Raw genomic sequence first — 71,619 nt, forward strand, 5'->3', positions numbered from 1 at the left:
GTTGCGGCGACTGATACCGCGAGAACTTTATGGCAGGCTTCCTTTGACTCAACTTGTCGCACGGATTCAGGCTAAAACTTCAATGCGATGCCCAGTTGCACCAGGCTGGGCAACTTCGTTCGCAAGACAAACGTGTAGGTCGATATATAACGCCGGTGAATTTGCGTCACGGTCTCAAGCTCCTCCGGTTGATAGAGCTCTTGGTAACTCCGTACAATCATCCTTCCGGTAATATCTCCGCGACATAATCTATGCAACGCACACTCAATGTCATTGGAACCTCCACAACTGCCGCTTCTATTCGTTGCCAAAGGGATATCGCCTAGATATTGCATCAAGTGCAGTGAATACCCTTTCGTTACAGCGCCTTTTTATGCTGCTTATACTCTCTTCAAGGCGAATGCAAGGTCGAGATTCTTATCGTTTCCGCAGCAAAAGTATATCGCGTAACTCGAAGTGCCAAAAGTGTGCCTATCCATATATAGGACGTCCTCGTAAGGACAGACCTTGACTCAGTTTTGCCTTAAAGATAACACTTAAGATCCTGCAGTAATAACCAGCCTCGTTGGCGTGGCAAGATTTATACACAGATACTTCGCAGTGCTGCGCTGTCACTTCTAGTAAGTGGTTCCCAGAAAACAAAAAAGTCTGGTGTTTCACGTGCACAAACTCTTATAAAGATTTACAGAGTAGTGAGGGACTCCTAACAGTCGTCAACTATATACACCAGAAGTAACTTGTACCTCAGAAAAGTTCATGGACGTTTCTGCATCGCTGTCCCGTCCAATTGTAGCTGCCCGTGGCGGAAGAAGTAGAGGCAACGCTTTGGCTCCGAGCTACAGCGGGGGGGGGGGGGGGGCGATGATGGGTCCATACTTTGTATTAAATTGTTACATAAACTTTGCTCTTGTGGAATGCTCACTGTTCACGAAAAATGAACTGAAGGTGCAATGAGTTAAAAAGTAAATTCTAAAGACCGTTAAAAACAGCACAAAGACAGCCGTCGTATTTATTTTGAGAACTACTCTTGAAATATATACCACGCTTTTGACTGATATACGCCTAAAACATTCAATATTAACCTGTTTTGTTTCATTTCAACGTAATCTTTGCGCACATAACGTCGAAGGTATCTGCCGATAAAACGAACAGAAGAAATAGTAATCGTCATTTGCTTTTATGAAACATAGAATTGTACAATATTATAAAGTATATTGCTGTAAAAAACAAATATATAACACTTTAAATTTCTTGTGCAGAAAACAGTTGCCCATGTTTTGATTAAGTGTGAACAAACTGTGTATAAAATGTACAGATTTGTAAAAGTAAACTGTCGCCAACGACGCAGCAATAAACGTTTCAATATAACGACGGCGCAGTCATGCGCAGGGAACACTTCGAATTGTGTTCTTCATTATCACTAATTCATTTTGTTCACTCTCGAGGTCTAGCAATACGTGCCACCATACTTCTTAGAGTCACGACTCATGCGTGGCGTTTCTTATCGGGCTGTGGATTTCCCGACCTTGTGTGTGTCTTCCCAACGTTTGTCAATAGAGGCAACGTTGAAGCTGGCTCCAAAACTGTAGCACCACTGGCTAGGGGTCCTCGCTTGTACTGCATTGTAATGTGAACTTGTACACTCAATAGCTTCGTGTCACAATTTTCACAAGGTGCGATAACCATGACAACACCACCAACGTAAGCATCTAAAGAACCGCCGTTACGTCACATCCTACCGCACAATACTTCGGTTCACCAATCCCAGCGCACGGTGTATACACGCAAAATGCACGAGCCACCAAACATACGCAACGCGCACCGATCGCACTCTCAGCACATCAACGAACGACAGGACTGTCCTGATCCTAGAAACGTCGCACAGATCCGATGTACAGAATCACGTCCGGATCACAGCTGCGGATGAGGAACATGAACGGCCGATTCACGTTGTAGTTGAAGCTGACGCCCGCGTAGCACATCATGATGAGTGGCGTCAGGAACAGGCCCTCGACGCCATCTTCGTCCACTTCGACGACCGCCTTGTGCTCGACGCCGGTAACCCTGAGTCCGGGGGTCTTGCTTATCCCTCCGAGGTCTGCGCGGTCTGTGAAGAGGTCCTGAATGCCCAGCGCCTCCAGGGTTCCTCGGAGGCTGGTGCTGTGCTCGAGCTTGAACTTGGGCAGGTAGATCTCGACGTCGTGGTCCTCGCCCAGCGACTTGAGCAGGTTTTCCAGCAGCGCCGGGGTCAGCTTCTTCTCGAGGCGGTCGAGACCGTCGATCTTTTGCGGCCGCAGAAGGACCAAGGAGAGCTTCTTGCCCACGAACGGCATCTCGAGGGCGTCAACCTCGAGCTTGTCGCAACAGCTAGTCTTGTAGTTCTTTCGCTGGTACATCATCTCGACCATGGTGGTCTTCTCCTTCGTCTCGTGGAACGGGCGCAGCGCCGTGTACTGCGGGTTGAAGTGCGAGTCCCAGAAGCCCGTGAAGTACATGGCATTGACGAGAAGCAGCGAGGTGCGAGAGTCGACCTTCCCGGACTGGAGGATGTCGGTGACCTTGCACTTGGTCTTCTCCTCGACCCAGGAGTTGATGTCTCCGCAGGCGCCCTTGGGGTCACTCCGGAAGTCGACTTGCTTGACGGCGCCGTCGTAAGCGGTCTCCATGAGGTCGCAGTAATCGTTCGGCACGTCGTAGCTGCGGTCGGCGAAGATGGCGTTGGCCAGGTGGATGCGAAAGTCCGGCCCGCAGTCGGCCAGCCGCAGCGTCATGTCCGTGAACTCTTGGCGCACCTGGATTGGAAACAGTAGCATATCACGTTTTCGCATAAATAATCGTTACTCCATGCACGAGGAGGAAGTTTGCCAGGTGGCCATTTTTCAGTGAAGGGCGTGTTTTTCGTTCAAGAAGCGGACCACAAGTAAATTAAAACGATTAACACAGGCTCTTAGTAGGAGAGTGTTCATGAGCACGACAAATGCATAAAATTTGCGAAACAACAAGGTAAGGTTAAAGAAAAAAACTTTACAGTACAGTTGAATAAACATGTATACACCAGCGCCTAAGCATAAGTAAAAGTTCCGGTAGAAGTGGCTAACCTCCCTGTACTTCCGCTTATTTTTTCCTCCTCCTCCACCCGTGCGTTTCTTTATGAGAGCCATACGAGCGGGTTTCCCTAAAGCTCGAATACTTTCTGTTGTTTCTGGCTGAAATATATTATCCTAGCACAAATAGGATATTTCACAATACTTTCGAAACGCGCAAGTTTTTTTTTTACGTAGTAACAGCGACACAAACGTATCTGTATGCTGATATTCCACCACCGTAAACACACTGAAATTTTTGATATCACAATAAAATAGCCAACGTAATGGGATGCAGTTGCCCTGAGTACTCGTTTTGGTAGAACAGCGATGAAGGAAAGCAGAGGTTATACTTAATCGCAAGTTTTCGGCGGGCATATTTGGTCGTAGAGTTTGACAGTACAACAGGGAACTGCAGGGTAAATGTTGAGACGATGTCGACTGCAGCGATGGATTATTCCATGCATGAAAACATTGGCACGGAGTACATGCATATATCACACACACCTCTTCGATGAGCTCTTCGGGCAGGTGGAGGGCCTTGGCTATTTGCGCCGCAGTGGCCTTCCCGCTTCCGGCGTGCGTGGCTGCAAGCGCCAGCGCGATGGCGAACGGCGCGCTGAGCACGTTGTCCCGGTAGAGGGCGTCCTGCTCGGCCAGCTGCTGCTTGTGCAGCTCCACCGAGAAGTTGAGGAGGATCTCACGCAGCCTGTTGGGCGGCGCGGGAGCCCTCCAGAAGAGGTACCGCAGGAATCTGCGAAAGACAAAAGACGAGCAAATATTGAAACAGTGCGGTTAGTATTTCCTACGCGGACCTTTCAGGGAGAGCTGCACGGGCTTTGCCATACTGCCCTCCCCCAACACACACACCCTTGCACAGTCCAAAGAGGGGCTTCTCTCCCTAGAAAAGACTTAGAAGTGTGGCAGCTTGGGCTAGTTGGTATGACATGACGATAGTTATAGCGCGAGAACTGAATGGCGACACAGATACAAGAACACGAAGGACAAGAGCGTTGGAAGTTAGCGTGTGTCTGTGTCGTCGTTCTGTTCTCGCGCTATAACTATCGCCAAGGGAGACGTCTAGTTAGGCAGCCAAGTCTTGTTGGCGGTCCACTCCTGTTATTACGTCATTCTTGTGCGTGCAGTCTACAGGAGGCCGAGGTTAAGGAAGTGCAAGGATTACCCAAGATATTTGAACGGATACGAGAGGTCGGTATTTTACGCAACTGCCAGTGTTATTCACGGTAGGAGGCGAGGCTGAAGAGCACAATTACGGGGACTTTTATTCAGTGGCATTCACCCTATTCTTTATTCATGTCCACTTAATCGTTACGTCGCCTTGAATGAAATTCAACTAGTCCAAATGAATGTTTCTGCACTGTGCGCGCGCTACAGATTCGGAACAGCGGTGTAGACCTGTACGCACTTGACACCCTATATTTGCAAGTTTTGCATACCGTCTGGCCTGAATGGACGCTATAGGGAATATCTGGCGACTCCTCGAGTTAACGCCCCAAATACTGAACACTGTTTAAAAATGAAATGTTAACATCACTGCTCTGGCTTGTGGGCGAAAATTACGAAAAGACGTGACAAGCGTGCTTTATCTGAACTTGCTAGCTACCTGTAATATAAAGGGAAGGCCGAATTTGTAAACTGGACATTTATTTTTATTTACATACCCTAAGGACCCGGGAGGGCATTACATGGGGGGGGGGGGGGATAAGGAAGATTTTCAACATGTGTACAATATATTAAATGTTCAGAGGCATCAGTATATAAAGCTTAAATGAAAAAAAAAACTGCACAAAACGGCAGTGACAAAGAAAAAAGCATAAAAGATTTAACAGTATTCTCTTGAATTTAGACGCGTTCTTCGCCTGTGGACTACCGCACCTGTGCATTATGTAACGAGGACATCTTTTAACTTCTTCACAAACACTGGCAACTTTGAAGGGCACAATGTATAAGTACTGTGCACTGCGTTCATACATGTTCTGTGGCACTGCTTTGCTGAGCAAAATGTTATTTTTCGTCATGCATATCTGAAGTGACACTAACCTCGCTGCCAGGCAAACTACCGACTGATTGGCCACTCTCATTACATTACGTAGTGCAAAGTGTCAGCGAGAACTGTAGCACAACAGCTATAGTGTCGTTTTTCTCGAAATTGTGGACGCGACTTCGCAAGCTTTAGTATGATTTCCCCGGACTGTTCTGTATACGCCGTGCGGGAGTTAGCATTGCTTACTCGACATCTCCGCGAGTGATCAACTGCTTACGTGGTATAAATTGTCCAGTTGGCGATATGCCCGGCGTCCCTGGCCTATATAGGCACAATGGCACAAGCCAACTGAAGGATGAATTGGTAGTGTACTTTAAACTCTAAAAACCAAGCTGAAACAGGCTGTGGAAAGAAGCGTTATTTAGGTCCACCCAAAGACGGCCAGTAAACTTTACTTGGGTTTTGACGTCTCGAACCCTGACTTAATGCGGTCAGACAAGTGTAATAAACTTGGCGACTTTATTAGGCATGGTGAAGCTTGCATTTCGCATAAAATAAGAGAACGAAGAGTGAGGACAAACGTGGTATAAATGAAAAGTGAAGGATATGCGCTTGTCTTGTCATGAACTAACTTCACACATTTTAAGCGCATCTCTCGATCTTCGAGCCGAAAGTGTGACGTCAGGGTTTCCTGTTGATTGCTAAACATTGTCACTAGTGTGAGAAAGGAAGAAGCTGGCCAGCATTGAACCAGTGCTTTTTTTTCAGGCATCGTGTCGCATGCAGCCACAACTGGACCGACACCACGCGTACATATAGATAAGCGGTGCACGGTGGCCGACTTCTCCAGCTATACCGAGCTGACCGAGTTTCTTGCGCCAGCAAAGATAATCCGAAGCGTAATCGTAGTGACCCGCCGCGAACACATCCCATGGCCTTGCGAATGAAAGGGACGTATAGCGCTGTTGCGTCGGACGTAAACAAAGCCTCGTCTCAAGTAAGGACCGTTAGGCCACAGCAACGTGCGAGAAATCGCGGGAGTTGCCGTCATACAATCATCTACTGCACGACCTTCGTATGTGACAAATCCGCAAGGTCATAAGAGGAAGAGATGCGGAGTTGATACGCTACGGCCGATCTGATAATACCGTTACGAGGACGTTATCACTTACCGCAGTAAAATAAAATAAAAGCACATACTATACATATATTAACGAGAAGGTCACGGAATCGTATACCCCGACCGCGGGGCTGCCGCATCTCGATTTACACCATATGGTGTCAAAAGTTTTTGACTTCTTTACTATGAATTCCCTCGACCATATCGTTTTGGTCCGTGAAGTCCTGACCGTTATTTAGGAGCCAGCAAATTGTTCTCACAGAATGCTGCAGCACTTCCAGTATATGACGCAAGAATGGAGACCCTTTTTAGGCCTATTTTGCGGCACCGCCTTCATCACCGCTTGTTACGTATGCAAGGTTCATTGGAGCTTACTTCCAGATCCTTTTTCTGTATAGCGATATTTCTTAGAAAAAAAAAAAGAGCTCTAATGCAACCAGAGTGCGTTAAGGTCACCAGGCAGACTTCATTGGCCAGCGGCCAAGTGTGTCGCTTGGCAACTATACCCGCACGTCCGTGCAGTGGATGTGCAGACCTCTAAATATGACACACTTGGCGCTACGCAGATTTGGCTGCGTCTGTGGCTCTGGCTATATCAGCAGACAGTTTCACTCAAATGATTTAAAACACATAACGCGCGCACGTACACATACAAAGACACCGAATGCGAGCGAATGCTTTCGGGCTTAGGTGGTTTGTTGCGCCCTCTATGTAACCATGAACGCACATGGGACCACAGTCTACTCACTTGGGGTATCTGTTTCAGTGAAAATTATTTTGTGACATTGTGACACTACTCAGCAAAGCACGCATTATAGAATCAATCAAGCGCGTGACACGACTCGCAATATTACTAAGTCTGTAATCAGACTCATTACAAAAGTCCAGATCTGGTAGCAAAAAAATAATAAAAAGTTCAGCGTGGCTCTACTTCAACGCACTCGCCCCGAGCTCATAATTCGATTTTTATTTCAAAAGTACTAGCCTTAGACATAGTACTACGCGTTAATAAATACACGTAATAATTTGCTTCATGTATAGAATCTAACGTTGAGCGCTGAAATGGTTCGTGAATCCAGCGATCAAGGTCGGGTAGTCTTGATTGCACGCTCGGCTAGTTCAACGCCGAATGCAAGATACCTATGCGTCGAGGCTGTAAACAAATGAAAAAACAAGGGCAAGGCACTCGCTCATATTTAACAAAGTCGTTGCCATTATTGTCAAAAGCATGCACACGCAGTATCGAGAAGCCGATCTTCCGGGAATTGTTTACCTCGCAAGGCACAGACCATACCTGCTGATTGCGTCGGACACTGAACGGTACGTTAGAGAAATCGAGACTAAAGGCAAGGCACTGCTTTATCGCCTAGCATATGTGTGCACGGGTGTTTCTGGGTTGCTCTTTGATCGAAACACGTAGCCATGGAAATCTATCCCACGTACTCGTGCTTAGCGCATCGCACTAAGCCACCGCGCGGGCACGTTGCTTCATATCCACATGTGAAAGCTACTTGGAATATATTCTGCGTATTGAAAGGCGTACAGAGATTGCCTATAATGCTCCAAACTTTCTCCGCCATTTTCGCATCTGTAGAATGATTCCTGAACATTCGTGATTTGCTTCAGTTGAAAAAGAAAAATTGTCTAGTTTTTTTTTTCTTTATGCTAAAACATTTTCTTCGCCAGTACCCGCTGAAAAGGGCCATGTCGAGAAGATTTCAGTTATAACTTAACGCACTAGGTATATTAACTTCATTCTAGAGCAGTCAACAGCAAGATATCAGAAAGTTACGGTGCAAGAAAAGTTGTAACAGCTGCAGTTACTATGACTATTTGGTTGTGGTTGGTAACCCTGATCTCACGTATGCAGTAAACACCAATGGCGTAGTCATGGAGTGGCACACTATGCCCGTGCCCCCACCCCCACCCCAAAATTTTTATTTGCCGCCGCTCCAGCAGGTGCCCCTCTCCGAAAAAAAATTGTCTGTGCCCCCGGAAGACAGGGAGCAAAAAGTAACGGTTGCAGCTACTAACTGTTTGCTAATATATGTGAAAAACGAGTAGAAAAAGGTTAGTGTTTGCAGTTTTTTTTTTGTGTGTTTAGTATGTGCAAGTTGTGCGCCCCCCAATAAAATAATTTTCTCTGAACGTGGGTGAAGCAGGATACTCATCGCAAAGACGAAATCATCCTGCATCGCGAACAGGCTGCGCTTACGTTATTTTCTCAATTAAGATTCCTGAGAAAAAAAAAACCCTTCGGTTTGGCAGCTCCCACGTAGCGTAACTTTGACGTTCGTTCATTTTCCGCGCAAACGCCGTACATACGTTTACGATTTCACGGCTAATATCCTCGAGCCCAATGATAACTTGTGCCGTAACGACCTGTTGGCTGAATAGGGTCGAAATTACAGCATCCCTTCTGTTTTTGTTCAAAAATGAGCCTGAGTAGACATACTCCAACATGACACAAACGACACGCGGATCATGCGAGTCTTTAGTGAAACTTTACAATATCCTCCTAAGTACCGGCGTCTGACGTCATTGCAGTATACAGAGCTTTTAATCATCTCATCCTGTAGCTCACTAGCTTTTACATGTATAAGAAACTGCCCACCCGGTTCAGGAGACCTTCAGGAAGTATGCTCGGTGCGAGAAGGAAGCCTTTAAGCCCACGGCTCTGCTGGCTCAATCGTCTTGTCGCGACGTTGCCCAGGCTTGTAGCGCGGAGCGATAAAGTAATTGAGCAAGTAGCAGGCACGTGCTAAAACGCAATGACGGTTTTCCTAACGTGACAAGCTGTTCGTGCTCGCGCTTTTGTTGTGAAAGGCGCTTAAAAGCACGTCAAAGTTAAACGATGCAACTGTTTAAATGGTAAGTCTTTTTAAAGCTACTGTCGTTAATTTCTATATCACAGGTTGGCTATTCGAAGAGAAGGCCAAAGTTTCACTTTGGAATCTCTCGCCGAAACTTTGGCACCGCCATGACATCATGGTGACGTCATGGTCTTTCGTATTTTCGAACAGGTTTATTAAGATTTTCTGAAGCATGCCATGTTCAATATGGCGGGAACAATTTTTGGTCTAAAATAGTTATGAGGGCCGTGGTAGACGTCGAAATTCATGATTTCTCGGCGACTCCCTACATAAACCTCAAAGCCCCGTCGATACCTATATTGGTAGCTTTTCAAAAAAAAAAAACAGTTTCCTCTTAAGCATACCTTTAAGGGCAGTGTAAAAGAAGTTAACTACATGAGAGATTTTTTTTTCGGAAAGACCGCGCTAGAATAGATGCTATGCAATGAAGTATCGCTCTCTTTCCACATTTGTGGGAGATAATATGTAGGCTCAGGGAATAACTGCGACATGATGGGTACAAGCCTTTTGCATCATGTTCAGTATAACCTAATTTATAGAGTCAACGTCCCAAAACCACGATGCGATTATGAGAGACGCTGTATGTGGAGGGCTCCGAAAAGTTCGACCACCTGGCATCCTTTAATGTGCGCCTAAATTAAAGTACACGAACCTCCATAATTTTCGCACCCAACGAAAACGCAGCCGCCATGGCCCGGATTCGATCTCGCGACCTGCCGTTTAGCAGTCAAGCATCCATGACCACCATAGACCATCCCAGCGGGTATTCGCACCATGCTTAACCATATTTGCACCGCAGACAAGGTCACGTCATCGGCATATTTTTTTTCTGGTTTTTGTAGATTACGCTACTATACGACCTATAGTATCGTGTAACTTAGCCTACAACATAACCCCCTAACTTTGACCTGTCCGACGCACGATGGTGCGTCGGACAGGCAAGTACAGACGCACATTGCAGACGTGCATGATGTGATAACGCCAAAGCGGGCTGCCGATTTGAGATCGTCAATTAGTTAATTATGAATTAAATCATTAATTACGAATTTCACTCGATTTCGAGTACGCACGCCCCGCGACAGCAATTGCCTTCGAAGAACGGGCTCAGAATATCACCGTGAATAGCGGAAAAAGCTTGGAGGATACGACGAGACACCGCCGCCGATAAACAACGAAAGAATAAATAAAAAACGGGGGAATTCTACAGCGCACTCGGTTACGTTCTTTCTCGCTATGGTTCGCATAGAATATTAAAAAAGAGCACAATCGGGTTGAAAAACCCAAGTAATCAGCAAAAATTGCTCTGCATTCTACATTTACGAGGCGGCACAGGCGTGTTATTAAGATGCACGCCGATGACTGCGCGCGAAAAATAAAGATGAAGCCAGTGGCGAGATTATATGGTGCCACCGGGGTGTTATTTGGTTTCACCTTGAATTCGTAGCGCGCGCGTCATAAGCGCCGTGCACATTTATCTGCATGCGCATGGGAGAAACGGGTTTCGGTCATTGTTGGTTCACCTGTGCCGTCTCTCTCAGGACGTCAAGCCGGTGAACGCTTTTATGCGGCAGACAAGAGGTGCTTTGTACGCCTCCTTCCCATGGCATGGACCCGAGTGTGTCTACGTGTACAACTGGACTACTCGTTTACTCTGCCTAAAGCGTCCACAGTTTGCTGGAGACAACTGGTTGGTTGATTGGAGCGTTTTTTTTTTCTCCTACAGCCGGGTGAATCCTATGCTTGCCCTGGCAATCTTAGCCAGTAACCAGTAATTGCTTAATTGTACGGCGGCTTCACCGTACATTTACTTTTTTTACCGGATGCCTGCAAAACAGGTACATATATTCGAGTTTAAGGCGCCAGAAACAGGATCTGGTCGCTATTCTGTAGCCGATTGATTAAGGTTCCCGCAGCTTTCAAAACAACGAAATAAATGTGGCTGTGAGTATTCATTCGGTATTTTTGTTGCCTTTGAAGCTACTTTCCGAATTTAGAGCCTCGCGTGAAACAAGAGTAAATTCTTGTTTCACGCCACCACTGCCTGTACCTCATGTAAATGGGGGGTGAAAAGTCAGTAAAGAGGATAGCGACTTCTCATAACCCCCAACGCTGTTGGTAGGAATGAAATTATCCCTATTATAAAATCAATATATTGTTAATATTATTATAAGTGTATAATCAATATATTATGCGTTGCGGCCGATATCTCGGTGGCTCTCATGTGCTAAGTTTAGCTTTAAAAATGATATTTGTCACTTAAGTGAGCCGAAGGTAAGCAAAGTTGGAACTTTGTTCATTATAGCCGAAAACTCGCTGTATTGGTATTCGTTATAACAAGGTTCAAGCATAATAACCAAACGACAGAAAATACAGGTTGAAATAAAGTAGGAACGCTGCAAGATTCGTAATTGAAAATGTTTGCAGGCATCTGATTGCAGCTGATCATGTTTTGCTGCAAACAATACGGATGCGTCACCTGGCGCTTGTTTTTCGAAACGAGTTAGAAATGCTTTGATCAGATATACCTTTTCTTTTATAAAGCTTCCTTCATTACTCCGGCTTCCACAGAACGAATGCGCCGACCGTATATTCCTTGACTCATTTTACCGTGGAAACATCTGCCCGTTATTTTTCACCTTGACCTGTCAAACTATACATAGCATGAAGCGTTTATAACCCACACGCACACACACTGAGCACACTCTCTCGCCTGACATATTCGGTAAGAATACCAGGTTGTAATTATACGAAAGACGCGGGTCACTTAAACAGCAAAAGCTCTCTCACTATACAAGCCACGCTTCAAGCAATCGGTGCGGGCAATATCCAGGACCGCACAGTCACGCTTCTAACAGTTTACGCACGCGCAAACCAACACAAACACATAAAAGAAGCTAATCGTAAGGGCCGTGCCGTTAGCTGCGTGTCAAAATTACACTTCCTCGATCGCCGTCCACTCAACTGCATGGCACCGCCCAATAGCCAGCAGAGTGGCTTACGCAACCGCATAGCACGCCGCTGCGCTGATCGTAACGATACTCTCCATTACGGCGAGACATGGTGGCTTAAGTGTCTCCAGATTGCTGCTGCAGAACCCCGGAACCACACGAGTACGAAATGAGGCAAACAAGGCACGAAGGGCCAAGGGCAGCGCCATTGAATTCGGCCGGCCGGGCTCGTAAGATGTGGCGGAGCATTTCTCGTACCGTTACGTACAAAAATTATGGCGATGGTGGTGATAGTCAAAGATTGCGTCCTACACACATGCAAGCCGGACCCGCGGGCCATGAATGGAGTGGGTTTGACAAAAAATGCAGTTAAGTGCGAAGCCTTTCAGGGGTGCGGGCTGTCTACGGTGTCGCCGCCGCTTTGCAATAACGCAGGCGAAATCAAATATTGCGCAGCCATGTTTTGTTCTTTCATTTTTTTTTCGTAGAAGGACGCAGAATTATGAAACATGAACGTTACGTCTCTCTGCGTACTTATCCAACAACCGACGCTATCTATGGATCACTGACACCAACTATAGCCAAAAAGACCCCCTACTTTACAGTTTGAACCTAAAACAAGAACCTGATCCTGACAGTGAAAGATATTAATATGATGGGTTTAACGTCCCAAAACCATCATATTATGAGAAACGCCGTAGTGTAGGGCACCGGAAATTTCGACCACCTCGGGTTCTTTAACGTGCGTCCAAATCTGAGCACACAGGCCTACAACATTTTCACCTCCATCGAAAATGCAGCCGCAGCAGTCGGGATTCGATGCCGCGACCTGCGGGTCAGCAGTCGAGTACCTTAGCCACTAGACCACCACGGCGGGGCGACAGTGAAGGATATAATATTAATATGTGATGCGAGGAATAACAAATACCTTTAAACTAGATAGGATAAAGGCAAATGACTGAAGCGACGAGAAACTTTGGGTCGATAACTTTTACGTACTGTATACGTTGGGCAATTTACTGGAAACAAATATACGCTATAGTTGGTCCAAGTGCTTCGAACGTATTCTCTGTAACTTCGTCTTAATGAAACGTGAAGTGGTATGAGCTTCTGGTGAAGCACAAGAGCCGGGTCAGAAAAGAGGTGGCTGAAGTTAAAAAAAATAAAGTACATTAATATTGACGGCAGTTCCATACTGAAGTTTTAATAGTGTTCCGTTTTTTTAAGTAGGAACACTACAAAGCGCATTTTGATTCGATTTGAAATTCTCGGACCGTCGAAGCCAACGTTTCGACAGGTATGCCACCATCGCGATTTTTCAATATCGCGCGAGCGTTTACGCCTGCACATGGTGGTACCTAATATAAGCGAAAAGTAACTAAGTTGGCTAAAAGACCAAACTATTGAGATACATATCTATGAAACACGCGAACAGATTGTTAGTTAATATTATTGTGTCTAACAAAGAAAAACGAGCCCTAAATTTACACTTGTTTCGTACATGGACACAAACGTACAGTAGACTCAACGGGAGCTGTTCGATCACGAACTCGCTCGAACCAAATTTCCGCTAGAGCCAATTCCCTACAAGAGGCACAAGCGAAGTGAACAGTCTCGTGCGAGCGCCATCTGCTGTTTCGCTTAGAGTTGCACACACACTCACCCTTATATGGGCGATCGTGTGTTTGTAAAGGCGCTGTGACAGTGATAACTGCAGTATCTCTGATGTCGTTGCTGGTCGTCGATTTTTAAAAGAAACTATACCATATCCCGAGGTCGTGACAACTAGTGTAACATAATGCAACTGTATGTCTGAGGGAATATTAAAAAAAAAAGTCAATGATAGGCTCTTGTCGAAACAATGGCTCCGGTGACACAGACTGGGACACCATTTCTCGTCACAAAAAATATATCGCGATTTAAATAGGAACAGCACAGGTGCTTAAAAAAATTTCGAGCGTTAGAACAGTTTAATGCGGAATACACTGTACGGACTTTGAATCCTTGATAACTTAAAACCGACAGAGATAAATAGTGTGACTCTGTAGTTAAACGTGAACGATATATAGTCTGCGCGTTTTAATAACCTGAATATTACAATATAAGAAAAAGGTCCGAAAAAAAGGTAATAATTGTTGGTTTTAACGTCCGAAAACCACGATGTGGTGATAGGGGACACAAAGGGCTCAGAGAATTTCGAGCATATATATAGTGAACCTAACTGTAGATAAACGGGCCTCAAGCAACATGAAAGCCTACAAAATCATTTCATAGGTATGAAAATATTAGGGACCCACTTACTAAGTGATAAGAATAGTGACTTCAGTTAGTAAATTGAACGAAAAGCGTTCTCGTTAGAAGAGCGGAAGAATCGCTTAACGAAACTTTCGATCGCACACTTCTGCCTCCGCTTTCAACGTGTTGCTCATTTGCAGCCCTGTACACTGAAGAATTTCCTTAAAGCACCAGGTGTTAAAAACCCTGGGTACCGTGTAATCAGCACATAAGGATAGTGTCCAGGGCAATTCAACGACACCTTTTCCTGTGGCTTGTACAATGAGTCGAGGAAAGACGCAAGGAGGAAAACGACAGGGACTAAATGCACCGCGTGACATGCTTCGATACGCGCCTGTTGTTAAAAGTATACACGTAGACAATGAGGGTCGTTCTTTCTTTTTTTTTTTTTTGCTGGCGCATATTTGTCATATGTTCCGGAACAGAGGATCGCAATGCTAAAAGAAAAAGAAAAAAATGTGGCCTGATTACGAAGCATACCACATAGCACGAAGCTTCAGACAAGCTTTTGACCACTTGGGGTTTTGTAAATGGGGCAGACATTTTGCAAGTTCACTGGAATTTTCACACTGAAGCATAATTGAAATGCGGTCGGGCCACCATGGCTAGGATGCAAACCCACGTCCTTTAGCCTGGCATCGGATCCACTTTTCTACGAAGCCACCTCGGCGTGTCGACACATGCTAACTGAGATCTGAGTAATCACTATGCTTATAGCCGGTTCTTGTACACAAGTTTGTTTCACGTAATAAAATACGGCCCCTCTGTGTGTACTTTGATACAATAATAAGTTCATTAAATACCATACAGCCCATTGTGATTCAGTAAGAAGGTCGGTAAATCGCACTACCGACTACTCTTTGAACCAGCGGCACTCTAAATTTACCAACCTCGTTGTGTCGTTACTGAAGTTCTTTCTATATCAGTAACTCGCATACACTAATGAAAAAAAAAGGGGGGGGGGAGGGGGGTATAGGCGTGACTCTTTAGGTGAGTCGTAACTTGCCAAGTATAGAATCTAAAGACATGTTAACTCATATTAGGTTCCGCGACCCTCCGACGAGAGATTTCCAGAGCCTCTTTAGAAAGAGTCAATCATGGCACGCGATGCTCACACACACAAAAAAAGTCAAAGTACTATTTCATTTCTTTGAGAGTATATCCGGCCAGAGCAGCAGTTGTACCCGCTATAGATTACGTATAGAATTGTGCAAATATGGAAAGATAAAGCAATGTTGCTCACACTATAGTGACCCGATGAACTTATCTGAACATAGTGAGCGAATATCGTGTGGCATTATTTTAGGCACCTCGAATGTCGACTGGTAATAAAAGGCTTTGAAATTGGTATACCACTTCCCCTTGGTAACCTGAATGAAAAAGTAAGGTCGTACTTGTTTGAAGAAAAAAAAAAGAAAATGGCATGCAATTGCATCGCTACTTTGACGGCATATGTGAACCGCGGTCGCCAACGAGGCTGTCCGATTCCTTATTTGCAGATCGTCACAAGATTTACCATTTTCTCGTGACAGGCATGGTGTTACAGCTGCTTGCCACAACTATGAAAAAAAAACAGCGAGTTCAAACGCGTTAACATCGTATAGTTAAAAGGTGGTAGGGCTATACAATGTTGGCGTTTTACGTCCGAAAACCGTGCACGATATGATTGAGACGCCGTGATGACTAACAAAGCTAAAGCTTGTGTTTGTTTGGTGGTTCATAATTTTGACTATCTGGCGGGCTTTGACGGGCGCCTAAATCTAAGCCCACAAGCCACTAGCATTTGAATTTCAGCGAAATGCGGCAAAAGCCCAGTGGCGCGACCTCCGGGTCAGAAGTCCACTAAACCACGGGGACGGGTACCTTACCGATTATTTAAAATGGGAACAGCATGCGGTGAATGGAAACCGGGCCTCTGGCCTAACAAAGATGTTTAAAAACAAAGCGCTTTTGCGACAGGACCAGAGAGTAAATTGGTATATAATGAAAAAAAGTTCGACGTTCGAAGGAAAACAAAAACAAAATAAAAGGGTTTTCAATGGTAGGTGGTGATTCAGTTCAGCGCAGGCTTGACGCAATAACGAGGAAGTGCTTTTATAGCTTAGTCATGCCCCGTCTGTTTCGTGATTAGCAGACACGCAAACTGAGAAAACTAGATGGAAGCAGGTTCACACGCCTTCTCAGAGTACAGTAGGCGATTTTTCAGAAAAGTATCGAGGAATTCAGAAAATGAGGGCCGTTCTTTGAAGCCTCGCTCCTGGAGCGAGGTATCCACATTTCGAGCTAGCCGGCTGATATAACACTGGAGGATTTAGTGCACCAAAGGGACAAGGCACGCTTGAAGTCCTAACTTTCAGTTTGTCATTCGTTCGTCTTTCAGGCTGTGCTCAACGCAAAGTCGTGTTCCAGGGCATAGGCATCTGAACACATTCACGTGGTTCTTGTCTCAAAATGTTATACCATGTACCGAGTCGTATCGTTAGACATCTCCGGCATGTAGGGCTGCTGGTAAAAAAAATCAACATGGGAGAAAGTCACGCATTTTAACTCGGGGCTACGAAATTCGCGACGCTTCTTCGGGATGTGTCGCGGACCACTGATGTAGATGCACAGCCACGACAGAAGGAAAAAAAAAGTACCATAGACAGTAGTCGCTGAAATGACCAATGGGCACGCTTACCTGGAAATTATGTCCATTGTGTCGTGTGCTGTTGCTTGGAGCTTTCCTCGTATATTTTTTTCTTCTTTCACGTCGTCTGTCTGCCGTCTGAATTCTTCAGCAGTAATAGTCGAACAGTGCTAAGCCACGCCTCCAGGTCTTGCGGTGTCACGATGTAAGTGCAGCGATACAGAGGGTGCGGACACTCGGACACAAGGTATACGGGCTCGGTGCTACGGTCGGGACGGGCGCTCGCCGGGTATGCGACCTGTTCGGCCGACTGCGAGCCGTGCTTTTCCTGGGCCGTCGGCTGCCGCTTTTCCGACAGGGGCCGCGGGAAAGGGCGAGATCTGGCCGGTTTCGAGACGAGGCTGGAGAGAAGGAAGACACCTGTTCCTCCTTGGACGTGATGCCACCTTCCTTCCTCCGCTGGTCTATAAAGGAAGGCGATGCAGAAACGTTAAGTGGCGCCTTCTTGCGTCGAAGAAGGCGCGGAGGAGTGCGCACAATGCCAGAGCGGCTAGCTCGTGTCTTTCAGCGCAAGTGCACGTGGTGACCCTCTTCCGCAAGGTGGTGCTCGAGAGTGCGCTTGCGCGGGAAAGGGGCAGTGGCTGTGGTGTTTGCACTCGGTCTTGTTTGATGAAGCGATGCCGCTGTCGGAAGGCTTTGACCTCATTATCTCTGACGATAGACGCGTCTTCGAAGGCCAGATTTTCGCACCACGATATTGATTAATGAGGACCCTCGAATCTTGGAGCTATTACGCGGCAAAACGAGAACGTCATCACACTTTCCCTAGCGCTGCGCGACGTCAGCAATGATGTGTCTGTCCTGGTGACGAATACATATGGCGATAACGTTTGCGTACGTACCCCAAAAAATAAAAAAAATACATGTTTCACATATTCTTGTCTCAGATTTCCTGTGTAGCTGAGAACGAGACACGCCTCAGTAGCAGACCGCGAATTAACTTTGACAGTAGCAAGTAAAGTTTCGGTTAATTTGGTGGTTCACGTTAGAACGGTCATGCTCCTACACATTGACGAAGCAAAGAAGCACGAAAGAAAATTTTACCTTCTGCTGTTTGCTAACCTGCGTCTAAGTCAGGTAAGCCAGCGTTTATGCATTTCGCCTTTACCGGAATTCAACAGTCGTGGGTGCGCGGGATCGAACCCTTTAGCCTAGTGGTAGGTCAGCACCTTAGTCACGTGGTGTCCCTGCGGACCTCAGGTTGTGGTGGAAGGTGAGATTAAACTCGCTATTATGAATAGCTTTCCTACTGCGTCTTTTATTGGTCGTCAAGATCCGTGTTTAGCGTAAGTACCAATCACGTTTATAATTTGTTTCAGAGACCTTAGTTAACCTTCAGTAAATCACACGCCCTGCCATTTTCACATGACATGTTCGTTTTCCTCGTGCCTGACACTGCTTTATAGCTCAGGTCCAGTGGCGTAGCTGGGGGGAGGCAGAACGAAACCGTTCTCTCTCTCTCCCCCCCCCCCCTTCCGCCGAAATTTTTTTTCGCCATGGCAGACAGCAAAAAATGACCATATCAAGGAGCATACCCCCAACCCCCGAAAAAAATTTTTGCCTATACGCCCCATGCTCAGGGTGTATAATAACATCAAGCTAGATGAAAAAAAAAAAAGCAAACACGCCAAGAACACCTTGTCTGTAACCTGGCCCAAGTTCTATCTTTTCTTTTTTTAGTTTCTAGCTACGACGCCTAGTTCGTGGTGCTCTATACGAGCAAAAACTCAAATCATCGTTATGCAGCTCTCACATTTGTGTAGAAGAACGTGTGAATGATTATTAGAAAAAAATAGGAATAGTGCACCCACCAACTCTTTTTCTCAGAGCAACACTCCTCAGCGATTGTGCCCAAGGGAAAATATAAGGATGAGTTAAAAAAAATGCAGGGAAGGAGTAGGAGACAGCGTAACTGATCGGCGAGAAGTCTTCGGAGCGAGGGCAGCGCTTGCGGTACAACCGTCAAACGTGAAATCCGCCGAGCGCCCACGTTGCCTAAGCGTATCTGACTCGCTTGCTGGATTCCGCGGCGTGCCGAACGGTTGTTCCCCCGCGATCTACTCACGCTAGCGCAGCTCTCGCCGACTGGTTCGCCCTCTGCGATCTCCTGACTCTCTCTGAGTGGTGCTCTCTCTGAGTGGTGCCCCATCCTCGGTCTCCTTCGACCATGACCCAATTCTTCTATATCAATCTTTGTTTCTCACTCTATCCTTTTAATCCCCCCTTGTCCCCTTCCCTCATGAGCTACTGCTGATGTGTCGCACTTAGATGCAGACCATTGCGGGGCTCAGTTTTCTCTTGCTTTCACCTTTTCAAAGAATTAACCCTCCTCCTAAGCGTATGTGCTTTAGAAACGACGCAGTTGTGGATGGTATTGTTTTCGGTAAAGCTTTCAGGGCCCGCAGATTTCGGCGGTGGCGTGGCGTACGAAAACACCGACGCCATCGAACGCGCGGAAATGCGGCCCTTCAAGTTGCATCGGTGACGTGCGTATTCGTACGCGCCCTCTTCCAATGACCAGGGAGCTTTTGAATAGCGTACGCAAAACATTGCGATAGCGTTTCGCGCCACTGCGCATGCATCGTCATCATCAGCCTGACTACGACCACTGCAGGACAAAGACCTCTCCCATGTTCCGCCAGTTAACCCGGTCCTGTGCTTGCTGCTGCCAATTTATACCCGCAAACTTCTTAATCTTATCTGCCCACCTAACCTTCTGTCCCCCCCTAACCCGATTGCCTTCTCTGGGAATCCAGTTAGTTACCCTAATGACTGCGCATGCGTCGTACACTAAACGCTTGCGGGCCTTCGCTAAGTGACAGAAATAGCGGGTGACTGCAAAGCCGGCTACCTTAGCGTACGCTATTCGAAAACTCCATACTGACACTCCCAGGTGCGTTCTCGAGCGGCAAAGGCAGCCAGCTGCTGACCCGCAGGTCACGGGATCGAATCCCGGCCGCATTTCCGATGGAGGCGAAAATGCTTGGGACCCGTGTGCCTAGGTGCACGTCGAAGAACCACCAGTGGTCGCAATTTCCGGAGCCCTCCATTACGGCGTCTCTCATAATCGTACCGTGGTTTAGGCACGTTAAACCTCAACGATTCTTACTATCTGTCGATACTGAGTTCTTCGGCGATCAGCCGCTTCTGACATGGCAGTGGGATGCTTTATGTCGGTAACCCGTGATTTCACGTTATCGTGTTTTATTGTTGCCTGCATGAACGTGGACGCATGTCCACCATTGTTGCCTACACAAACTGAACTGTTGCGCTGCCAAGTACACAAGAAGGTTGGATTCCTGGCATAGATGAAGGAAACAGTTTCGCAATGTGACAGATAGCTTAATAAACGAAAGAGGCATTCTGAGGGCCCGTTTTTTTTTTGCTTGGGGCACCAATAATTCGATCTAACAGACAAGGAAACCTAGGAAAGTTTAAGGCATGTTATTTGTAGTATTTGTGATTGAAATCTGATTGCGGAGAAAATAAACTGGATGATAATATGACTTGCCACTTGTCGGAACCGAACCTGTGACCTTCGAATACTGCGTTAGATGCTCTAGCGACTCGGGTATACAACGACGGTAATCCCCTCCGTCCGTATCTTAGGGTATATTTCTGTATATAAGTCCAGGAGTGTTAGTCAGGGCCGCTAGTATAGTCATGATAGTGGGTGTGGAACGCTCTTCTTTCCCCTTGTTGGCGCCACGTAGCACGTGATCTTATTGCGAGCTGGCAGCGGACCAATAATGCCTCGCTAGTTACTTTCTTCCCATTTGCGTCATACTTACTAAAGATGGCACCCCCCATGCTTTCCTTGGTGTTGTTTTATGTTTGTTCTAATTATGTTTGCGTCTAAATAGACAGGCAGACAGACAGACAGACAGACAGACAGACGGATAGATATACGGATAGACAGACAGACAGACGGATAGATATACGGATAGACGGACAGACAGAGACAGACAGACGGATAGATATACGGATAGACGGACAGACAGACAGACGGATAGATATACGGATAGACGGACAGACTAATAGATGGACGGATGGATAGACGGACGGACGGATAGATGGACGGATAGATGGACGGATAGATGGACGGATAGATGGACGGATAGATAGATAGATAGATAGATAGATAGATAGATAGATAGATAGATAGATAGATAGATAGATAGATAGATAGGTAGATAGATAGATAGATAGCAGCAAGGCTAGCATGCGCACAAAGAAGTTTCACTTGTGCCCATTTGCCTATTGGGGCAAGGGCTGAGAAAATCTTTGTGCAAAAATGGCGCGCTTTTAAATAATAATATGCGTAGTATTTATGCTAGCAGCTCAAAAGTATACTTACGCTTACGACGGAAACCCCCTCGCAGGGCTATGCTGCACAGATGAATGGCAGGCGCGCCGCAGTTATGCGAGGCGGAGCTTTGTCTGTCTTCTTTTTTCTTTTTATTCTTAGGTTGCAACTGACAATAGGCCTCTTCACATAATGAAAACGCGAGGGCTGATGCAAGCCTTCTGCCTGAAATGAAAATCGTGGACGCCGACCGGCGTGATAAACGCGTGCAAGCTGCGCAAACGACAGGACAGACTACGCAGCAGGGGCCGATTGTCTCCTGCTGGGCGAGTCAACTCAGCGCTGCTGCAGTACACTTCAGCAGCGCTTTTGCACACACACACACACACACACACATACATATATATATATATATATATATATATATATATATATATATATATATATATATATATATATATATATATATATATATATATATTGCCGCATTCATATATATATATATATATCGCCGCATTCAAGCTGCAGAGGAGAGCTCGCGCAGCCAGAGAGGAAGACGAAGCTCTTGCCCGGTCCTCTTTACGAGCGCCTTTCATTTTTAATTAAAGTGAGCTTTTCTATATCGGACTCCTGCTGTGTCTGCGTCGTGACACTGGTGGAGGTGCTGGGTACATGTCTAGGGCACCTTCCAACAGCCCGGGATCTAGTCCACAAAGACTTTCGCTCGTCGAAACACCCGTTCACCGCGCCAGCCGCCGCCTGTTAGGCCTGAGCCCAGAGTTCGTTCCTTGGACGGAAAACATGACCGCGCCAGGAAGCAGTTGCCCCACCATGACGAGCCCAAGCACGACAAAGGTGACTGTTTTCACCCCTAAAACTCCTGTGGACTTCTATGGCAACACATATGAGGACGCAGATGACTGGCTTGAGGAGTTCGAGCGCACAGCCAACGTTAACGGGTGGAACGCCGCACAGAAGTTGGGGTGCGTGTATTTCCCTCTTCAAGACGGGGCTCGCACATCGTTCACGAATCGCGTGTGGTGAACGTGGGACGAGTTCCGGCGGAAGTTCCTGGACACCTTCGCAAACACCGAAAGGTGGGAGCATGCACAGCGACTCCTCGAATCACGGATTCAAAAGCCCAACGAGTCTGTTGCTATGTTTGTTGAGGACATGGCTCGTCTCTTTCATCGAGCCGATCCCGATATGTCCGAGAACAGAAAGATCAGCCACCTCATGCGTGGTGTTAAAGAGCACCTGTTTGCTGGTCTCGTACGGAACCCACCTTCAAGCGTCGACGAATTTTCGAAGGAGGTGACCACCATCGAACGCGCACTACAGCTACGGTACCGCCAGTACGACCGCCCAAACAACAGCGGACAAATCAGCGCAACCACCGTGACCACTGTGACACCTGACGAGCGTTCTTTGCGTGACCTGATACGCGAAATTGTGCAAGAAGAGGTGAAGAAGCTCACCGCCACACCGAATAACTGCGCGATTGCGTCGGTCACAGAAGTTGTTCGCCAAGAAATAAGGCAAGCGCTTTCACTTCCCGAGCCGAACACTGAAATAGTTAGGCCAACATATGCAGATATTCTCCGTCGAACGCCTAGATCTAACGTGCCGCCACTTCAGCAGTACCACCAGCAACAGCCGCCGACAGTGCCTTGGTACTACAGGGAAACGTCGACACCGATGCGACCCCCACTCCGCAAAACCGACATATGGCGTACCCCTGACTACAGGCCCCTGTGCTTCCATTGTGGGGAAGCAGGCCACATCGTGCGGTATTGTCCTCATCGCGTGGCCGGGTATCAAGGATTTCCGTCCGCTACCCCTCGGCGCTATTTCGACGGAAGACGCAACGTTGAAACGAGCACGACGATCCCGCGGGACGTTTCTCCTGGGTTCCGGTCACGCTCGCCCTCCCCTGGTCATTTTCCCCAATCTAATAGAGGTAGCACCACGGACATGTCGAGAGGAAGATCTCCCAGTCGAGAGGAAGGAACTCCGATTCTTAGGACATGTGGTGAGCCATGAAGGTGTTTGTCCGGACCCCGACAAGATTGACGCCGTCCGAAAACTTCCTGTGCCAACAGAAAAGAAGGCCGTAAGACGTTTTCTTGGCCTTTGCGCCTACTACCGCAGGTTTATCGCCAATTTCTCGCACATAGCGTCGCCCTTAACACGCATAACGAGAGACAATGTTCCATTTTTATGGGGCGAAGAGGAACAAGCAGCATTTGACGGTCTACGACAGCGCCTGCAGACACCACCTGTGCTTGCTCACTTTGACGAGGACGCTCTAATCATGATCCACGCTAATGCCAGCAACGTAGGTTTAGGCGCTGTACTCGTCCAGAGGCAAGACTCAGCCGAGAGAGTGATTGCATATGCAAGTAGGACGCTTTCCCGTGCCGAGTCCCATTATTCCACAACGGAAAAGGAATGTCTTGCTGTAGTATGGGCAGTTCTGAAGTTTCGCCCATACCTCTACAGCCATCCCTTCCACGTAGTCAGCGACCACCACTCCCTTTGCTGGCTGACCAACTTGAAGGACCCATCCGGTCGGCTAGCGCGCTGGAGCTTACGCCTACAAGAATTCGATATGACGGTCGTCTATAAGTCGGTACGGCAGCACTATGATGCTTATTGCTTATCCAGGTCGCCTATAAAGCAAGAAGATGTCTCAGAAGATGATGGCATGGCATTTTTAGGAGTGGTCGACACAGTCACCATTTCGTCTAAGCAGAAAGAAGACAGTGAGTTGCTCCCTCTTATTAATTTTCTTAACGGCCAGTCTACAAGCGTTCCCAAGATATTTGCAAGGAGCCTGCCGTCATTCTGCTTGCGCAGTGGTGTCCTATACAAGAAGAACTTTGCCCCCAGCGGAAATGCCCACTAACTTGTCGTTCCGACATCCATTCGCGATGAGATCCTGAGCGCTTGCCACGATGAACCAACCTCCGGCCACCTCGGACACACGCGCACATTGGCCAGATTCCAACAGAAGTACTACTGGCCGAAGCTTCCAGGCACTGTAAAGCATTACGTCCGCACGTGCCTCGATTGTCAACGACGAAAATCACCACCTTTAAAACCAGCCGGATTGTTGCAACCAGTTCAAGTGCCCACTACGCCTTTTGCACAAATCGGAATGGATCTCCTTGGACCATTTCCGACTTCGCATACTGGAAACAAGTGGGTAATTATCGCTACGGACTATCTTACTCGCTACGCAGAAACAAAGGCTTTATCAAGTGGAACCGCAGTAGAAGCGGCACGATTCTTCATTGAAAATATCGTTCTGAGGCATGGTGCTCCTAGAATTATAATAACAAACAGAGGTACCGCTTTCACGGCCATGCTCCTCAAGTCAGTGCTTGAGTTGAGTGGAACAGCGCATCGAAAAACTACCTCCTACCACCCACAAACCAACGGCTTAACAGAACGCCTCAACAAGACAATTGCTGATATGCTCAGTATGTACATCGACGTGGATCATAAAAATTGGGACGACATTCTACCATACGTGACGTTTGCCTATAATACGGCGCAGCAGGAAACTACACGAAGCACGTCATTTAGTCTTCTTTATGGCCGTGAAGTGACGACAATGCTTGATGCCATGCTGCTGCACGACTGCGACGATACAGACACGGCTGTTCAAGCCTTTACCCAACGAGCTGAAGAGGCACGGCAGCTAGCACGAGTGCGAATCACCCGACAGCACAACGTTATAACGTTACGACGCACAACGTTATAACCTGCGACACCGATACGTCACTTATCAACCAGGCGAGAAAGTGTGGGTCTGGAGCCCTATTCGCCAACGCGGCCTTTCCGAAAAGTTACTGAAGAAGTACTTTGGTCCCTACAATGTTGTACGGCGCCTAAGTGACGTGAATTATGAGGTCATCCCTGACAGTTCCTCGCGAGCTCAAAAATCTGAAATCGTACACGTTGTGCGGATGAAGCCATATTGCAGTGAGCCAGTTGCGTAATATACCTCAACTACATACACCGCGTTTTCTGTAGCCGAGCATCGAGTCGATGCTCTTCCTGGAGGGAGGCAAATAACGCATTCAACCTGCAGAGGAGAGCTCGCGCAGCCAGAGAGGAAGACGAAGCTCTTGCCCGGTCCTCTTTAGGAGGGCCTTTCATTTTTAATTAAAGTGAGCTCTTCTATATCGGACTCCTGCTGTGTCTGCGTCGTGACAATATATATATATATATATATATATATATATATATATATATATATATATATATATATATATATATATATATATATATATATACGGACACTGAGTTACCACGACAGCAATCCCCACAGCTAACACGGAAAAAATGAGCCCTTAAGTATACACTTCCTTCCTTATTCATTAATGAGGGTCTCGTACTGGCAGCCTTGGTGCCTTTAGGTTTTATACGAAGGACTATTGGTCAGCTGCCAGCTCTCAGTAAGTTCACGTGCAACGTGACACTAAACAGGCTCATAAAGAATGTGCCACACTCGCCGCGATGGCTACTGGTGGCGCTGACTGACACTCCCACATTTAAATTCCCATATATACCTAATAATGTGGGTGGGGGGATAATGCCATGGTAGCTCAGGTGTAGAGCATTGAACGTGGTATTCCAAGGTCACAGGTTCAGCTCGTACCCACGGCAAGTTATATTTTCACCCACTTTTCTTTCGTCATATTTACATTACAATTTGGTCTAAGAACAACGTCCCCTATACAAGGTATGTATATATATATATATATATATATATATATATATATATATATATGTGTGTGTGTGTGTGTGTGTGTGTGTGTGTGTGTGTACGGTCATGCATCATTCATTATGACCGGTAAGAATGTTATATTATATCCTCCGTCTTCAACAACACGTCAGAATTTTATCCACGTGAACTTATCGCAGCAGTCTTCACGACACGCTTATTCGTATTTTATCACTCCCTCTTATGTCTCAATTCTGTGGTGTGTTTAGAGAAAGCGGTTAACAATTTAGAGCGCTCGGTACTCATGCTATGGGTGAGCTGAAAGCCGTCCCACGGGCCTCACCCTAGATGAGGCCGCTATGAAGCCACCGTGTTCGGTTATCGCTATGAGGTAGGTACAGGATTTCGTAAAACGCGAACATTCTTTTCAACTGATAACACCAAGCGATCGCAGTCGCCTTTCTTACCTGGTGAAGTGGTGATAATTATCATTGTGATGTTTAGGACGGTTCGAGCCCTTTACTACTGTGCAGCGGCGCAGGAAACAGATAGGAAAACGTGTTCAAACGTTTATATACAAAATAAGGGATATGAAAAGTCGGTGATGTGGGCGCCGTCGGGACGACAACCACGGCACATAAGGAAGAAGAGTCCCGTGGTCTCACGACTCTCGAGCAGCGGTGGCGTCGTCTAGGAGATGCCTGGACCAGCGCGACCTCGGACCTCGTTTCCGAGCTCTTGATCATTGCCCGGGCGTAGCGATTCCACGTGTAGGTTCTGGCCAGCACAGCACCGTCTGTGCCATGCTTAAATGCTGCTTGCCACAGCTGCGGTGCGGCAGCTCAGTCACCGGCGTTCCTCGCCAAGGCCAGGGCACCACCAGGTACCCTGGGGTGCACAGCTCAAGAGCTCGCGGCCCACGTCCGAGTCTGGCGTGTCGTTCGGTGCGGCTCGGCACCGCTCGACGATCCTCGATTCATCCAGCAACTCCCCTGGCACCTGGATCCTCGGCCACCCTGCACCTCGCCCGGCTCCGTGGTCCTCCGTGCACACGCACGCGTCTCGCCCGGCAGAACGTGTCGCTCGTCCAAGCTCGGAATTGCACGCCCTGGCCCGAACACTGCGAGCGCGCCTCGTGCCACCGCGCTCTTCTTTTTTGTCCCTCAGTGCTCGGTGGTCCGCGCCGACGTTCTTGCGATATTTACACGTGACAAATTATCTTATTGAGGCTGTAAGTCGATACACATTGTTCTTTCTTGCTCACTGCATTGGTCACATGTTCGTTCGCGTTTTATCCACTATCCTACCTAATGCCAGTGACCTCGAGAATGAATGAATGAACAAATAAATCAGTGTTTTATGTTCAGTGTTTTGTGTTCGAAAAAGAAAGTAATAATATGTACACATACATACTAGGCCATGCAGCTATCAGTTTTACTGCGGTATGTGATATCGTTTGTATAGTTGCGCATATTTTGGATGTACAAAATATTTTGGAGATACTTTTTTGGTGAGCGCGTACACATGAAACAACCAAAATTATTGAAGACAGAACGTGCGTCACCAAGGTAAGCTGTTGCACACGCTTCGCACTCTCTGCCATGAGTTCATAAACTATTGATTCTAGTTTAATATACCTTATTTAATGCGCCATGTTCGTAATGCCCAGCTGTACAAGACCCTGCCAAGCAAAATAAATGGTTTTTTTAATGTGATAGCGTTAAGCAGCTCATATCGCAGCAATTGAGGCGTCGGCGTGGTTGGTTGTGAGCGAAAAAGGAACGTCGACCGTCAGTCATAATACGAGGATGGAAATAAAGGTAGGAGCTGGAGGGCTTTGTGCATGTGAAATAAAACGCTGACTGACTCGCTGTCTAACTGGTTGATTCGTTTATTGGTTGAGTAATTTGAATTGAATTGATGGCACTAACGACTAAATACACTCGTATACTTTTCAGTAAAGTGTGCCTTTCCGAGAATAGCGACACATAAACACATGTGTGGAGATACCGGCCCACGCGAAGTGAATATGGACGGAAAAAAACGCAGACGGAGCGCGACGAGGAAATGCCTGGTTTTGTTGCCCGCATTACAGAATGCACACGGAAGTAATGACACGCTATGCTGTGACCTCGATAAGAACACTTGGTCACGCAGTTGCCTTACGAGCGTGCCACTCCTGGTAATATGACGGCCGGTGAGAACATTTTCTTAACATCACAGGTGTTTAACCTCGGTGGATCCCTGGTTGTCGCGAATTTCAATTATCCATCGTCAGGAACCGGCCCTCGCCGTCTTATACATTTATTTATTTATTAATTCTTAATACCCTACAGGCACCGAAGAGCATTAGGTAGGGGGAAGGGGGTTACAGAAAATGTACCATAAAGAAAGCATAAATAAAAACTGCACCAAAGAAAAAAAACGAAAAAATTGTACAATGGAAGAGAAATGAACAAGCGCTTTATTACATTGTAGTAAAATACAAAATGAAAAAAGCACACACACACACACACACACACACACACACACACACACACACATATATATATATATATATATATATATATATATATATATATATATATATATATATACAAAAATTAAGGCAACATATAATTACTTCTTTCGCAGAATCCGTGCACCGGTTTGTCCGCCATGTGATGTAATTACTGTGTTGGTCTAGATAACGAGCACTGTGTGTGAGAAAGACAGAGGTAGTATAAAAATAAAAGATACATATAAAGAAAGAGATACTTCGTGAGTGGATTGAAATTAGGGAGCTTTAAAAAAAAAAGGTCAAAGTGCTGAAGCGTAACTTTTGAACGTTGGCTAAACTGCGTCTTTTGGTGAAGCCAATGCTGGCCATACGAAGCCAAATGAAGCCTAAGAACGAAGACTAGGCAAATCCGTGTACTAACCATCATTCCCATGCTTCCTGAAGCACCGTGCGTTGCAGCTCTCATATTCAGTAGCCCCAGAGTTACCTCTAGTAGCTATTGTAGGAAGCTCTATGGTCATAATAGTCGAAATTTAACGTCATATTAACGTTATTTGATGGCGTACACGTGTCAGCACCACTTGTTCAAAAGTGGACCGACAGAGGAGGCAGTGCAGGGCTGCGTGAGGTGCTGGAGGGCAATGCCGGTATAGGATCAATTCAATGGACTCCGAAGAAGAAAAGCAAAAAGACAGCTGTGCTTTTTGTTAATACCTTCCTGTAGAGTTAACGTGGTGCTTGTGCAACGTCTGTATGTGTTTATAGAAAATGTGCATGCAGCTGAAACATTTTAATTGTTATCTGGAATGACCACCTCTGAGAATCAGCCTTCCCCTCTCATATGCACAACTAATCAACATAAAAAAAGAAGAAAGAGATATAAATGCTGACAGAGTAATGAAGTGATATAAAGTCTATCGTTTTGGAACTTACTCGTATTCGCGTGGTACTTATAAGAAAGGCACAACACTAACGTAAATAGAAAGGCAGGTGTGCTAATGTTTGTCTCGTTTTTGTCGTGTTTCCTTCTTACATGTACCGAAATAATACAAGCTAAGTTCATGGATGACCAACTCATCAGAGCTACAACACTTCTGAACAACACTTCTATCGTTTTTCTCTTTCATGCTGCTTCAACGATACTGCACGCGTCGTTTTCTGTGGTCCAGCGAAGGACGCTTTTTCCTCAGTCGCTGCACGACGGACGAATAGACAGAACAGCACAGAGAGTGTAATGTAATGGCAAGCGAAAATAGCAGCCGTGCCTGTGTAACAGACGGACGTGTAATGTATAGAACGATGACTCAGTTTATGAAGTTGAGATAGTCTGAGTCATGCATTAAGATTGCCCTGCGAGGCTAATAAAAAAGGAAAAGGAAATGTAGTTGTCTCCGGGCCCTCCAAGCGTACATTACCGCTTTCTTTCGCGGCTAGGAGGGGAAAAAAAAGGAGGGGGGGGGGATTGTTCCCACGAGAGGGGCGTACTATTCTGTAGCGAAAATAAAAGGCAGTGTGAGAACTTATGCGGTGACTCATGCGACAGGTATCTCGGCAACCAAAGGCAGTGAACTTCCATTGTTAAACTCCACTTATCAACTTCTTAGCTTCGCTGTTCTGTCCCGTAGGAAGTCAGTACTAAAGATGAATGGCGCAAAAAAAAAGCGTGACTATGACTACACGAAAAGCAAGCAGACATCACAGTGTTAATATTCCATTTATAGATTTATGATATTTACTTTTTGTTTTAATTACCACACGAAATTTCATTGTCTTACTGCTTTTTTTACATTAAATATGGAAATGACCACTGTTGTACACAAACTCATTTTAGATATGTTTTGATCAATATGTTGTTATCGATGCAACTCATGTACACTTATTTACTTTATTTTGTAGCACGCTGTCTATAGCGATGCCATAAAGGGCTTTCAGGCAGTCTCAAACTTTTCGCAACCGCTTTTCGGCTGAAGGGCAGTTGGAAATACAGTTGAAAAGTTGAAGGACAGTTGAAAAAAAACAGTTAGAAATAAAGATTTGATTGATTGATAACCTACTTGCCCCGTAGTAATGAAAATAAACAAAAATACCAATATCTGGGGCGTAACCAGAAAAAGATTACGAGGGACGCATTGGTGGAGGGCTTCGCCTATTTCAACCAGTTAATGTTGTTTAACGCACGCTGACAGAGTACACGAGCCTCTGCCATCTCGGCTCCATGGAAATGCGACCACCACGGCCTGGATCAAAGCCGCGACCCGCGGGCCAGCAGCCGAGATCCGTAACCTCCGTACCACTGCGGCGTACAATCTATAGCTTAGTCGGACAATTTAGTAAGTCAGTGCTATCTTTTTCTTCCTACCAGCTTTCTACGGTAGTGTCGACCGTTGGGTAGTTCAATATCAGTAATAAAAAGATAAATTTAACCGTTATTTCTTACGGTGCCGGTGTCAGGACTTGAGTATATTTTGAGACGTTATTTCTTTATAGCAGAGCATTGTGGTCGAGGTTTGCTGTGCATCGTACATAGAAAATGATCGTCATAATAAACAGGCATGCGCTCTACCGCCGCCCAAGTGCTCGGTACACATGATTAATAAAAGACGATGAAATAGGAGGCCCCTAATCGATGTAGGTGTCCCGTGTGTTCCCTGGTGAATCTATGTAGCGGCCCAGGATTAGTGGTGGGATTACATGTTACGCAATTATAAAGATAAAAAAAAAACAATGCACTACTATCAAGCAGGTAGTGTAAAACAAAAATTCGAAATTCATTAAAAAAACAAAGAACATAAAAAAATGGTAGATCGCACGCACTATGGCAATCCATAATATGCGAGCAGGAATGAGAAAGCTTGATACGTCACTTTGAAGTGAGCACGACGTGACGAGGTGGACGTAAATTACGCCGTACATGACTTCCATGCCATGATTATCATGCTTGGGTGTGTCATTTATTGTCGTCGTCTATTCACGCCACCTGATACTAATTTTGGTATGTGTGGAGCTAGCAAAACGGCCGTGAGCACGCTATGAGCGTAGCATGTAATCATGTTTCACATAACACGCATATCATGATTATCATGTTTAGACGCGTCATTGCCTTCGTCCTCTATTCCCGTGATTTGATACCAAATTTGGTGTATGTGGAGTAGCGAAACTGCCACGAGCGCGCTATGAGCGTAGCACGTAATCATGTTTTACGTGATATGAATGTCATGATCATCATGTTTGGACATGTCATTCAGCTTCATCGTCGATTCACGACAAGCGATACCAATTTCGGTGGATGTGAAGTTAGCGAAACGGCCGCAAGCGCATCATGAGCGTGGCATGTTTTCATGTTCTGGCATTACACGCGTGTGAGTATCATGTTTACACCAGTTTTATACCTTCATCTTCTATTCAAGTCACGTAATACCAAATTTGCTATATGTGAAGCTTGTGATTCGAGCACGAGCGCATCGTGAGCATGTCTTGTAGTCATGTTCCTACATGACACGCATCTCATAATCATCGTGTTTGCGCCAGTCATGTACCTTCGTCATCCACTGACGTCCCGTAATACCAAATTTGGTATACGTGAAGCTAACAAAACTAGTGCGAACGCACCATGAGCGGAACGCGTAGTCATAACATAAATATCATGACATGCATGTCATAGTTTCCACGTTAGGGTCGGTCATGTTCGCTATGCAGTCATGCCATGCCAGTTTTGCAAAATGCCTTGTGAAGCTAGCGAAACGGCCGCGAGCATGCCATGAGCGTAGCTTATAATCATGTTTTCCGTGTCACGCATAGCATAATTGTCATGTTTAGACGTTCCATTGCCTTCGTCATCTATTCACGTCATTTGATACCAAATTTGATGTATGTGGAGCTAGCGAAAGACACATGGCTCGGTAGCAATGAGTACTTCTGTGATGCCTTGACTTGAGAACCTTTATTAGCCTTTATTTTTTTGCCAGCCCACTGGCAGCAGAATGCCCCGGTCATCATTGTTGGCAGAGTCCAGCCAGTAGACAGGCCTGCTGGCACTGGTTGGCCACCAGTTGGTGAAGGTCCTCCAGGCTGAACACCCGCATCCTCACGACTCTGTATGTCCCGTAACATTAAAGATCCCCGCGGGACAATATTCAGGTTGGAGCCGTCATGACCAACATGAACCACCATGAACCACCACAAGGGCAGCAAGGCCATGAAATGTAAATTATGACATTCCTGATTAATATGTAGAGTTTAACGTCCGAAACCCACCATATGATTATGAGAGATGCCGTAGTGGAGGGCTCCGAAGATTTCGGCCACCTGGGGTTCTTTAACGTGCACCCAAATCTGAGCACACGGGCCTACAGCACTTTCGCCTCCATCAAAAATGCAGCCGCCGAAGCCGAGATTCGATCCCGGTACCTGCGGGTCAGCAGCCGAGTACCTTACCCACTAGACCACCATGGCGGGGCGGCCAGGAGAGCTGAAAGTCGTAGGCGGCTAGATATATGTGCTCAAGGTCACCGGAGTTCGCTAAGAAATGCTTCGAATTTGACAGCAGCCGAAATTGCTAGGACACCGCGAAGAACAAGAATATTATAATACTTCGATTATATAGCTCTGTGTGAGAATCAGATCTTAAATTTTTCTAAGATTAGGTTCAGTGATAGTATCTGATGGTAATGCGTACCATTCGGTTTTTGTGCGTGGCAAAAATGAATGTGCATAGTGAAGAACGCCGCTGAGCCCGAAATGAGCTCCACCCTCCGTGAAATAGAGTGCCACATCTGTTTGCTTCTTACGATTACAAAGAATGGCCTTTCCCGGTACGGCAGAACACTGGTTACGTACCCACGTGAGCACGTAATATCGCTTGCGCAAAGAACAAGTTGCATAGCGCACGAAAAAGGAAGCTCGATTTTTTCTTTGCAGCACCGCGTAAATTCTTGCGGAACATAAAAGAATAACCGAGACTGCTTGATAGCCGAGATATGGCCACTAACTAACCAGGCACCCAACCGGGCCACCTTAGTCGTGCACTAGGAAGAGTTACCTCAGAGGTTGGGAAATGCGTCGTTAATTCCAATATTGCGTATGTCTCTCTCGCCCCTCATTATCTTCTCTCTCCCTCTTTTCCTCCCTCCTGGTTTAGTGGAAATATTTCAAGCCTATCAACCATGGCCTCAGTCACCCAGCCGAGACATGAACTATCGCGGGCGCCCTAATAAACTACACTACAGCTAGGAGAGAAAGGGTAACGTACTGCTTTCCCGAGAGAGAGGGCAAATAAAATACGCTTTCTGCGGTTTACAAACGAATTTTTTTTTCTCGTCATGTTGGCACAGTCGGTTTCAATGCAGCCCTCTTTTCGAAGTTCTCACGTCGATATAAAAATAAAAAGAAAAGAAACAAAAAGAAAGGGGGGCTAACATGAGCGGTAACGGGAGAGTTTAACCAGCAGCTATATAGCCTGACCTAATAATATGCGCGTCTCTTATATTATTATGTCAATGATCGATGATCAAGATGTAGAAAATATTTCAAGGACAACAACAACAAGTCATTTTTTTTTCCTGGACTGATGTGATTGTCGTTTTGTTCTTTATATATACACGGTTCGTACGATACGGTTCACGGTGCGAATGTGGTATGAATAGAATAAATGGTATAGAAGGAAAGCTAGGGAGGTCAACCAGTCTATAGGACAACCAGTTTGTTAACCTACACGGGGGAAGGGATGAGGGAGATTGAATAAATGAGAGGAAAGAGAGGAGAGAGACAGAAAGATAGCACATCATATAGCATATGCACCAGCACCTAGTCGGGATGAGTCCATGAACCTGGCGTGGAAACGCAACTTTACTACCACTGCCGCTTGTCCAAGTCCATTTTTCTCGTAAACTTCAGCAGTTCTTCGGTTGCCCTCAGCAGCATAGAGTTTTGTCGACGACATTCTAGAACATATTCAGCAGACATTTTGTCTATTGTCAAGACGCGCTATGAAGGACGCTAATGATTGTCTCTCCACATTATAGACCAGAGAGTCACACAGGATGTGGCGACTCCTCGCAACTCCAGGCATCGCAGAGAGCGTTGTAGGCCATTCCAATGCGGAAGGTATGCGATTTAGCAAATGCCACTTCTAACTATAAACAACAAAGCAGTGTGGCCTCTCTTCGATGGAGTCCACTTGGCGTATGGTGATGAATCCAAGAGCGCCGGTGGTGTTGATGCTTGGTGATCCTACAATTCTTGTAGCATCACCACTGTAGCATCAACATTGATGCTATAATGATTGATGATGCTAAAATTCTGGTTATCCTCTGTGCCTTTTTCTCAATTATATATATATATATAGTCCAGTAGATTCTCCGTGAGCGGTCACAACGTGGTTTTATTTCGACGTTTCGGCCTAGAGTCTGGCCTTCATAAGGATCCTGATGAAGGCCAGACTCTGGGCCGAAACATCGAATTCCCGTCGATATCTGTCCTTCACCTGGCAACAGCGATTGCGTACCACCCATACCTTCCGGCATGGCGGACGACTCTGTCAGCACATCGGGTATAATCAGTTCGCCGTGCCGCAAACCTTGATTCTTTTCGTTTATGCAAAGAGCGCTGTTACCGTGCTATCTGCTTCGATCGAGAACTGAGACCAAGCCAGCGTGGCGGAAGTAGATTGAGGAGCGATGGCCACCGCGTATCTTTAACTAGTTCACGAAGCGCCGTCATGTATATTATTATTTTTATTATTTTTTGCGGTCGTAAAAGCAAACGTGTCGGCGACGCCCGGCTGATCGTGCATGATGCCCTCGAGTTCGATAATTCGCGTTAGTTACGGTCTGCATGGCATAAGGTGTTTCGCAAGGCTGTGCGTACGGGGCTGTGGGGCTGGCAGGAGGGACCCTCCACAACCCAGCAGGGGCCGGCGTAAGCAGAAACATTTATCGGGAGAAGGGGGGGGGGGAGCAGTTCCGTTAGGTAGATGTGGTGGACTGTCATTTTGAGCTCTGTATACCACAGCAAAAAGAATGCAAAGACCGAAGGCACGGGTTGGGTGTGCCACCCCCAGCGCTACACCACTGCCCCATAGCCATCCGGAGAGGCCACCCCCTTCTATGTCATTCATACCCCCAGTCGAATCTCTCACGTGATTTTTTTCATTTGCAGGGTTATGGCTACACTTGTTTTTGTTTTTTTTGACAATGATAGTCACCAAGGAACCCTCAAGTGGCGTTCAAAGAACGGTTTACGACATGAAGGAAGGAAAAAAAAAGGAGGAAACATTACGTCACACGAGTGAAGCACACCGGATCGGCCCAACACGTGATCAGACCTCTAGAGAGTGCGCTGTTTTATAGCAGTCTCGGTGGAGTTTCGTTTTTAAACCTCCTTTAGGAGCCGCTTGCTCTGCGCCGAACCAGCACGCTTCGATCAAAAGCTACCGGGCGCCATACCCTGTAGTCTCGGTGAGTCTCGTTGCTTGCGTGACCCTGCTGGAAAGGGTCACGTGTTGGGTCGACGCTGCTGACTTCAAAACGGCTTGGCTTGCCTATAGGCTGGCTGTGTGACTTCATGCTACCTCCTTGCTTTTTCTTTCCTTCATGGTTTACACCTCACCCTTAACATGGAATGCCGTAGACCAACGGAAGGCCTTCGTGGGAAGCACGTCATCGTTTCAGTTTCATTTTACATTTCCGCATCCATTGCGGAGCTCGTTTTTTTTTTCGGACTCGATCATGGAGTTTGCTAAAATCGACTAGGAGGAACTTCGGCACTGCAACCATTCAGCCACCATGGGAATGACGGGTATTACACGGATTTGCCTATTCTTCCTGCTTCCAGCTTCGAACGCACTAGTAGATCTTGTTAACTGCAATGTTTCAGTTATGTCTCGAATAAAAAAATGGCCGTCGTGAGCTTCGTGACCCAATTCTAATTGGTGAGCCTAAAAGGTCAAGGACGCAAAGCGCAACTGCTCAACATTAACTGATTGTAGTTTCGTGACAAAGTAGCTCCAAGTCACGCGAAGCCAAACGAAAGCGAAAGTATGAAGGTTAGACACATTTGTGGACTACACTACAGTGTCTCGAAATATACTGCCTAGTGTGCTGGGCGCGGGCTAGGAGATGGCCCCGCAGCTGATGACTGCCAGCAGCGCCAGCATGGTGCGCTGCTGTGCGAGTGGGTGCATTTGCGTTCATTCCTTGCGCTCCGCAAGCGCTGCGAAGCTTGCAGGAGGCCGAGCCGCACGAGGCCAACTATTATTTTCCTGCAATTTCGGAGTGCTTTTTTTTACATAATGCTTTATGTTATAATAACTGCTCGATTGCTTTCACAGTACTGGCGCTTTGCAATACCAAATGAAGATCACTTCGTGGCATACATTTCGCCATCTGCTACTGGATGCAAAAAAAAAAAAAAACGCAGATCCCACGTAACTTGGTAAGCAATGCTATGCAAGGTGACTCTGTTGTATTCTTTTATTTAAGTGAAACATTATGAAGTGGCACTAAATATATGCAAGAAATTGAATAGTCAACACTGGAACGAGAATTGGCGTTTCACGAACATTTGGCTCTTCTTGCAAAGTATTTCGAAGACCATATGTTAAGGGGGTGATCGTGAGGGCACTCAGACGTAGGCGATTCGGTAGATAAAAAGATAGATAGATAGATAGATAGATAGATAGATAGATAGATAGATAGATAGATAGATAGATAGATAGATAGATAGATAGATAGATAGATAGATAGATGCTCGAAGTGGTTGCAGTACGCAACGAAATTAAATCGATAGATGCTCGAAGTGGTTGCAGTACGCAACGAAATTAAATCGATAGATGCTCGAAGTGGTTGCAGTACGCAACGAAATTAAATCGATAGATGCTCGAAGTGGTTGCAGCACGCAACGAAATTAAATAGATAGATGCTCGAAGTGGTTGCAATACGCAACGAAATTAATTTTAAAAACAATTGACAGTATAACCATCAGAGATATTTTCAAGAATGTGCTTTATTCTTGAGAGCAGCCTGCATCGCATTAGAATTTGAGTGAAAACAAAGGATGATAACATGCCAATGATTAATCAGACACCTTTTCCTTGTTCGACCGATAACTTCTTTGACACAGCGGTACAATACACGTCCTTTCTTTGCATTGCCACTTAGCTTTTAACATCTCAGGGTGTTGCACTGTACATATGGCACCGTCGAACTTCACAGTAAATCAGATGGCAGCTGTCACACACTGATTTTAAATGTGGCGAGGCTACGGAAACAGCAGGACGAGAGGAATTTCGCGCAATCGTGCTCCCTCTCGACACGCAGCGCCGCTTGTGGAATCTGAGAGCAGTCATCACATGCGGGGCCACCCCCTCCCGTACGGAATGCGAGCGCTGAGGACACTAGGCAGTATATTTCTAGACACACTGCACTACACATCATTCCCACGCTGATGGCAGCGTCGTGCGTGGCAGCTCCCCTAAGCACTAGCGCCAGAGTTCCCTCAGGTGTATTTATATGAAACTCAATGCCTACTGCAGTACTACGGCGTGAATCGTAAGCGTGTATCCTTGTTTTCGCAAGTCAAATTCTGTTAATTGATGAGCTTATAAGCGCAAGACTTCTTTTCCCTCATAAACAGACGTGCAACAACCTGCCCAAGGCCAGTTAAGAAAGTGCGCCACTGAGAAATAAAGCTAAGGAAATAAATATTGAAAACAGGGGCTATGACATCGTGCTTAAAGACGCAAAGGAAACTCGAATGAATGTGCATGAAGGAATATAAGATTTCAATGAAGTAAACATGGTACGGCGCATGCGCGTAAGTTCCAGTGAATTTTAGTGTGCACGGAGCATAATGTTCAACTGATGTACCTGTGTAAATAACGGAGTATAATACTTGCGCTCGAGCCATCAGAAAAAAGACACCGCGGATGTACCGAGAACACGCCATCGTGGTATGCATATCGTGTCGTTTTTCTGCCATGTTGCAACTTGATATGGAACTCATACGTGCCTTTGTTGGGTGGCTCACCAAAAACGCACATTAACCGTCCGCGTCGGTGGCGTCAACGCAAGGTATGAAAAAACAAACAAAAAAAACTTATCATCACGTTATGACGCTGCCACACGATGTCACCACGTGTCGACGCGTCGTCACGGACCGACAAACTGTGTGACGTCATATTGACGTTACCATGACGACAATGTGACACCATACCGTGTGACGTCACCTGATAATGTTATTACACGAAACCACAGATTGGTCAGAGGCACAGAGTTCACTATAAATAGATTAAAGGGAACTCTGTTGCTAGTGTCTAGGGGAACTGCGACGCATGGCGCTTCAGCCTGCATGGGAATCAGGTTTGGCGCAACACAAAGTTCAGCAAAGGTTTAGCACTTACGCTTCACCGCCTTGACCTATTTAGGGTGACCAATTGAAATCGGGTAACGAATTTCATATCCGTCAGTTATTTTATTCGTCACAAAACCTAAACACAGCAATACAGAAAGACTCAAGTGCGTTTCAAGCCACAAGCACGAAGACTATAAGCAAATTTGAGTACTGCCAACCATTCCCATGGGTGCTGAGTGATTGCAGAGACACGGTCGCCTCTATAGTTACTCTACGCATAAGGGAACTGATTACGGAGGCCATACAAAACCAAGTGATTTGAAGAAAGCCCGCAATGACTCCACTCCTGGAGGCATTAAAGAAAGTTTTTGGAGGTTTGCGGGGAAGAATCTATAAACGCATTGACTGTAAAGAAAGAAGAAGACTATTTTCGCCTTCTACGCATTTCAAGCCAATGCGCAAGAGACATATGAACCTTTTTTTTTATTTTTAATTTTTTGCAAATCACGTTGGTGGAGCTGTGATTGCTATGGCTTTGCAAGTGGTTTAAAGAGAATGGATCCAAGGTCTTTCTGTCTAAACACATCGAACTTTTGCTGATACCGATGGAATGTTTTCCAATAGTGTTGCAATGACTGGCTGCGACTCACGTGTTGACTTTGTAAAACGAGTCGACGATACGCGATGGAGCTTAGCTGTGTGTCGCAAAGGAATGGAAACCTTTTGCGTTCTCATTTTTATGAAGTCACCATACAAGCGCACCATCCGCAAGTGATTAACTATCGAAGCTCAACGTACGGGGTCTGTTTTTATCACTGGGTTAGTCTGGATAATTCATTAAACTCTATTCTCAATTAATGGTTATGTCTGTCATTTCGGCATTTCCCATGGTTGCCGGGTGTCGTCCGCGTAACCAGTAGATCCAGCGAGGACGCGAGATAATAGAGAGGTTTAGTACTGCGTACGCTGCGTACGTGGCGGCGTTGCGCACGTAAGGATGCCACGTTCTGCGTAGTGCGCATGCGCAGACCGCAACGCGCACGTATCGCGCTACGTACGCAGCCGCTACGTACGCACGCATGAGATGCATGCGTGCGTACGTATGAGCTGATCGCGCCGCTCTCGAACAAGTTCGCGACAGCGCGAGACTTCGTTTTGCAAAATGGCGGCATCGAGGGCAAGCACCGACCGGCTCTGTGGCTTAAAATATGGCCATAATCTGGCTATAACACTTGGATTGGCTCACATTGACTGTCAACAACACGTGCTTCTATTTTGATCTACCAGATGGCGCAACACGCTTCTCGCTCGTTACGTACGCGGGTACTACGGCGTACTAAAAGCCGATTAGTGATAAACGACGCCACATAACGCAAGGCGCTTGCGTGATGCGTACGTAGCACCATTCCGCAGTACTAAAGCTCTCTAATGAATGCGGACATAGGCGTGCGTAGGGTTCCTCTTCAGAGGGAGAGGGGTGGAGGTTAGTCGCAGCATCCACCCCCCTTCCTATTAAATCAATGTATGGGGCTGAGTTGGCGCCCCCGTCCTCTAAAGAGACAAGGGGGGGGGCACTGATCTCTACCCGCTCCCTCCCACCCCGTGCGCATGCATGCTGAACGCGGAGTCTGTCGATAAGTTCCGTCAAGCGTGCTGGCCCCTCGGTCAGAGCTCTTGCGCATGCAGGGCTGCTACTGCGGCTGGCTTCGCTTGCCGCGGGCTGTCGGCGTTTCGCTTCGTTCGCGTTGTCCGCAGTTCGTGGAGGGATATGCGTAGCACTCGAGCGCTGGCAGTTTCTGTGGTCATATGTAACCAAAGAGGGTTTAAAAAATTGCTGGAGTGGAAATGATTACGCAGAACTGAAGCCGTTCCTCTGGCAAGATGGCGGCGGTGGCGGCCATCTTCCTAGGGGCATGATAAAGTACCACCGTTCAGCGATTAAAATTGAATCGTTTCCCTCGCACGCCGGACGAGTTTCATGTGGAAACTTTTTCGGGTCACATAGTGCTCCAAGTGCGTCTTACAGTTACTAGTTTTCCTTTGTGAGCTTCCACTTGGAGGCAAAGTTCTTTCAAGATTCAGTCATCCATACTCGTTTCTCCCCGCTGGGGCGCCTGCGTAAGTAGGCGTTTGGTGTGTAGCGACACCACGGACCCGAGCTAACGGGGGAGTTTTGACTCCCTCCCACGCCTAGCCGTGCGTGGCTTTGCCGTGTCTGGGGAAAAGGGGATCCTGGGGGTTGAGCTGACGCTGGGTGATTGGACCTTTAAGGCCCCCCGGCAGAGGCAACACACCCCTTTGGCCCCGGCTTCACGTAGACGGCACCCCTGGGCTGACCCACCCAGGGGAAATCGGCAGTCGCCGTTTGCTATATCTCTCTTCCTACATCTTCGTCTTTATCTCTCACTTTTTATCAGTCCTGTCATCTTCTCTTTTCCGTTTACTTCCGAATTTCCTGGCGGCGAGGGTTAACCCTGTGTAGTTACCCAACCTTGGGTAGTTATATTCGGTTATAGCGGCGATGCATGGCTGGCGTCTTAAGTGTTCACTACTCAACCTTGTAGCGTCCCCTTGTTGGGCTCGGTGGTGGGTGGCCACCATCGCCGCCGAATTTAAAACGCTTTTTATGGAAAACCCTTTTCCTGCACTCCCTGATCGCCGCCTGAAAAGGTGGCGCACCGATGACAGCTTCTTTACTGCACAGCCTAAACAGACCTTCCCCAAGTATCATGTAATCCACAGTCAAAATGAAAAGAAAACAGTTCGATCTATTTCACCATTTATTGTCTCGAAAACGCTCACAGATGCAATTGGCCCTGGCTTTAAAGTAACTAAGATGGGGAATGGTGATCTCCTTCTAGAAGTTCGCGACAAGACTCAGTACGACAAGCTCACAAAACTCGTTTCATTTGATAACATCCCAATATCAGTGGGCCCACATAGGTCGATGAACACAGTGCGTGGTGTCATATCTGATGATGACCTCCTCGAGCTTTCTGAAAGTGAATTGCTCGAAGGCTGGCAAGAACAAAATGTAGTGAAAGTGCAGAGAATAATAATCAGGCGAGATAATAAACAGATCCCAACAAAGCACATCATAGTTACCTTCGGTACAAGCAACCTTCCCGACTCTATTGAAACTGGTTACTGCAAGCTTCCTGTCAGACCTTATATACCGAATCCTCGCCGATGTTTCAAGTGTCAGCGCTTCGGACACGGATCCCAAATGTGCAGAGGGCGCGCTAGGTGTGCGAAGTGCGCATCTTGTGAACATGTATCGGAAAACTGCACTTCAGAAGCCTGTTGCGCTAACTGTGAAGGAGATCACGCTGCCTACTCCCGATCATGCCCTGCATGGAAAAAAGAGAAACGAATATTAGAACTTAAGGTAAAGTTCAACCTGTCATTTCAAGAGGCACGTCAACGTTTTTGCACACACTATAATTCTGAACCTTCCTTCGCCGACGTGGCGCGTCGAGGCGCTGTGCCACGTTTTTCGGCACCCGCGAGATTCACACCAAGTGTGACTGCGGTTGTGCCAGAAGCGCCTCCGGCTGGAGCAGTCTGTACTGCTCCGCCTCCTGTTCAAAAAGGCCAGCAGACTACAGAGTCGGCTGAACCCCGGACCACTGCAAGTGCAGTCAGGTCCGAAACTGCCATAAATGTGCCTGCCAAGCAGGCACCATCCACCACCTCAGAAGAGGTGATGGACACAAGCCATACTCCTCCGGCGCCCCACACGCCGAAGGAAAGGCGCAGCTCTTTGGAGTGAAGCAAAAAAGAGAAAACCCGTATTACAGGGCCCCAACAGGCCCTGTAACTTAAGGCAACGTTTCTGTACACACAGCAATTAACTACATTAAAAATGGAGACACAAATTTTACAGTGGAACGTCAGAGGACTACTGAGAAACCTTGACGATATTCAAGAACTTTTACATAAACAGTCACCAAAAGTGCTGTGTGTACAAGAAACACACCTAAAACCCAAGATCACTAATTTTCTACGCCAGTATATCATTTTTCGAAAGGACAGAAATGAAGCTGTAACGTCATGTGGTGGTGTGGCCTTTATAGTAAATCAAGGGATTGCATGTACTCATCTACCACTCGAAACATCTCTTGAAGCAGTGGCTATTCGTGTAGTCCTCCTGAACAAACTCGTGACCATCTGCTCTGTCTACATACCTCCACACTACCATCTTGAAAAACGTGAATTCCAGTCCCTAATAGATCAACTTCCAGAACCTTATATTCTCCTTGGAGATTTCAATGCACATAGCAATCTATGGGGCGACTCTCGCTGCGATGCTCGAGGCCGCCTGATTGAACAGCTCCTTTTTTCTTCCGGTGCGTGCCTGCTGAATCGGAAAGAGCCAACATATCACAACATTGCTAACAATACGTACTCAGCAATAGACCTCAGCATAATACCCCCATCACTCCTGCCTCTACTTAAGTGGCAAGTTATTAATGATCCATATGGTAGTGACCATTTTCCTATTGTTATCAGCTCATTAATAACAAATACATGTCCTGCACAAGTTCCCAAATGGCTCGCCGAGAAAGCCGATTGGGAAAAGTTTCAAAAAATGACTTTATTATCTTGGACTGACATGGCGGCATTGAGCATAGAGGATGCAGTATGCTACTTTACAGCTTTCTTGGTTGATGCAGCAACAAAATGTATTCCCCAAACATGTGGACCATCAAGCAAACGACGAGTCCCATGGTAAAATAATGAGTGCCGTGATGCTCGAAAAAAACAAAATAAGGCATGGAGGTTGCTTAGAGACTCGCCCACAGCCGAGAATCTTGTAAACTTTAAGAACGTCAAGTCGCAAGCAAGGAGGACGCGCCGACAGGCGAGAAGAGAAAGTTGGCACAAATTTGTATCGGGCATCAACTCATACACAGATGAGTCGAGAGTCTGGAGCATGGTTGGTAAGGTGGCAGGACGAGAAGCACATTCGCTTCCTCTAGTGAACACACAAGGGGAGAGTTTGGAAGACCAGGCAAGCCCTCTCGGAGCGCACTGTGAACAGGTCTCCAGCTCAACACACTATAGTGAAGCGTTCCGACGATACAAAACCGCAATAGAAAAACAGAGATTAGAGCGCAAGCCCAGAACACATGAGGCATACAACGAACCTTTCTGTTTGGCTGAACTGCCGGCCTCACTTGCCTGCTGCAATAAATCTGCCCCAGGCCCGGACCGTGTGGCATATGAAATGTTAAAACACCTGCCCACTGAAACCCAGAAAGCTCTCTTCTCTCTCTATAATGCGATATGGTCTTCTGGCGAGCTACCCTCAGCCTGGAAGGAAGCTATCATTATCCCAATTTTAAAACAAGGCAAGGACCCGGCCTCAGTTTCCAGCTACAGGCGTATAGCATTAACCAGCTGTATTTGCAAAGTCTTTGAAAAAATGATTAACAGGCGCCTGATGCACTTCCTTGAAATTAGTGGCCTACTTGACCCATACCAGTGTGGGTTTCGAGAGGCTCGGTCCACCACTGACCACCTTGTCCGTATCGATGCACAAATTCGCGATGCTTTTGTTCATAAGCAATTTTTTCTGTCTGTGTTCCTCGATATGGAAAAGGCATTTGACACTGCATGGCGCTTCGGCATATTGCGAGACCTGTCACATTTAGGTGTGCGGGGTAGAATGTTGACAGTTATCGAAAGCTACCTGTCCAACCGTACATTCCGTGTCCAAGTTGGCACTGTCTTATCTCGAGTATTTGTCCAAGAAACAGGAGTGCCACAAGGAGGTGTATTGAGCTGCACACTTTTCATAGTTAAAATGAATTCCTTGCACCTGTCTCTCCCACGTAATATTTTTTACTGCATATATGTCGATGATGTGCAGATTGGTTACAAATCGTGCAACATCTCAATGTGCCAACGTCAAGTTCAACTAGGGTTGAACAAGGTATCTCAATGGGCAAACGAGAATGGTTTTATACTCAACGCACAAAAGAGCACTTGTGTCTTGTTCAACCGAAAGAGGGGCCTCCATCCTGACCCCGACAATGACCTGCATAGTCAACCTCTGTCAGTGAAGGCCGAGCACAAGTTTCTTGGTCTCATATTAGACACCAAGCTCACCTTCATCCCACACATCAAGTATTTAAGGGACAGGTGCTTAAAAACAATGAACATTTTAAAAGCGCTGTCACGCATTACATGGGGTAGTGACAGGAAATGTTTAATTAACTTATATAAAAGCCTCGTACGCACAGCCTAGATTACGGTGCTATAATCTATCAGTCGGCAACACCATCAGCCTTGAAAATTCTCGACCCTGTCCACCATAGGCATTCGCCTCTCTACGGGTGCTTTCCGCACCAGCCCTGTGGAGAGCCTGTACGTGGATTCGAATGAATGGTCGCTCCACCTACAAAGATGTTCTCTGTCCTTTTTGTACTTTTTGAAGGTGAAGGCAGACAAGAAACACCCTTCCCATTTCACAATTAATGATTTGTCTTGTTCTGGCTTGTTCGAGAACCGTCCTTCGTTTAGGCAGCCCTACGCGCTGCGTGTAAGGAGCCTGGCCGAAGAAACAGGTGTGCCTCTTGAACACAGTTTGATGGCTCCTGCCACATATCTGCCACCGTGGCAGTGGCAGCTTATAGACTGTGATGTCTCTTTTGTTGATGTCACAAAGCACGCAGCACTTGCACACATACATACATACTTCCTAGAACTACAACATAAATACACATGCCCTGAGTTCTTTACCGATGCGTCAAAGTCAAACACTTCTGTGTCATATGCAGCAATAGGCCAATCCTTTTCCGAGGCCGGCGTTCTTCATCCTAATGCAAGCATTTTCGCAGGAGAAGCTTACGCAATACTGGCGTTCGTAAAACACATTAAACAGATAAAATTACAAAAGGCGGTAATATACACAGATTCCCTAAGCGTGGTCAAAGCCCTGAAAACTCCTAAAAAACACAAGAACCCCGTGCTGGTGTCACTCTACTCACTTCTGTGCACACTCTACACATCAAAACAGCATGTCGTTGTCTGCTGGGTTCCAGGGCACCGTGAAATACAAGGGAACGTTTTGGCCGACAATCTGGCTGCTTGCGCCAATGTCACTACTGCCAATGCATCGACACCAGTCCCTGCACTTGACTTAAAACTTTTTATAAAACGAAAGCTCAGGGGGTATTGGCAGAGCATGTGGGATAAACACACAGATAATAAACTCCATGCTATTAAGCCGCAACTAGGTTATTGGCCGCCACTATCAAAATCACGACACACGGAAGTAATACTAACAAAGCTTAGAACAGGACGCACACATTCGACGCACTCATTTCTTCTGTCTACCAGTGATCCACCATATTGTGAGAGATGTGGAGAGCCCCTTACGGTTCTCCACATTCTCGTCCAGTGCAATGAGCTAGATGCTCTAAGAAAAAAGCACTTTTTACTGCACTGCCGAAAGCAGCTCCCTATACACCCTGGGATGCTCATCGGTAGGGATCCGCTTTTTAAACTGCAAACACTTTTACGTTTTTAAAAGATGTGCAAAGCTTTCACCCGATATTTTGAGGTCATCCGTAGCACAACCTCTACAGAGTGGTCGTGGCTGCGGTGACTATATCTTCATCATGGTTTTATTATCATGACATTTTGCCATCAGCTATCACCACACATATGTCACGCCACTGTCATGATTTTATTACTTTCATGTTTTAACCCGCGCTAGAGCGAGGAATTTTAAGGCCCCTTTACAGCCACGCACCATATCATTGTTCATATCTGTAGTCAAATGAAATGGCACTCTTTGGCCATCAATTGGCCCTTGCGCCACTAAAAGCTACTCATCATCATCATCATACTCGTTTCTATGTGTTATTTCGCCTGCAACAACTATATATTTTAATATATAACTAACGTAGCATTTACGTAACATATCAAAGCCAATTGATATTTAAGTGGACACTATCAGAAAAGAGCATGTTTCCACCATCCTGACAGTGGCAAAAGCTGGCTTCACGTCTGCTGGCAAGGCATTGCATGCGGGAGCTTCTAATCTAGCAATTTTTCTTTAATCCTCCTTGTATGTAACGAACGTTACATTGCGGTGACTGCGGAAAACCAAACCTTCGATCACAGTTGGCGTTGTCCCAACGCGATGCAGCTCTCATAACTCGCATCAGGCAGTATCTTGATCGTCAGTGATAATATTTTTTAGTGTGCTGGTGTTTGGTGGTGGCACTTGCCCAATTTCTGTGGCATACATGTGTTAGGAGTTGCTGCGCCTAGACGCATACTAATAATATTATCTGGGGTTTAACGTGCCAAAACCACGATATGATCATGAAGGACGCAGTTGTGGAGGGCTGCCGGAAACTTGGACCATCTGGTGTTCTTTAACGTCACTGTCATCGCACGGGGCTCTCCCATTTCGCCTCCATCGTAATGCGACCCCCGGGGCCGGCAGAGTCGAACCCGCGACCTTCTCAGTATTAGTCTAGCACCATGATGTCTACACCGTGCACCACGGTGGACTAGCTATATGCTCCTTTGTTGTAATAATTTAGAGCAAATATTCACTTTTTTTTATTCAACCAATGTAATATTACCGTAATTAAGAATAGCAGGGAACGCGTGTTGCGTAAAACTTCTGGAGGTTATTTTTACTGAGCCAGATGGACAACTGGCCGAGTTGTTGTAGATTCATTGTGGCTAAGAGCGCAAAGACCCAGACATAGATATAGAAGTGGACACAGCTCTACTCTTGTCTCGAAAAAAAAAAAGATTTTAGATTTCGGACGTGGCGATCACGTTTCGATTGAGCGCGAACTGTGCGATTGAGCGCAAATACTGTGCAATGTACTGTGCTCGTTGATGAAGAACCCCACCTACTATACATTTGTGAAGGTCTTCCACTGCGGCGTGCCTCATAAACTAAACAGTGGTTCTGGCTCGTAAACAGCCTAGAGATTGTTACATTATCAATATTATTGCATTTTTATTGCGCTGCTCCGAAGGCACTGGGTTGAAAACTAATAAGCGATGTTTCCTCATGATAAGGTGCAAAAAATTTCACATGGTCCTTGATGCATGCATTATTTAGAATGCATTGAGACCGGGCTAGTGAGCTCTGATGCATAGCTTCTGTAAAAGTGAAAGACACGTACGTCATATGAACGAAGCGCTTGTCCTGTGTATACTTCGTTCATCTGACATGTACACAGTTTTGTATGAACACACTAGAGGGAACTCTGGCGCTATTGTCTGTAAAAGCTGCTACGCACGGCGCTTCAGTCAGCATGGAAATGATGGGTCTAGTACACGTCATTTTTCTAATTTTCGTTCGGCTCCATTCGACTCCGTGCGACCTGAATCCACTTCGCTGCAAGATGAAGTTTAGCAAAGGTTTAGTAGTCACGTTTTAACAACTTTGCCCTGTTTAGGCTAAACAATTCAAATCAGTTCTCTAAGTTCCCAACGGTCCACTTTTTTTAACTTCAAGCGAAACTGGAACACAGCAGTAAACAAAGCCACAAGTACGTTCGAAGGTGCAAGCACAAAGACTAAGCAAATCCGTGTACTACACCCCCCCCCCCCCCCCCCCTATTACTACCAATCATTCCAACGATGGCTGAACGATCGCAGCGCCAAATATCGGGAACGTTTGTGCATTTATTACAGCGAAAGCTGTATATGGCTAGGAGAAACAAAAATCCATCCGGCAGTGGTGTCGCGAGCGGTCTTCATTGGCTGTCTCATCAATTACGTCATTCTCAGCGTCGTACCCAAGCGCGCGTGCCATAGGCTGCGTTGTGAGTGACGTCGTCCACCTCGTCGCAGCCGTGGTGCCGAGCGCACGCGTTCCTTCTGAAACCTTCCACATGGGTATGCCACGAACAACTCTAGAAGAGCGTCGAAAGTAGAAACGTGTGAGAGCTCGCATTCTCCGGGCCGATGATGCAGTCCGGGCACAAAAACAGGCCCAGAAGGCGGAGTGCCGCCAGCAACTGCGTTCTGGTGATCGGGCATCCTTCAAATCCGCGCTAAATCGCGAACGGAAATGCAAGCGCCGGTGGCGGGCGGATCCTGCAAACCACGCCACCGAGTCAAGCACTTGCAACAACGCCGCGCAGAACAATCAAATGAATGCGTGGTTCTTGAAGAAGGAAAAAAAAAGCGCAAAATTTCTTTCTGCGCATAGGCGACACGTCACAGTGCCTACGCCAATCAAAGGGCGCTGCGGAATCAACGTGATGACTGCCGGGAATGTGTTCGCCGATGTGAACGCCAACTTTCGGGGGGGGGGGGGGGGGGGGGGGGGGGGAGTTCTTCCAGCGGCACTATGGCTTCGGCTGCGACGTCTGTAACTTCCATTTGTTCGAGAACAACGATTGTGATTATTCGATTGCGAAACGCATTTAACCGTTCATTACACGCCTACACGACCGTGATCATGCGGGGCAATATGTGCGGCATGTGAAAAAAACACTGTGGTAAACCCAAGCCAAACGTGTGTCCAAACTCATTAGAAAGCATCAACATGTAACCAATAATTGTGAAAGGCTTCAGAGCCACGTAGGTTTTGAAGCGTGGAGGCTTGGGCAAGTTGGTAGGACATAACTGAAAGCAGGAACAGCGCAACCTAGAAGTAGTTACTTCGTAACTATGGAAGCGAAAAAACAAGGACAGAAAAGAGCGCTGACTTTCAACAAAGATTTAATATCGGAGTGGTGTACATATATAGGCCAAAAATGAGAAAAATGGGCATGCGTAGATGGGTGCAGGAACAACTAGTGCGACACAATGTCAGCAAAACTCTTGTCTCTTGTTGAATGGGCTGAAAAAACTCGATCTCGATCTTTTTTAAGTTACATATGTATTTGTTTTTTTCAGCCCATTCAACAAGAGACAAGAGTGTTGCTGACATTGTATCGCACTAGTTGTTCCTGCACCCATCTACGCATGCCCATTTTTCTCATTTTTGGCCTATATATGTACACCACTCCGATATTAAATCTTTGTTGAAAGTCAGCGCTCTTTTCTGTTTTTGTTTTTTCGCTTCCGTAGTTACGAAGTAACTACTTCTAGGTTGCGCTGTTCCTGCATTCAGCATTCAGCCACGTAGGTTGTACACCCAATGCTAAACACCGGGGCCACACGTTGCAGCTATCACTGGTTAACCAATTGTACCGAGCGTTTGGGCGGTGATTTTCTTTTTCTCTAGTTTGATTCTGTTGGTCCTTCTCCAACATCCCATAAAGCGTTCTGCACGTTGTAGTTTTGTCGTGACTGGGAGCGGGGAAGTTCCCTTAGTATGACCTCCATTGGCTTTGCACTGCTGCTGCGATCCGTCCACGCAACGATCTCGTGTGACGCCGCGTCACGATGACGTCATGATTCGACGTCATTGCCGGGACAACGTCCCGCGGGTTTCTTGCGGGACCTTACGAGCCGTTATATCTTGTAAGACCTCGCACGGGTCTCGCGGATGGGATTGCCACCGTAACCACCCAACGCTTGCTCCTGACCAGACGATATCGCCGGTGAAAGTGTTTATGTCCTTGAAGAGGCGACGAACATCTTCGTGATGCATGGGTGATGTAAGAAGAGTCACGTGCTGTAAACATGTGGGGGGCCTGGTCTTTCACTTCTTGAGCATAACTACATAGCCGTCACGCGCGCCAATGTGGTTAGCGCTTTCCTCATGTTTTTCCTCGTCGCGGTTAAATAGAAGCTAACGGCCACCGGTGAGAAGAGAAACAATGAGCGCTCGTCGCCCGACCTTGCTTTCCGGCACACCTGAGAGCGTGGCTAGAATTTTCGCTCCACTTCCTTCCTGCTACTGGAGCGCTTATACCTGTATGCTGGCTGTGCCGGCTGGTTGACTGCGCACGCGCGATGGAAAGACGGAGAGTGGTGGGGGTGACTGACCTTGCACGGAAAATGGTACACGCTCTGCGTGAATGCATGTGTGTGCATTTGTAGATATAATTTTTGCGTATGTGTAATCACTCTTTGTGCCTTGGTTACCACGCGACACCTGGGGAGTAGCAAGCCAGGCAACCAACTAGGCTAAGGCATCCAGAGTTACCATTGCAATTTTTACAATTGTTATCTATCTATCTATCTATCCATCTATCTATCTATCTATCTATCTATCTATCTATCTATCTATCTATCTATCTATCTATCTATCTATCTGTCTATCTGTCTGTCTGTCTGTGTGTGTGTGTGTGTGTGTGTGTGTGTGTGTGTGTGTGTGTGTGTGTGTGTGTGTGTGTGTGTGTGTGTGTGTGTGTGTGTGTGTGTGTGTGTGTGTGTGTGTGTGTGTGTGTGTGTGTGTGTGTGTGTGTGTGTGTGTGTGTGTGTGTGTGTGTGTGTGTGTGTGTGTGTGTGTGTGTGTGTGTGTGTGTGTGTGTGTGTGTGTGTGTGTGTGTGTGTGTGTGTGTGTGTGTGTGTGTGTGTGTGTGTGTGTGTGTGTGTGTGTGTGTGTGTGTGTGTGTGTGTGTGTGTGTGTGTGTTTTAGGTTACTGCTGTTACGTTAGCTTTTTAAGTCACGTGCCTGCTAGGTAAAACACGAAGGTAGGGACCCTTCTTTGGCTCGTCATCTGCGTCAGGCCAACTTACTGACCCTCTTGGAATAAGTTGGGAGAGGGGAATATGTGGTCTTCCCCTCCCGCCTATTTGGTGCCGCCTCTGTTTATCACATACGACGCCCTCATCCACCTTAGCGGCTTCTAATCGGCACGAGCATAACTCTCCACTAATGTAAACTCCGGTGAGTATGCGATCTCATCCATCGTTACGTTCTGGCTCTGTCGTACTGGTATCTTTGTGAGCTGTCAAGCATTAAACGACTTATCCAGCAGCAATAGCTACGAAGAAGAATAAACAGAAGTTGAAGAAAGCCACCCGGAGGAAAGTGGAAACGACGCCGGAGCGAAGGAAAGAAGCTCCAAAGGGAAGAGGGATAAGTAAGCTCATGCACGTGTTTCGGCTGGCAAGTCTGCGAGAAAAAAAAAAAGAAATTATGGAAGTAAAAGTGAAGCCGGGTATGCTTAGCCTATACCGAAGGAGCTGGCGGTCGCAAAGAGGAAGCTCTGATCGCACCCACCTCAGCTGCTGAAACAATTTCTTCTTTTCATTTTTTTTTCTAGCCTTTGCCTACTTCCTCCTCTTCCTTACAGAAGCCGCAAACAATGGCCGCACAATTGTCTCACCCAGACCCCCGTGCAACTCGGACCCAGTGATTGCGTGCGCCGCTATGCGGGAACAACAGTTATTGGCGCCCTTCTATATCATACAGGGCGTCGTGCTTAGCTCCCTAAATAACTCGTGAGAAAGAAAGAGGAGAGGGGAGATAAAAGGGGGCATTATTTAATTGGAGGGCATGGTTTTACATCTATGATATTGTACTTCTCATGACAGTAGTGGCGCACGAAATTACGTTCAGCGCGGTAGTTACTTTCGAGTGAGAAGCATGGTCTTTACGGCATAAAGTGGCATCCAGGGACGTAGCCAATCAGTGGAAGTAGTGGCGGGACACAAGCCACATGCAGCCGAGTTGCTTTTAAAATGTAATTACGATAGCCTACCAACAAGTGCACGAACATTGAATACAATTAGCAAAAAGCAATTTGTCAATAAGATTGATTGGGCGCGTTGTGGATACACGATTGTTTTGAAATAGTGTACTCTCATTTCAAAGCAAAAAGGAAACCGGGCGGGGCAACTGCCTGCAAATTATGCAAGGCTAGAATCGCCGGCAACCTGCAACATCTGAATTATAATTCTAACAATTGCACGATAAGTGTCCTTGAGTGGTACCTTAAATATCGACTGCTTAATGGTACCCGAGTACAGTACAACATAACCTGTAAATCCACCACGGTTGTCTACAGGTTACAGTACTCGACGGCAGACCCGCCGGTCGTGGGATCGAATCCCGGCCGCGGCGCCCGCACTTTCGATGTAGGCGAAAAAAGCTCGAGGCCCGCGTGCTGTAGGTGCACGTTAAGAAAACCAATGTGATCCAAATTTTCAAAGCCGTTCACTACTGCGTCTGTTATAATCATGTCGTGGTTTCAAATCCCAGCTACGGCAGCTGCATTTTCGATGGAGGCGAAGATGCTGTAGGCCCGTGTGCTCAGATGTGAGTGCACGTTAAAGAACCACCAAGTGGTCGAAATTTCCGGAACCATCTACTACAGCATCTCTCATAATCATGTGGTGGTTTTGGGACGTTAAAGCCCGCATATGAATCGATCGAGGGCTAAGTTATGCCACAGAAAAAGTTCGTGGATGGCAGGGTATTAAAAAAAAACTGTGATTTGCCATCTCTAGTTCGTGCAAAAACATGCGGACAGCTAGCAAACGGGCAGCTGCCTGCAAACGGCAGGTACTGACTTAGCGAAGTAGAAAGATCACTCCGCTCTGCTGCGGGGTTCCGTTATTTCTCTACTCGAGAAGTTGCACAGTGTTGTTTTTTCCTTCGCGACCTTGTGACGGAGACCGCCACGTTGTCGTCTGATGTCTCGCGTCTGCGTCACGCCGGTTCTACGCTTGATACACGTACGTATTGTTTCCTATAGATACGCCAGAGAAAACTTCGGCACTGGCGTCAGTGGGGGCGGCAACGCAGCATGAAAACGATGAGTAGCACACGGATTTGTCTAAACTTCGTACTTGGTACGGCTCCGTGTGGCCCGCAATCGGTTTGTAGCAAAATAAAAAAAGTCTGGAAATATTCAGCAGTTTCACATCACTAACTGAATCTTCCAAGCTCACTGATTCAAATCGGCTCAGGGGGTTCCTAATGGTCCGTTCTTTTACCCGAAATAAACCAGTATACAGCAATGAAGACTGCCACAAGTACCTTCGAAGCAGGCAAGCGCGAAGACAAGACAAACCCGTCTAACACTCATCATTCCCACGGCCTGACCTTAGTTTTCGCTGTCACGAGAAGAACAAACATTTTTAGAGAAACGCAATCAGGTGCCGCCATGCGCTGCGTTTTCATGTGTACAGTTTTTTTTTTAGGACGCATAGTCTTTTTGGCTGTGCTGATTCGTGTCTCACGTAGGACGCATGTGCGTCTTGGGTTTTCTTTTCGAGTTGGGGTTCCTTTTTTTTTTTCATTTAACTGTTGCTAGTTTACAGCATGCGTGCCATGGCCGTCAATACTTCTCTTCTTCTGTGCGTATCTTTGGAGGCGACGTTCGTCGCTTTCCTTAAGATGAGATAATCGCGAGAAGAGAACGAAAAGGAATAGAAAACGTAATTTAATCACACAAAACAAAAAAAACAAAGAAGACCACATAAACACAAGATGCGCATCAGGGAAACACAGGTGCATCACTTGCACCATGGTTCATACAGCTTTCACTTGGTGTGGAACGGCCTTACATCTTTTTTTTTTAGAGACTATAGTCTTTCTTGGGGACCTTCGACGGAAAAACTTTGGCCTGCCTGCCTGCCTGCCTGCCTGCCTGCCTGTCTGTCTGTCTGTCTGTCTGTCTGTCTGTCTGTCTGTCTGTCTGTCTGTCTGTCTGTCTGTCTGTCTGTCTGTCTGTCTGTCTGTCTGTCTGTCTGTCTGTCTGTCCGCCCCAACGATACCTCAAAGGGCACCAAACGGCTAACCCCATTCGCAGCACCCACCAATATTGCTTAATGTTTAGCGTTCATAGTTGTCAATTATCTATTAAAAGCAATTATTGCGCATATCTGAGGCGCCATAACAACACTTCGATGTTTTTATTTTGTGTCTTTCTTCACTTTTTAGCTTTGTTTGATTTGTGTGCGAAAAGGTGGACTACAATGAGTGTATGCAAAGGCGTGTGCAGTATTCTCCTTCAGGGAGATAGAATGTTTGTTGCAGCACCCTCCTAATACGACAATGTAAAAGACAGACGCTGCCCCTCCCCTAAGTTAGGTGACCATAGGAGAGCGCACTCTCCTGGCTCTCTCAAGTGCATGCCTACGAGTGTAGCTACATCAGTGACTACTGATGTTGGGTATTGGAAATGCCAGGTGGATCAGTCTTGTGCTCTCTTGCTTCGCAAGTACTCGCCCCTACTGATTACAAGATACACTGAAATATACCTAAGTGACAGCAAAAGTATACTCCTCTGTTGGAGTATGCCAAAGTACTCTGAAAAGTATTTGAGGTAAAGTAACTTTATAATAACTCGAGCATTTAAGGCATGTGCAAATGTACTTTAAGCCGCATCCTGCCCTCCTCCTTCTCCCGCACTTCATGATAACAAAACCTGGCATACAGCGACTAGTGTTATGAATTTTTGGTTACGTCACTGCAGGCAACTACCACGGAGGGTGCAGTTGAGACCATTGTCTCTGTCGCTGCTCCGGGAATGTGGTAAAGCCCTCGAAAGAGCTGTCACGTGAAGGTAAAGTACATTTCAGAGCGTACATGCTTGTAAAGCCACAAAACATGCCCGGATGGGGCGAAGCGTGCGTAAGTCACATATTGAATGTTAGGTCATCTAGGGCTGTTTTGTAATGAAGAGTGCCAGCACTGGAGTAAACTCTGATTGATTGATGTGTGGGGTTTAACGTCCAAAACCACCATATGATTATGAGAGACGCCGTTGTGGAGGGCTCCGGAAATTTCGACTACCTGGGGTTCTTTAACGTGCACCCAAATCTGAGCCCACGGGCCTACAACATTTCCGCCTCCATCGGAAATGCAGCCGCCGCAACCGGGATACGAACCCGCGACCGGCGGGTCAGCAGCCGAGTACCTTAGCCAATAGACCACCGCGGCGGCGCTGGAGTGAACTCTAGTTGTACTAGAGCAATCACTTTGAAATACGGCTTCCCCCTGAGAAGATTTCGGTAGTTGATGGAATATTTTATTTTACATTCGTGGACGCTGACATTTCGGGATGTTACATGAACGCTTGATCTCTGTTTCATAGCAGCACATGAAATCAACAGATTCCCGAAAAGCCAAATGCGTCCGTGCAGTTGTTTTCACTCCTTATGAGGCGACTGCGGTACCGTTCGCGCTGTTTTCACGGATACGAGATGGCGAGCTTAACAGTTCAGCATGCCGGTACCTAAATGGATCTGTCAGACCAGTCCTTGAAATATGTACGCAAAGGCAAACAAATACACAACAGAGAAAGATGACACGAGGCGAAAGGAAGCCGCCTACAAATGCCACGGAGTGGGGCACAATGCCCGTGTACTCTTTCGGGAAGAAGAAAATAGACCGAAGAATCAGAAATGGGAGGAAATAAGCAGAAACAAAATGACAGGCGTGCTCGCAATGTGCAGCACAGTCACAGCGAAAGCTGGGAGAGCGGCCTTTCAGAGCATTTTCCGAACACTATTTGGGTAACTGATATAAGCGCACTTGCAAGGTACCCACTACGCCACAAATCCTCATAACTTTTGTGTTGTAGGGAGGCATTCACTAGCCATGATTCGTCATCCTTAGAGGAAGCGCGGTACCCGGTACACACTTGCAAAGAATTTCGTGCAATTTTTTTTTATGTTGTGGCTGGCGACGATGAAGAATTATGCATGAAGCTTATTCAGTAATGAGTTGGAACATTTGACGACAAACTCGGTACCCAGTTCGCATTGGTTGACTCCTGATTGTTCCTTGGATGTTCTAGTAATGATATTTATAATATTACCCACATTAACGTGATTCCTTTCTCAACATGAAGCCTGTCAAGGGTCAGTAATTCGCAACGGAGTTCGAATCACTGGCGTGGCCCAGTGGTAGAACACTGGGCTGGCACACAAGGGACCCGAATTTGAATCCCGTCCTGACTTTCGTGTTTACTATTTTCTAAAACTTTGTTTTTCTCATTTCGCGTGATAGTGGTTACGGACACCAGCGGCGCCGGCGGACAACTAAGGCGCCCGTGACCCTTGTGATCTCCTTACATCTTTCGCTGTAAAAATAACAAGAATGACAGCACAGGCTATAAAGAAGAGTAAGAACGAACACACACACACACACACACACACACACACAAAAAAAAAAAAAATAGTTCTCTACAAAGGGAAGGTCAAGTTCCTTTCGCGAAGCGAAGATAGCGGTGCACGGTGGGCCTTGATCGAGACGAGAGGCACACGAACTCGGGCACATGTATTCGCGTAAACTCTTTCACCTTAGTCCGATCAGACTGCATTCTTTCAGTAGATATTTACACTCTCGAATCAACAATGACGCGCACGCAGTGACAAGCGCAAGAATTCTTCAAACCTATCGCACAGATCTCTCAGCTTACAGCTCGGGCATCCGGTAACAGCTAGTGCGACCTGCGTACAACAACTCTACCTCTATCTGCAGGGACGTTAAGCGCGGAGAGTATATGCAGATGACGCCGGCTCGTCTGCACGTGTTCGTTCCGCTTCAGCTGCTGCCGTACTTATATTTAGGAAGCGCCTACGCGAGCAGTCACTTCCTGTACTGAGCTTCCCGTTATTTTCTTTCTCGTACATGGGAACCAGCACGAGAGGGAAAGTATGCGATTGTCGCATGCGCCATCGTACAGTATGAATGCGTAGTTAACACGTTTTCCTCAACATCGCAGGCGTAGACGAGGAAACAGCGTATGATGGTCGTTAAACCATTGTTTCGGAATGTGGTTTCTACACTTCACACGTGCCGTCATTGTAGAGTAGGAGACACATTGAAAGAAGGGCATCGTTCTAGGTTGACTGATGTGTTGTATAGCACATAAACATTACAGGCAACGCTTAGAACTCTTTAAGAATGCGAAGGCACAACCATCGTTGAACATTCTGTTGAGCTGCTGTTGAACGTTCTGTTGATTAGAATACCTTGAGTGGCTCGTAGGTGCATTCTTTAAAACGGTTGTGAAGTGCGCGAATTGAGGGGATGGGCCACACGAAAGAAGGCAAACAAACCCGACTTTTCGTTCACAGGCTGTTGCAGGAGTGGCCTTGCTTTTTGAAACAATGCATTCCCTCTCTTTACCTCTGAATCGCCAGAAAAGCCTGCGTCGCATGTGAGCCTCATGTTGATGCCGCCAGGCCACTGCTGCTGGCTGCCGCTCCATCCATACCCGCTTCTTCCCGATGGCAGTTACAGCGAGAGGCATTTCAAGCTGCTCTAGTCTTTCCCGCCATGGTGTACTTTCTCAGTATTTCATTCGACTATAGGGTCTGGTCCCGGTATATACGTTCTTCATATGTTTTTTATTTTATTTTTTACTGGCGGTAAAACCGTAAAGCCGAAGTGGTTGCGCAGCTGTCATGCTCGCGTCATATGTTTTGTACATCACGTGACCTTGATACAAGAGATCTAGGGCTTAGGCTTTAGGAATGACCATGTATGACCGTCCACTCCGATCGCATTGTACCTATAGTTGCATTTTATTTTCAATCATTTGTGTACCCGAAATAGACCACTAAATGGTATTACAATCGGTTTCCTTCGTTGCTCATTGATGCATTTTTTTTCTGTTTGTCATCTTATGTCGTGTTAATACTTTCCAGTAGGTGAAACATTGTGCCTTCTTTGATGTGGCCGCAATATCACCATGGTGTTCGTTTATTATATGCGTCTATGGCATTGTCTATCAATTGAAAGGAAGCTTTTACAGGCTGCTTTTCGACTGTCGTGTTTTCCTTAAAAGGCACAAAGTAAATTTAATTGAGCTAAAGATTCTGGACATGGACTGTTTGCCTGCTGAAGGGTTGTTAGAATGGCTTCCCTGTACTCGTTGTCACTGGGTAGGAGCGTGCCAAAAAACGTGGTTAGTGACGGCAACTATAGGCCGGAAAAACAACGAGGCCAAGTCGGGAATGAAAGGCCTAATCGCGTCGACCTTATCGTGACCGTCGTCTTTGGGTAACAGAACGTTGCAAAGCCACGAGAACGAGTACTTTGGCAGCACGGCAGGCACGCCACTAATGTACAGGATGTTCCCTGATCCGCAGTTCCTTGCTTGGTTTGTGGCTAAAAAGCAAGAATGGCTAAGACATGATTTTTGGGCTTCGAATCTTGTCGTTTGATAGGCAAAAAAGAAGGACATCGCAGACAATTTGGCAGATTCCACATATACTTTGAAAGTCAATGTTGCGTGAAGCATGCGGATGAAAGTTGACTGTGTTGTAATTTTCATTGAGTGAAACAATACGATATGACGCTAAAAATGTACAAACGTTGTACACGACACATACCTTGAACAGTCGCATATGTTTGTTGGAACCAGCGGTTTACAACTGCGTAATATGTAGATTAGCAACACCAGAAACGGTAAGCTGATATGAAGTGCTGTTGCTCGCGAGGTTGGAAGTCCTGGACACTGCTACATAAATGAACTTCAGCATGTGGTGCCTAACTACAATTTACATTTACCCGACGTGACGGCTGTACCATAGTAGTAGGTATGCAAAGTTTTTAAACCGGGTAGACAGCAGTGCAACCCCAATGGACGTTTTTCCAACATTAGGGTCTATTTGAAAAGTATATAGTTATGAGATCTGGCTAGCAGAGAAGTCGCAACGAGGTTGCAACAAAAAAATGGCCGTACGGCAAGTCTGGCAAAGGCGGCCCAGGCTCTCGTGGAATCAAAGCACGGGGCTTTTCGTTATCTTCCGAAGGCGCATACGCGTTGGTGCTCCACTACAGGTAGAATACTTCATTGCCACGCAGAATGCTTGGGTTCGATTCCTGCTGGGACCCTGACATTTATTCCTTGCATTCGTCGGGTCGACGCTGCCGACGTCAGCTTTTTCTTAACGCTCACGCGTTAAAATTACCGATGTCGGTTCTCGACATTTCTGCGTAGATTTAAACTGTCGATCACCTGTTGCACATACTCGCCCGCGGGTATGTACCACACGTCTGGCGGAAAGGGTTTGAAGACGTATGCGATGGGATAGTAACATTATTCATTTCATGACAAGGGAGTCATAATTGTCAAACCATCTTACCCTTCCATACTAGCCTTTGTTTACCCCAAGTTAAACGGGTGACCACGAGAGCACCCAGACGTAGGCGGCTGCACAGACAGACAGACAGACAGACAGACAGACAGACAGACAGACAGACAGACAGACAGACAGACAGACAGACAGACAGACAGACAGAGGATATAGATAGATAGATAGATAGATAGATAGATAGATAGATAGATAGATAGATAGATAGATAGATAGATAGATAGATAGATAGATAGATAGATAGATAGATAGATAGATAGATAGATAGATAGATAGATAGATAGATAGATAGATACCCGAAGTGCCTGCAGTAGGCAAAAAAATGCTTCGCACTTGAAATGTCTCGCTCGCTCGCAGCACATACATAAGTGCTGCCAACCATAAGCACGCAAGAGGATGAGGAAACGTTGCCACATTACATCGCGCCTTCCCCTGGATAGCCTCGGCAGTCAAGCACGGGCAGTTGAAGGGGTGAGAGTGTGACGCAATTAACGCCAGCGCGCAACTCAGACGTCACATTCGTAGGGGAATGTGTACACGCACGTATATACACCACACGTCCTCCAAGGCAGCGCAGGAGCGTGAACGTTCGTGACACTCGGCTGGCCTTTTTGTCTCGCTGTTCTCTGCGCTAGTTTAATTGGCGTCGCCGTCGGGGGAGAAGTCGCGCTTGGTGCTTTTATTTGTTGTTGTATTTTTGAATCCTCCTCCCCCGTTTTTTCTCTCCTTTCTGTGGCGTTTGTTTTGTCGCGCTGGATTTTGTCGCCGTGGTGACAAAAACGCGACAATACCGTCGTCTGGCCGTGAAAGAGAATTAACGTGCACGGGCTTTTCCGGCGCAGAGGGCAGGCCAAGGTTGTCTCGTAAAGCACACTAAATAGAAACAATGAACATCTTTATATTGTAAGTCGTGTTCTGACACGTCTAATGTCGTTAACTCCACTATCATAGCTTTACTGATGGAGAAAAAAAAACTAAGCTCAATGTCTCGTTTTTAAATTTCGCGCCGAAATTTCCATGCGTGACGTCACGATTACGAAGTGTATATACCTTAATTTGGCGCCATCGGCTTCATGGTATTCATTCAAACTTCGTATGTTCAATCTATGCGCCACTCGGGGTATACATCACATTGTTTTCACTGATTAGCAACGACGTAGGCCTCTGTAGGCTGTCGTTATATGTGACGTCATGTGAATGGTGTGGGAATTTCGAGGGGGCGTCACCGCCCACGTTTATGCTGTGCGTGTTTTTTTTTCGAGTGTCTTATCACCACAAGCGTGGTCTTTTCGGTACCATGAAAGAGAAATTCATTAACACGAAAAAAAATCATTTTTTACTCTTGAGGCTCCCTTTAAATGAGTGCCGACACGACTGCAAAAATAATGTATCCGGATTGTTGCTCTAAATAACAACGACGGTGTCGCGAAACCTGACACGAAAATCTTGTTGTCTTGGCATGCATTAAATATATCTTTATCACCACTACCTTAAAGAATCACTTTTAGTTTTGATATCGAGGTGATGGCCTCTCAATGACTTGTTCTAGTCGTGTGATTTCACGGAGAGACAGCAACTTGCAACGTATTTGCGGCAGATTTTTCACCTGGTCGCGGTGCATGTGTCCATTGTCGTCCAGTGATCCTGACAGCAATTTCTAGTACTTATTCTGCATTGCAGAGCACCTAGCTCGCGGACTCAGGGGAACTGTATAGACTCACCAGGATTATGTCCACCGCAGTGGGACTGGCCAGCAGATGCTCAGGGAAGAAAAAATAGAAATCACGGTTAATTTTATGTACGCCTTGTTTGACTCCGGTTTGTGGAGAACGTTGATACATCACACCAAAAAATTGAAGAGTGTTTCTTTTGCGATGTCTCAAAATCGTGTCAGTACCCCTTTATGAGGGTGACAGACACGTGAATTTGACTGCGTGGTCACGTGGAATCGTCAAGTTTACTTCTCAGGCCACGGACAGTCACTTCGTTCATCTGAAGATTCAGTGCCGAGCTCAGGGATCCCAACTATCCGATTGCATATATCCTGTCAGGTGGGCGATTGGCACAGGTGTGTTCGCCGAGGCTACCCTACACAGAGCTGTGAATTACAGAGGAGGGGTGGCGAAATGGTTTGGGAGTTTTGCAGGCTGCATTGCTATACACCTTTTGCACCAAACGTTTCCCGGGCACCGCCATGATTGCCTTTGGGCTGTTGTAAATATGCATGCCCACCTCTCACAAAATCAAATATTTTTCTCATTTTTTTACGTTATAGCGACAATTATTTGAGAAAAGGGAACTTTAATGGAAACTCCCTTTACATCCTAAAAAGCAGCTTGCATTGTTCGGGGTCTCTCTATTTTTTTTATTTTTTTCACAATGATAATTGTCATACAACTGTTGCGCCTTTCAATGCTTGATCGTCACGTTGCTGGACTTTCAGGACGGAGATGTAGCCAGAATTTTTTTTTAGAAAGAGGAGTGGGGGGGGGGGGGGCGAAGTTCAAATATACTAATCTATAGGTTCGTGCGTGTGCTAGTACGTGTGTGTACATACACGTGTGCACGTATATACACAAGCAAAATTGAAAAAAAAAACTGATTGTAAAATAGCCAGCGCCTAACTCTTATGATGGGAAATGAAAACAAACAAGATTATTATGATTGTTTTGAAGCACTGAGACTTGACAACGAATGCTACTTCTTTAGAGAGCATGACTACTTAAGTTTCAAGCTTTCGATCATTTCCAAATAAAAAAGATACCAGCCATGAGCGGATGTCATGATAAAGAGGCATCCATGTGTGCACGAGTGACGCCGCGCCGAAGTAAACAAGGCTTAGTGTATACGCGAGAGCTTCTTGCGGGCAGGATAAATTCATGCAAAAAGTAAAAATGACAGGAAACTTGCGTGGAACGCAACTGTCGCGTAAAATGCTCAAGTAGGGGGCTCGGGCAAAAGCCTTTCATTGTAAATTCCCCAAGGCTACTTCTCAACCTTCAAGCGCATAATTTCAGTTTTAACTCGCCTGCCGCGCCATTGTTTCTCGCTCGGCGACGGACCCCGCTAAGATCGTCTTGGCTTGGGTTCTTGCTTTCTTGTCAAGGGTGAAGTCTCTTGTCTTTGTTATTAATATTTTTTGAGAGCGAACAATTTAGCGAGATAGAAGTCGCCACGCTCGCTTCCTTCAACTGGCTCATTGTGCGACGGGCCTGGGTGACCACCGACTACGCGCGCTCACTTAGCTTGTGTAATTGGATAATTTTACCCATTCCTTTATGCGCGCGCATGCACACAACAGCTCCTAGCCCAATTATTTCGAGTTCTTGGTGGAAGTGAAAAAATAACTTCGCGCTGAAATTTCACGCCCTAGTTACGTTATAAGCTTTGAGTAACGGCTTAATTCCTTCGTTAATTCTAAATAGATGCGGGAACTTCACTTAGTTTTGAAGTGACGCCCCGTTAAGTCGGGAAACAGTTGGTTAACCTATTGGTACAGATGAACGGGTTAATCATTGTTTTGTCTGCACAACTCTTCAGCGCCGAAACGAAGCGAGAACTACGAGGACGACACACAGAATGTGCACCACGGATTTTTCTTTTTTCATTCTTCGTTCCCACGCATAACGACTCTACATCATGAACGAAACCGAACGTCTAGAATTATGTTGAAGTTCGTGCTGTTGAATTTCGCGCTAATTGTAGCCGTATATATTAAATATTTAGTGCATTCTCTGCTACTTGAAATGTATGAATACAAAGGGGGCTAGATACGAGCTCGGAATGTTGGTACTTATATGGTCAATGCACAGCAATTTCTGTGAGAAACATGCGGAAGAAAAGAAAAGTGAGCGTCAATTACTGCCAGGCATTGATGTTGCATGTCCTATATATGAGTAGCGTCCTAATTCTTGATTTTAATAATAATAGCTGGGGTTTAAGGTCTCTAAATCACTATAGGTTTAGAGGGGAGGCTGTAGTTGAGGGCTCCAGAACTGTCTGCCGTCTAGTGTTCTTTAACATGCACCTAAATTTACGTGCTAGGGTTGTGAGCATGTCGCGTCTGTCGCAATGCGGTCGCCGTGATTTGTATTCGAACCCGCGACCTTCGGTCTAGCCGTCGAGCACTGTAATGTAACCACTACATTATCATGGCGAGTCCGTTTCTGTAGATAGTAGTCCTATGCTGTCTTGCCCGAACTACAAGAATCTGCTGATAACATGTGGCAGCACACATTGTTAAACAAGGATGGCACATGACGTAAAAATATACAAGCATAATCACTCATGTTTGAATATCTTTATCTTTCGTGCTATCATGACTAACCAGCGAGCCCACCGGTGGGCACTAGGTCGTTAGAATCTGGATCGATCAGCATAAGTTCTCGTTGGCACATGGTGCTGGAGGGCCTTACAAAGTCGCAATTCGCTTTTGGAATCGTTATATCATGTTCATGGAGAGGGTATGGAGTTCGCAGACAGCACTTGCAGTCTCTCGTGAACAGGATTGTCACAGCTGTCAATCAGATCGCGTCATCCACGTGAAGTCGTCGAAAAGCTGTGATCAGCCAGTTGGTCGTTCCGTACAAACCCAGGCAAAGGGTCAGTCAGTGTCGGCAGTACAAGACAAAACACATTCACCAACTGACAGGTTTTGCTTTATGAGCCTGGACGTCCCTAATAGACCCAGGCAACAAAATGCACCATTGTGAAAGGCTCGGAAAAAGTTTGACCACTAGCTGTTATTTTAGGTGCACTGAGATCGAGCAGTGTACGGATCTTTATAGCATATACAAAATAAAGTCCCAGTATGGCAATAGAGTTAATTAACAGGCATGTATTTATTATCTATAAAGAATAACGACAAAAGACACGGTGTAACGAGACACATACCAATGACTGCACAATTCGAACGAGATACGGATCGAATCTAAATAACAACGTGACTAACTATGCAAAAACGAGATTGATTGATTGATATGTGGGGTTTAACGTCCCAAAACCACTATATGATTATGAGAGACGCCGTAGTGGAGGGCTCCGGAAATTTTGACCACCTGGGGTTCTTTACGTGCACCCAAATCTGAGCACACGGGCCTACAACATTTCCGCCTCCATCGGAAATGCAGCCGCTGCAGCCGGGGTTCGAACCCGCGCCCTGCGGGTCAGCAGCCGAGTACCTTAGCCACTAGACCACTGCGGCGGGGCTATGCAAAAACGAGGGATGACATGTGAATCACTGGGTAACTCGGATATATAAAATGGCTACCTACACCACAACTTTGATGACAAAGCTTTTCTGAAAAATGCCGGGGATTTTTGAGATCATTGCCATGGTTGGGAAGGCATATTGATCAGATCTCTACCCTCAAGCTGGTTGAGCTAAGCTCAGAAGAGAAACCGCGGACTTGCTTTGCAGACTTTGCTTTGTAGTCGCTGACGTCAAATATACAGTCATTTGGAGTTAGATAGTTCAGGTGGTATCGGACGGCACTAACTTCCAGAGTGTAGCTAGACGGCAGTCTAAATTCACTTCCTGTAAGCTTGATAGCTCGCAAGTCAAGAAATTTGGACTGGGATCATTCACAATAACATTTTATAATAGCATGACTCGTTAGTAGGAGCTTTAACCACTCACCGAAAATCCGGTTGACCAATGGAATAGAACATGTTATAAAGACCTAAAAGCTTTTAGATGCGAAGCAGCTCTTTGACTAGTCTGTGTAACGCTATTCATTTGTCCGAAACATGCTTCCCTGGCCGCAGGTGTTGGGGCAGTGCCAAGTAGGTACCGCTTTCCCTCACAGTGCGCACGCGTTGATGCCACTCTCTCCCTAGCCTGTCACCGCTCGACGCGTGTCATCTCGCACGCTTCACTTTCTCTCCCACTCGCAACGTTCGAGCGCACATAGAGTGGGAACACTCTTTCGGCTCGTTTATCTGCCATGTAACTTACATGAAACCCGACCCGCCTCCCGTGTCTTTGCGTTTTATCTTGTGTTTTAAAGCGTTGCCATGTTCCTCCTTCGAGACATGTGTTCCAATATGATAGGGCCGATTTCGCCTCACTATCACAGGAGCTTGATGAATTTCTGCCTTTTTTCAAACAGCACATTTCTGCCCTTGACATGGAATCTGCATGGAACCTATTGAAAACCAAACTTTTATCGCTCACGAAGTCATTCGTTCCATCTCGAGTAATCACATCTAAGCGTCAGGCAGATAAACCATGGATTAGTAGAAATATTGGCGCATTGATAAATAAACGACATCGCCTGTATCGCACCTACTGCAAACCGCCGACTCCAGACCTTTTCAGCAAGATGAAGGAACTCGGTAAAAATACATCAAAAGAAATGCGCGAGGCAGAAAGCGCGTATCTAGATGCAATGGGCGAAAAATTAAAAGCTAACCCAAAAGAAGTCTGGAAGTACGTCAGAACCAAGCGAACGACGAAGGATCCCATTCCAGATAATATAGATGGCAATAATTATGCCGGTGACCTCAAAGGAAAGGCTGAACAGTTCAATAACTACTTCGAATCTGTATTCGTACGGTCGATCCCCCAGGCCAGTGGCCTGAAAACTGTTTTGAACTTACCACAAATGAGTGATATATCCTTTTGCGAGCAGGGAATAATAATGCTACTACGAAAAGTAAATGTGAAGACAGCCCCCGGGCCCAATCACATTTCGAATTATGTATTAAAGAATTGTGCTGCATCGTTTGCCCCTTTTCTAACGATTCTCTATCAAAAGTCATTTGATTCCGGTGCTTTACCGCGTGACTGGAAAACAGCAAATGTAGTTCCTATATTCAAAAGCGGCAATAACACACAGAGTCGAAACTACAGACCTATTTCACTAGCTAGCGTTTCATGCAAGGTACTAAAGCATATCATTTAGTCTAACCTAATGGCTCATCTCCAAGAAAACAATTTTTTCACCCAGCGCGGCATGGTTTTAGGAGAGGTCTCTCATGCGACACTCAAATGATTGAGTTTTCTCATGATATAGCTTTGTCGATTAATAATGGCAAACAGATGGACTGTATTTTTTTAGACTTCCAAAAGGCCTTCGACTCGGTAGCACACAATTTATTACTTGTAAAATTGTCTGCACTTAGTATTCCCACGGCGCTTTTCCACTGGATTGAGGCTTACTTTACTGACCGAAAACAGTGTGTTGTTCTTAACGGAATGACCTCATCACATAAAACAGTCTTGTCAGGTGTTCCTCAGGGTTCTGTACTCGGGCCTCTTCTTTTTTTGATATTTATCAATGTATAGGCGAAGGAGTATCAAGCCGTCTCAGATTGTATGCCGATGACTGTTGTCTTTACCGTGAAATTATTACTTTAAGTGGCAGTGTACAACTACAAAGTGACCTCGACAAGATACTACTATGGTGAAATACGTGGAATATGACGCTAAATTTTTCTAAATGTAACATTGTCCAGTTTTCTACAAAACGTCATACTTTACATACGAAATGCTCTCTTGATGGCGAAAGCCTCACGATTGTACCCAGCTACAAATATTTAGGGGTTTTATACAAAAATTACTTTTCCTGGAATGACCATATTGATTACGTAGCAGCGAAGGCTAGTCGGGTCCTCAACTTCCTAAGGCGTAACTTCAAGCAAGCTCCTCCTAAGTAAAAGAAATTCTTTACCTTTCAAATGTTCGCACTATATTAAAATATGGATGTTCCGCTTGGGACCCCGGTACAAAGACATGTATTGACGAATTAGAGCGCATCCAAAAGCGTGCAGCACGATTTGTATCATCAAACTATGATTTCAGAAAAAGCTCTTCCGATATACGGGACAATCTTGGATGGCCGTCTTTGCAGGACAGGCGGAAGTACATACGCCTGAAACTGTTCCACAAAATTTTTATAGGTGCAACAGGCTTAAGGAAAGAAACCTACATACTTGATCCTACCTATAGATGTGCCCGCGTAGACCATTCCCTGAAGGTTAGGGAATATAGGTGTCGGATCAACCTATATAAACATTCTTTTTTTCCAAGGACAGTCCATGACTGGAATAGTCTCCCGAAGGTAGTTGTACTGTCATTGCCGACTTCCTTTGATGAAGCCCTCGCAGAATGTTTGTTTAACTAGGTTTTACATGACATATGTGGGATATTTTGAACTTTAGGTCACCACTTACAGCTTCTGCCTAGTTGTGTTTTCTACTGCCTTTCTTATGAGGTTATGTATCTATAAAGTTAATTTATGCTTAAAAGTTTTTACTTTAATATTATGTTTTGTTGCTTTTTCGTATTGTACAACCTGTATCAACCTCTTAGTAACGTGATGTTTAGTCTTTTTATAATGTTATTTATGCGTAGAGTGTTGATGTTATCTTTATTCCTACATAATGTTTGTTGCTTTTCTTGTTGTATATACTACCTGTATCTTTTCCTGTTTGTTTCCCCCCTACAACAATGCCCAGTTGGGCACTGTAGGTATCTGAATAAATAAATAAATAAATAAATAAATAAATAAATAAATAAATAAACGTTTACTCGTGCAAAGGCCACACTGAGCTTCGCGTTAGACCGTTCTTCCAGCACCTGCTTCGACGTTCGTTTCAGCCTGGTCAACGGCGTGCGCACCAATGCTGCTTCGCATCCCATTATGGTTCCCTTCGGGGAGATGATCCATACTTTTTCAGATTCGTCCCCATTAGTATTTCGCGGAAATCAGCGTTTAAACATAGCACTGAGCGCGTGATATTCTTCGAAACCTGCGCGATCAAACTCGCAGGTCACTTCGCTTGGTAATGACTAACCCGCGGCTGGCACTTGTAATGATGCATTGTCCACTACAGTCTACTGTACACATTGCAGCTTCGCCCATTCATTTGCGTAGGTCAGTTTCTTTTTCTCTGCGGTTGCATGAGCTGTAACCCGCCCAGCTGGAATATTTCATCTCTCTCCTTCCCCGATTATTATCTCGCACTGCTGGACCCACTAGGAAGGAGCACGCGCAGCCAGTTTTGCCCATAGCGGTGAAAGCTGTTCTGTCAGCATTATTTGAAGCAATGCACGGGGCTTCGAGATTCCCAGAGGAAAGTCGACGAGAAGCACGTTTTGCCACGCAATCTCTTGCATAACCTACACCATGACGCTCGAGAAAGTGTACTTTAAAGTCATCGATGAAGTCATCGCATGTAAAGGAAAGTCTTGTCTTTGTTACGGTGCCACAGTGCCAGCGTGAGTTTATGAACCGGGGCTGTCACATACGCGTCCCTCGGACCACGAGCTGCAGCTGGGGGCCCGGCCCGCACAACTTTGCTCCCCGCTCCATTTTTTTTAGAAATGAAGCTGCATCCCTTGCATGTATGTATGTATGTAGAAGTACGTAGCCACCGGTGGCACATATCCGCTCCAGTGCGGGTATGTGCCACAGGAGATGCGAGATGGGAGGTGGTGGTACTTGGAGTGTTCACTAGATGGATGCAAGGACGCATGGATGGACGAACGGACAGACAGGCGGACGGATGGATAGACGCGCGGACGTACAGACGGATGGATGCACGAACAGACATACAGACAGACAGACAGACAGACAGACAGACAGACAGACAGACAGACAGACAGACAGACAGACAGACAGGCAGGCAGGCAGGCAGGCAGGCAGGCAGGCAGGCAGGCAGGCAGGCAGGCAGGCAGGCAGGCAGATGGATGGACGGACTCATGGCTGGACGCATGAACAGACGGACGGACGCATGAATGAACGCACGGATAGTTGCGTGGACGGACGGAAGCAAGACCGAACGGACGGACGCAAGCACGGACGGGCTGATGGACGCTTTGCCGCACTCCTCATCATTCACTCCATGGATATGCTGTGATTTTTTGCCTTTCTCAATAGTTACGTTAATGAGCCACACAAATGTGGTCCGCCGCTGAGCTCGAGATGGTGACCCAAAGATCGCCGGTTCGATGCGTGACATGGCGCTCACATTTCAATGGATGCGAAATGCTAGAGGCTCGTGTACTGTCACTGCAGGTTAAGAAACACCGCAAGATGGTGAGAACTTCCGGAGCCCTTTAGAACGGCGTCTCTTGTAAGCATATCATGGTTTCGGGCCGTGAAACCCTACATGATAATATTATATCCACGCAAAAGTGACTCCAACTTCAGTCATTGTTTTCTCACACAGGGTCACCAAGTGTGAAAACACACCCGTGGAACAAAACTGCCGCATTTCAGAATCTACATTTTGTACAGAATCTTCATGCAGTAGCAGTGGTAGTAGTGTTAGTAGCAGTCGTCGTGGTGATAGTGGTAGTAGTAGTAGTAGTTAAACGCAGCACAAAATGACGAGATAAATGGAGATTGCTAATAATGTCTTTCTTCACTCGTCTTGTCTATTTTGCGATGTTTTTACTTTTTACTACCAGCGAGATTCTACTGTACGGCATCGTTGAATTTATTGTCCTAAAAGGGGGACGTGATGCTCAAGTAAGAGCGTATTTCCACAATACACGATTACATATCTTTCGCACTGCACCCACGATATGTGCAACCGAAGAAAACCAACGGATGGCACGAAGTGAATGAAGACATCGCGAGCAAGCATTTAAGTAACAAGACCACGCTAGTTCATACTATCTCGGAGTGTCCAGCACTAATTGGCAAAATGAGAGGCGCGCCCTCCAATGAGAGCCTTCGGAAGCGTTGGCGGACCGCGCTGCTCAGCTCAGAATTCAACTCTGGGCGATCCAGCAGGCCAAGGAAGCTGCTGAGAGACATGGTCTCTCGGCTGACTCCTATGCCGGAACCCAGCCTGGTAACCTGCAGGAACTGAATAAAGTTGTTCTCTAACTCGATATCATTCACGTGTGTGTACGTCACCAACGTACTTGTTAGGAAAACGAATAAGCATTATGGTTTGAAGACAATCATGTATCGGCCAAGCCGCGTGAGGCCCCCGAGAAACATGTTTTAGACGTCGACATATAGTATACTCCTTGGGTTTGTACGTGCAGCTTTGTATTGGTGCCTTGTAAAAATCACAGCACCGCCGTCGTTTCCTCGGTTAATCATGGCGCCAGCCTCTGTGGTGGAAGCTTCCTGGCGTGAGCCGAGTGACATTGTTTTCTTCCGCGTTTATACTTCCCTCCCCAGCGAAAACACGGAAACAAAAACGCAACTCGGCCCACGACGGCTCGCTCGCTATAGCTGCCGCCGGTCCTGCGCCTTCCGTAGTCGCCCTACTTCTTCGGCCTCGTGGCGTTTCTGTATGTACACTACTATATACGTCCGTCCGCCCGCCGGGTCTGCGCTAGCTCACTCGCCCACAGCGGGTCATTCGTTGGTGGGGCCTGCATGCCGGACGGCTGGGACGCCATCGAGCCCCGCGCGAGACGCTAACATTGGAGCAAGGTCGGTGACCTGACGATGCGGCGCGCGGTCTCGAAAAACACGCCCGCCAGAGGTCGGCCGTCACAGCTGACGCGACGAAGCGAAGGCTACATGCGGGCGTTTTGCTTTTTGAAACTACTCTGAGACGTTTACTGCACTTTAGAGGTACGGTTTTCAAAAAGGGGTCGCCGTCTATAGACACCCACACCGGAGGAAGCAAGGTGTTTTCGACACATACATAATTCGAGAAAAAAGGAAAAAAGAAAAAATGAGCGATTGTGCAAGGTTGTGACCCAATACCACCGTTTTTCAAGTTTTCTTGACAGCTAAGGATCAGGTTTAGCCTCAATTGAAGTCATTAGGTTACTGCTTATAGGGATCTACCAGA

General features: G+C 46.4%; 1 protein-coding gene across 1 annotated transcript; it reads right to left on the bottom strand.

Annotated features, from left to right (window-relative positions):
- Nucleotides 1–979: 979 nt before the first annotated feature.
- Nucleotides 980–17,459, bottom strand: LOC119167462 (iris). Its single transcript, XM_037418937.2, has 3 exons — nt 17,005–17,459; nt 3,591–3,837; nt 980–2,792 (listed from the first exon to the last, which is right to left on the bottom strand). Exons 1-3 carry the CDS (start codon nt 17,019–17,021, stop codon nt 1,869–1,871), a joined length of 1,188 nt encoding a protein of 395 aa, XP_037274834.2. The 5' UTR covers nt 17,022–17,459; the 3' UTR covers nt 980–1,868.
- Nucleotides 17,460–71,619: the final 54,160 nt, after the last annotated feature.

This window comes from Rhipicephalus microplus, chromosome 6 (genome assembly GCF_043290135.1).
Source record: "Rhipicephalus microplus isolate Deutch F79 chromosome 6, USDA_Rmic, whole genome shotgun sequence".
Classification (NCBI taxonomy): Eukaryota; Metazoa; Arthropoda; class Arachnida; order Ixodida; family Ixodidae; genus Rhipicephalus; species Rhipicephalus microplus.

Coding starts and splice junctions, on each gene's coding strand:
- LOC119167462 (XM_037418937.2), bottom strand. Junction 2,793..3,590: donor CCGAAGAGCTCATCGAAGAG/GTGTGTGTGATA, acceptor TTTCCAATCCAG/GTGCGCCAAGAGTTCACGGA.